Source organism: Coffea eugenioides, chromosome 2 (assembly GCF_003713205.1).
Source record: "Coffea eugenioides isolate CCC68of chromosome 2, Ceug_1.0, whole genome shotgun sequence".
NCBI classification, from domain to species: domain Eukaryota; kingdom Viridiplantae; phylum Streptophyta; class Magnoliopsida; order Gentianales; family Rubiaceae; genus Coffea; species Coffea eugenioides.
Genome location: NC_040036.1, coordinates 71,641,180 through 71,707,250, shown reverse-complemented (window position 1 = coordinate 71,707,250; position 66,071 = coordinate 71,641,180). Strand labels below are relative to the sequence as shown.

General features: G+C 33.9%; 3 protein-coding genes and 2 pseudogenes across 4 annotated transcripts; 3 read left to right on the top strand and 2 right to left on the bottom strand.

The window, feature by feature from the left end:
• Nucleotides 1–6,368: 6,368 nt before the first annotated feature.
• Nucleotides 6,369–7,400, top strand: LOC113760193 (serine/threonine-protein kinase HT1-like). Its single transcript, XM_027302759.1, has one exon. The coding sequence runs from the start codon at nucleotides 6,369–6,371 to the stop codon at nucleotides 7,398–7,400; it is 1,032 nt and encodes a 343-aa protein (XP_027158560.1).
• Nucleotides 7,401–28,778: 21,378 nt separating this feature from the next.
• Nucleotides 28,779–30,343, top strand: LOC113760192 (annotated as a pseudogene).
• A 417-nt stretch (nucleotides 30,344–30,760) lies between these two features.
• On the bottom strand, nucleotides 30,761–32,684 carry LOC113760191 (annotated as a pseudogene).
• Nucleotides 32,685–35,876: 3,192 nt separating this feature from the next.
• Nucleotides 35,877–38,167, bottom strand: LOC113760190 (GATA transcription factor 26-like). Its single transcript, XM_027302758.1, has 3 exons — nucleotides 38,140–38,167; nucleotides 36,807–37,139; nucleotides 35,877–36,154 (listed from the first exon to the last, which is right to left on the bottom strand). The coding sequence occupies exons 1-3, from the start codon at nucleotides 38,165–38,167 to the stop codon at nucleotides 35,877–35,879; spliced, it is 639 nt and encodes a 212-aa protein (XP_027158559.1).
• An 11,774-nt stretch (nucleotides 38,168–49,941) lies between these two features.
• Nucleotides 49,942–57,631, top strand: LOC113754113 (receptor-like cytosolic serine/threonine-protein kinase RBK2). 2 transcript variants are annotated; one of them, XM_027298464.1, is made up of 9 exons: nucleotides 49,942–50,522; nucleotides 51,672–51,775; nucleotides 51,888–52,229; nucleotides 52,404–52,598; nucleotides 52,736–52,890; nucleotides 55,514–55,593; nucleotides 55,697–55,832; nucleotides 55,914–56,063; nucleotides 57,211–57,631. In XM_027298464.1, exons 1-9 carry the CDS (start codon nucleotides 50,473–50,475, stop codon nucleotides 57,379–57,381), a joined length of 1,383 nt encoding a protein of 460 aa, XP_027154265.1. In that variant the 5' UTR covers nucleotides 49,942–50,472; the 3' UTR covers nucleotides 57,382–57,631. The 2 variants fall into 2 exon arrangements, with proteins under 2 accessions (XP_027154265.1, XP_027154257.1); XM_027298456.1 differs by having other exon boundaries at nucleotides 49,944–50,522; nucleotides 52,404–52,655.
• Nucleotides 57,632–66,071: the final 8,440 nt, after the last annotated feature.

The following is a 66,071-nucleotide window of genomic DNA, read 5'->3' as shown; positions in this document are numbered from 1 at the left end:
GTTTTGGTTACATTTGCACTGGGTTACGTGGCACACATCCGGCCATACTAGTGCAAAAGTATTTTTTACACGGATGAAGTAGAAAAACCTAATGTTATTCCACATATATATGGTATTTATTATGTAAATCAGCCTAACTATGATAGATGAACTTCCGTTTAAGAGGGATTTGTAAGAAGCTTAGGGTGATTAAAAGCGTGTTTTTTTAAGTTCAAGAAAGACACGACAGTGGCTTGAATTGCTAATTTTGTTAATCCCACATCGCACTTAAGCATATAATACTAAAGCAACTAAAAAAAGCCATTCTCCATCAAGCGCCGTCACCCTAAATGGGATGGCTGGCATTGAAGTTGATCAATTGGATGCATTTCCATTGCTATGCCGGCTAATACATTGCCACCTGATATGGGTGGGGTAGCATCAAGTACAACCAACTCTTTTTTCTTTTGTTCTTTTTTGCTGGTTCAAATTTTTAGATATGGAAAAAAAGCTAACCCATGCTTCTGTTAACCATTAAGAAAAAACAAGCTAAATTCAAGGTAGTTTTCAACGTTGCCATTAAATTCTTTCAAAGAACAATTGTTCCAGCTCTGTGCCAAATTTAATTTAATTCTTCCATTTGGTATTTCTTGGAGAGACTTTTTGTTTCGGTTACAGAACATTCCATGAATTTTTAGGTTCCTTTCAATTGCCTGGAGAAGGCCGGATGAGGGTTACTTTAAATTAAACACGAATGGTTCTTCGCAAGCGTGGATGGTGGCAGAATTCTTAGGGATTCTTGTTGTGATATGGTGATACGAACGTCGCCAACCTTGTGACGAAACCCGTAAAAGATAGTTTCAGGATCGACAAGAGGACACCAAGTTTGGAGCGGATGACCTCAACCCGTTAATCACGTGGTTAACGAACCTTGGTATAATGGTAGAAGACGCCACAACCTAGTGTGATTCTAGATTGATAAGTCACGAACAAGTCCTTGGAGTTCCTCCCTCATCTTGTTAGCTCGTGCTCGAGTTACGGGTCCTAGGGGAACTCGAATAGTTCGCAATAGTGTCTCTTGGTTCGTATCATATGGCCTTTGCTTTCTCTGACTATTAAGGCAGGTTGACATCTCTTCAGGCAGAAGTTAGAGCTCTTTGCACGGGATTGGAGATCTGTCCTTGCAGAGGGTTTTCTTCTTTGGTATTGGAAGTTGATTCTAAGGTTCTATGGGATGTTTTGGTGTCTAAATCCGTTGGTCCTCCCTCTATCCGATCGGTCATAAGGAAGATTCGATCGTTCGATTTTCCTCTTCATTTTGTTCAACATTGTTTTTATCATAATACCACATCGATCTTAGATGCAGTTTTTATCCTTCTCATTACAGACAATATAATCTGTATGGCTTGTCACCCCACAACGGGTGGGGTGGCTGGAATTAACTGGAAAATTGAAATGTGATCACCCCCTAGCAGCAGGTGGAGTTGCTTGCAATTGCATGGCATAGATGTCCAAGGTGAGGTGGTAGCATTATCTATGAATTTGAATCCATCTATATGTTCAAGTAGTTGCATTGCATGTTATCAATGAATCTGAATCAATCTATAGGGTGAAGTAGTTGCAGTGCTCGTAGCGGCCAAGACGTACGTAGCACCCACCCCACCCACCCTATATGGGTGGTGTAATTTTTTTCCTTTGAGAATAATTTCAAAAACCTCCCTTGAGGTTTCGGACAGCTGCACTGGCAATTTCAGATACCTCCTCTGCCATAACATTGGGTCCTAATGCTTACATCGGACTCAGTGAAATAAATGTAGTAGCCTTGTACTCTATAAGGTGTTTGGCAACTACATGGACTTAATCAATTAAATCAGTAATTGACTGAATAAATAGAAATAATCACAAATTTAGAACAAAAATAAATTTCTAAATAATAACAATTTAGAACTAAAAAAATTTTTAACGTGCGATTACAGTTGAAATATTTGTTTAAGCCTTTTATAAGGCTTAAAAGGGCCATATTTTGTTATACCAGTTCATGATTGAAACTAGTTTACTTATTACATGTTAAGCAATTCCACCCAATTCTTGAATCTAAACATTCTAGAATTTACTTTCTAATTGTTTGTTGTTGTTGCTATATAAGTATTCTCAAAAGTAGACGTTAGAGAAAGCCGTTTTAACATCTACTTTTGCCATTGGGTGTTGTACAGACAGGTTTTATATGTGATACCTTTAGAACATGGAAAGGTATATTCTTAAATGGTAGCAAATTCACAACAGTTATTATGTCATTTCAAAGTATGATATATTGATATTTTTACTTTGCTTGCAATATTTCTAGGTCTAATGGGAGAGGCTCAAGTTGCATTCTGTGGACTTTAACAGATGAGTTTGAGAAGTGGCTTAACTGATGGCAAGTGAACTCATAGCTGTTTATGCTTAATGAACTGAATTTCTGTTGCATGTAATAGTTATACCAAGTGTCAAAATAGAGGAATGTAACATGATAGTCTTCTTTTCAGCTACTATTTGGGCAAACTGTATATGCTGCCTATGTGAAAAGGGTGCAAGTTTGCTCCTGCCATAGGTATCTAGCTTTCCTTGACAAGTTTGTGATAATTTGAGGCAAAGTGATCTTGGAACCAGAAGTTATGAGTTCTTAATAGTTAGTGCAATTAACCATTGGATCAGGGGCCTCATAAGTTCCAATTCAAATCAATTTTCCCTTACAGTGTAAATAGGAATAGATTTAGGGTAGGATGTAAATTGATAGTATTACAGAATAAAAAATTATAAAAGGTCTATTTTGTCCTCAATTGATCTGAAAGGGAACTTGTGAAACCCATGATCTTAATCCTTTAATAGTATCAGAAGCCCAAGTATCAAAGGCATCGGAAGCCGGCCCATTCACAGCCCAATTACACTGAAAGTATTTCTTGAATCTTGTGTGTATATTTGGATTTTGGATGTCCAACCGATGTAAACTCTACCGAAATATTGGACGAGAATTCAACACATTTGTATTTTGTGCGGTTTCATTCGGTCATTATATATATTCAAAGTTTTGGTGTATAAATACATCATAATAATATATGTTAAATATTTTATTTATATATATCAATTTTATTTCGAATGTAATATTGTAATGTAATTGTGTATCAAGTAATATAAAAAGTACAATAATCAAACTTAGCCGTTCCAAACTCTAAGTGCAACGAGTCCTCTCTGCGGAATGCTATACAAAATCTTTATTAATGAACGACACAAGGAAAGTGGAGTCCGAGAGAAATACAATTTGTTGTATGTTTTTTCGGATTAGGATGACAAAAGAAATCTTTAGCATCTACATTTCTTATTACTTGCAAATTTCCTTAATTAATGCAAAACTTTAGCCTAGTCAATACATCCAAACCCTGATTAGACCAGCAGAAAGCAATGTATGAATGTGACCTTAAGACACGTACCTGCGTTTAACAACTGCAGTATTCGTTCATATCAACATAAATCAGAGGGTTCTTCTCAGGTTGCACCCCCTTAATTTTTAAAAAATTGTAAAATAGGCTATAAATTTTAGATTTTTTAGTATTGTTCCTCTCTTGCCCCTCTGAATTTTGATAATATTCCTTTTAATCCCGCAAATCCCCCTCGAAGGTGTTAAAACTTTTTACAATTGCTCTTACCATTTCTAATGACAACGTAAAACAAAATATATTACAAAATGCTACTTTTTTTTTCATTTTAATGTTTTCTAAATGTCCAATAATACAAATTACAAGCAAAACGAACATTCTTTTGACAGTGCAATTGTATGTATATTATTAGTCTAGTTTATATACTAGATCTTTACATCTTGTAGTCTTATGCACATTTTAAAATTCTATGCAATTTTATAAAATAACATGACATGATAACTATTGTAAATGGTTAATCACAAGCAGTAAATAACTTTTTTAAACAAAAAAAATTGTAGTGTTAAGTAAATTGATTGGTGTACTTATATCAAATTTTTATGGGAAATTTGCCAAATTGGTCCCTAATATTTTCAAAAAAAACCTTTTTTAGTTCCTAATATTTAAAATTAGCCAAAATAGTTCCTAACATATAAATTATGAGCCAGTTTGATCATAATGCTCGTATTTGCTCATTTCTGCAGCTAAAAATAGCACACTTTTTTCATGTGGACATAATTTCAAGAGCAAAATTGGAAAGCACACTTCTTCATTTCCCTCTAAAAGCAAAAGTGCACGGAACCACCACCCTTTTTTCACCTTTCCCCCTCAATTACAGCAACAATTCTCACACTTAACATTAAATTTGTTTTGGAGAGGTCAGATGCATAAGTGCAACGCTATTCTTTGGAAAGTCCACTGGCTCAATCATTCCTTCGACCTCTTTAGCCTTAACCACTGCAGAACCGGAAAGCATATGATTAATGATAGCAGAAAGTCATCTCATCTGGGAGTTCATTTGCAGCTGCATCAGCCTCATGTTAAGAAGATTGTGACCCCTCACTGCCCTGCGCCCACCACTTTTTCATTATTATTCTCCCTACCTTCCACCAGCAACAGCAATGACCTTCGCCTTCAGGCTTCTGGGCTCCGTTTTCCTCCTCTTGCACCTCAGTTTCTAGGGCTCCACAGCCATTGCACAGCAAACAGAGCTTCACCCTGACACATTAAGCTTAATTTCTTTCAAGGATTCTCTTGAAAATCCGCAGCTTTTGACTTCGTGGACACTTGCCACTTCATATTGTCGTTGGCAGGGTGTGTATTGTCAAAACGGCCGAGTTATCTCTCTCGTTCTTCCGAGTTGCTCGCTCAGAGGACCACTATCTCTCTCTATTTTCAACCTCACCAGCCTCATTGTACTTGACTTCTCGTCCAACTTGTTCTATGGTGAAATCTCACCCCGAATTGCTTCGCGTCAGAGGCTCAAAGTAGACTTTGGCGGTAATCAGTTGTTCGGCGAGTTACCAAGCCAACTGGGTGGGTTGACTCGTCTTGAAATCCTCAACCTCGGTCCCAACCTGTGCACTTTTGCTTTTAGAGGGAAATGAAGTGTGCTTTCCAATTTTGCCCTTGAAATTATGTCCACATGAGAAAAACGTGCTATTTTTAGTCGGAGAAATGAGTAAATACGGGCATTAGGACGAAACTGGCCCATAATTTATATGTTAGGGACTGGCTGATTTTAAATGTTAGGGACTAAAAAAGTTTTTTTTTGAAAATGTTAGGAACCAATTTGACAAATTTTCCAATTTTTATTTATACTAAAAATTTCTAAACTAACGCATTTTAAGCTAATATTAATGTTGCACCACCTAAACAAAGGTCCTGACTCCTCTATTGCATAGAGGTAAGTTACCATTGATAACTTAAAGGTATTGACACCATTTTATGAAACCGTTGTCTTTGAATTTTAATTCAAAGAGAAAAGTAGAAGGCAAAGTGGTATTAGAGCAAAGGTTATGAATTCTTACTAGTTAGTGCAATTAATCATTAGATCAGGAGCCTCACAAGTTTCAGTTCAAAATAAGTGGAGGGACAGTGTAATAGAATTAGGTAGAGTGCAAATTGATAATACTGTAGTGTTAAAAAAAATTTAAGAAAATGACTATTTTATCCTTAACTGCTTTAAAATAGAACTCGTGAGGTCTATGACCCTTAACCCTCTAACAGCACCCAACCAGCGACTTGAGGCCCAGTTGTCAATAGCATCGGACCCCGATCCATTTACAGCCCAAGTACACTAAAATTGTTTCCCAAATATCAATTTTATATTTGGAGGTCCAACAAAGGTAAAGTCTATCGAAGTACTATACAGAATCTTTATTGAAGTACAAGAGGAAGATGGAGTCCTAGAAAAACGAGTTTGTTGTACATTAAAACAGTTTCCCAAATGATTTGGAGGTCCAACAAACGTAAAGTCCATCGAATTACTATACAGAATCTTTCTTTAACTACAAGAGGAAGATGGAGTCCTAGAAAAACTGAGTTTGTTGCATGGTTTTTGGATTAGCATGACAAAAGAATCTTGGGATGGATTAGCATCTGAAATATCCTACTACTTACAACCTTCCTTAATTAATGCAAAATTTAGCCCTGTAATTATATCCCAATCCTAATCGGACGAGAAGAAAGCAAAATATATAAATGTGACCTTAAGACTCATACCTGCCTTTACAACTGCAGCATTCGTTCATATCAACAGAAATCACAGGGTTTCTTGAAGAGATATTGTATTCCAAAACAGAATTCGCCGCAGTAGAGACAAAAGATTCAACCTTTACGCACTTGTCATCAATGAAGATCGAAGTAGAAAACATCAAGAGCAAAAGGACTTCTCATGCTTTAACCAAATTTTTTGGGCACGTTAGATCAAGAAAGATGGCATCTTCCGAAACAGTAGAGGATGATGATCGCTGGCACGAGCAGGTAGACCTTTCCAAGTTGCTTCTTGGGCCGAAACTTGGTGAAGGGACGCATGGAAAAATTTACCGGGGCAATTACAATGATGAGTCCGTTGCTGTAAAAGTAAGCAAAGTTCCAGATGATCCTGATTGCGATGAAAAAAGGGATATACATGGTACAGTAGAGAAGAAGTTCAACCAAGAATCTGCTCTCTTGCTTCGTCTCCACCACCCGAATGTTTTGAAGTTCGTAGGGGTTTGGAGACAGCCACCAGTTTTTGGGATCATCACTGAATATCTATCAGGGGGTTCCTTGAGATCGTACCTGAACAAGATTGAGCACCAACATAAATCTGTTCCCTTGCCTACAGTAGTCAGTATGGCCTTGGATATTGCTCGTGGGATGGCGTACATTCACTCGCAAGGCATTGTTCACAGGGATCTCAAGCCAGATAACGTACTAATCAGTGAAGATTTCCATCTGAAAATTGCTGATTTTGGTGATGCTTGTGAGGAAGCTCACTGCCATCTTCTTGCTGATCGCGCGGGAACTCTTCGGTGGATGGCCCCTGAGATGATGAAGCAGAAAAAATCCTACAACAGGAAGATTGATGTGTATAGTTTTGGACTAATGTTATGCGAGATGATTTCTGGAACAATTCCGTTCGAAGGCATGGTTCCAGAAACAGTCGTTTTTGGCGTGCTAAACAAAGATCTGCGACCTACAATACCTCAGCATTGTCCTCCTGCAATGAGAGAACTAATAGTGCAGTGCTGGTCCTCCAATCCTGGGAAGAGGCCAGAATTTTGGCAGACTGTCAAAGTTTTGGAGCAGTTTGAGACTTCACTGGCTTCTGAAGGATCCTTGAATAATTTGGTGCTAAATCTCGCTTCTCAGCATGATAAGAAGAGGCTGCTTCTCCATTGGATCCAAAAGCTTGATCCCATTCATCACTCTGATAAATTGATCAACACTGCCTATAATAGAAGGCCAATTATGGTTTCTTGATAATTGCATATTGTAAATTCAGTTAGATTCTATTGTAAATTAGATTCTTTTTTAAATTGTAGCTTGCTGTCTCTATGTTTTAGGCCGCAGGCAGTGAGATGAATTGTTATGTAACCTTGCTTTTATCATCAATAATATACGACGGGACTTTTTCAACTGTAACTACAAATTTCCCTGCAATTCGGTTATCAAACAATTATCCTACTAATTGGTCATTTTTTGCAAGTGTACATGTCCAACGTAGATATTTCAAAAGAAAATTTATCAATTAGTGTGTCTAAATTCTGAAGTGTTACGTTATCAAACAAATTGCAGAACCTCCTTGACTCAAAGCAAATTCAATCAATTGTAGTATGTATTTATATCAGACATGAAAAGGTGAGTGGATTTCTCAAAAGACCTTAACGTGTATTCTATACACATATTGCACATGTTAGTTAGATTTCTTCAGTCTTACTGACTAGGAAAGTTGAGTTCTGGATTCTAGATGGATGTTTATCAGCAAAGCTGAAAATAGTGCTTCCTCCTGTGAATAAGACTAAGCTCTCAAAGTCATAAATTTGTGCAGCAGCGGTGGGGAATGAATCATCTGTATATGAAATAACTGTCCTCCCGTCATTCCAACATGTTCACAATTTGATTCATGGTTGGCCTGGCATGTAAGAGAGGCTGAACAGAAAGAATAGCTGCCAGAACATGTTTCTCCATTACTTCTGGGGGGTCTATATCAAGCAACTTTTCATCATTAATTCCCAGAGCTCGACCTTCCCTCACAAGTGACTATGCCAATCTGTCAAAAGCAAAGCCTGATGATCTTTGTTAATCGAAATAACTGCTTCCTTGCCACTCAAGAGCTGAAGAAGAACAGACCCAACAGTGTAAACGTGACTTTTCTCTGTTAATTGGCCATATGAAGCGTATTCTAGAGTTACATAGCTTAATGTACCAGCTACCCTTGTACTAAAATGTGAGAATCCATCTCGGTTAAACTGTGCCACAAATGGAGCCTCTCCAGTTCTAGCTATGCCAGTTATGTAATGGGTCTGATATTCGGCGTAAACATGTACAATTTTGGTGGAATGACTGTACAATTTTGGTCTAATGAGTATATCTTATATGTCTTTAATTCTTTCTTTATTATTATTTTTTTTTGTGTTAGTGTAAGTGAGAAATCTTGAATCCGAGATCTCTCACTTATATTCCTTTTCTCTATATCATCTAATCCATCTCTTCCTCGACTATATGTTATATGTTAATCAAATTAATTATCTTTCATTTTTATTTTAAAAAAAATCCAATAGAGCATTAGTTAAGTTTGAAATGGAGTAAGTGGTTTGGAGAATTATTTGTATTCTTTAATACCATTATCAGTGTACACAGACATTAAAATTAAGTACTTTGAAATTATTTAATATCATTATCAATTTACACGAATATTATAATAAGTACTTTAAAACTTTACTATTGGAATGTTAGATTTTAATAGGAAGAGGGAAAACAAGAAAACAAAAAAAGAGGTGAGTTATTTTGAAATATTTCTAAAAATACTTCATGTTAGTATTTATCTTCACTGTACCCAAAAGGAATTATAGAATTTTCTTTTTTTTATTGTGATTAGTTAGACAGAAATAATCCATCAACAATGTTTTATGTGTTGTATATTCATATTATACCATAAAATTATTGTATTCCAATCATTTGACTACCATATTTGTCTTTAAAATTTTTTATATATAAATTTATTACCGTGTGATAATATAAATTAGATAGTGTATTGCATAAAAAGAAAGAAATAATAGGCATCCTTTAGGGTAATAATTAAATCTTTCCATGAATATGAGCATACACCAATTTATATTCATTTTCAATACCATACAATATATATATATATATATATATATACAAAAATCTATTTTTTACATGAATGATTTATTAGTTTTTATCAAAATTAATATATTTACCAATGTAACAATTAAGTTCACACTAAGCAAAGCTACCATATATGGATAAAAAGAATATATTCTTCTTTTTTTCTTAAAAAAAATAATAGAAGCTGTAAGATGAGAGAGAAATTATTAGCTACTTGCATGAGTAGTGTTACAGATTGGAACATGTTATAAATAATAAATCACCATTAATAACAAAAATTTGATAAAAAATGGACTAGTTCTATTCATTTTGGGACAGTTGCAACTGATTTACAAGAAACATAGGAAATGGCCTATATGTTCATGATGGTGCACCCATTGATTTAAGGATTAATCAAGCTTTATCCCCACGTTTGAAGTAGTCGAATTTCATGACCTCCAATTTCAGATACATATACTTTTACCCCCCAAGCAAAAAGAGTTTGTACTTTTTAATAGTGAGCATTCACATGAACATTTTTTAGCTGTCAGATAAATGCTTTTATTTAAAAAAAAAAAACTAGATAAATTGTTGTGTTTACCTTGGATGTTGACAGGGGCAAAGAGTATTTTTTTTTCATCTTAACAGTAGTAAATGTTAGCTACATCCAAAGAATGAGAAAGTTTTATAACATTAATAAGCTCAATATTACCTTTCATACAAAAATCTCATATAGTTCTTTAAAATAAATTTCATATAATTTCACAATAATTGTTTTTTATTAATTAGTTAACTGCAATGTTTATGATGAACTTCCGTTTAAGAGGGATTTGTAAGAAGCTTAGGGTGATTAAAAGTGTGTTTTTTCAAGTTCAAGAAAGACACGACAGTGGCTTGAATTGCTAATTTTGTTAATCCCACATCGCACTTAAGCATATAATACTAAAGCATCTAAAAAGAGCCATTCTCCATCAAGCGCCGTCACCCTAAATGGGATGGCTGGCATTGAAGTTGATCAATTGGATGCATTTCCATTGCTATGCAGGCTAAGACATTGCCACCTGATATGGGTGGTATGGCATCAAGTACAACCAACTCTTTTTTTTTTTTTTGTTCTTTTTTGCTGGTTCAAATTTTTAGATACGGAAAAAAAGCTAACTCATGCTTCTGTTAACCATTAAGAAAAAACAAGCTAAATTCAAGGTAGTTTTCAACGTTGCCATTAAATTCTTGCAAAGAACAATTGTTCCAGCTCTGTGCCAAATTTAATTTAATTCTTCCATTTGGTATTTCTTGGAGAGACTTTTTGTTTCGGTTACAGAACATTCCATGATTTTTTAGGTTCCTTTCAATTGCCCGGAGAAGGCCGGATGAGGGTTACTTTAAATTAAACACGAATGGCACTTCGCTGGGCAACCCAGGGCCAAGCGGTGGATGGTGGCAGAATTCTTAGGGATTCTTGTTGCGATATGGCCTTTGCTTTCTCGGACTATTAAGGCAGGTTGACATCTCTTCAGGCAAAAGTAAGAGCTCTTTGCACGGGATTGGAGATCTGTCCTTGCAGAGGGTTTTCTTCTTTGGTATTGGAAGTTGATTCTAAGGTTCTATGGGATGTTTTGGTGTCTAAATCTGTTGGTCCTCCCTCTATCCGATCGGTCATAAGGAAGATTCGATCGTTCGATTTTCCTCTTCATTTTGTTCAACATTGCTTTCGGCAAGTTAATTCAGTTGCGGATGTTGAATTTCAAAGCCAACAATTGATGACTTTGAAATTGTTGGCTTAACATTCTAATATCCCACATCGATTGAATTGGGTTTTGTGGAATGGTTTGAAAGCTATAAATAGCTCTCAAACAAACCAATTCAATTACACCAAACAAAAGAATTATAACTTGCTTCCTTCTCTTTCTTTGTAATATTTCTTCTAGTGAAATATTAAGTTGTCGGTAGTGTCCGAGAATGTAGGCAAATTAGCCGAATCTCGTTAAATTCTGGTGTTCTATTTTATTGTCTATTTAGTAGCTATATTTGCAGGTATATTTGTAGTGAGTTATTATGCAATTAATTGCATATATAGGTGATTCTATCTAGAAAATTGGTACTTAAGCAGGCCAGTGTGTCTCACCAAATATTTCTTGGGAATTACCATTTTACAATTTTAGGTACAATAATTTACTCATTATATCTTAATTTGGTAGAGCTTCCGCAACAATTGGTATCAAAGATCAAGGTTTCTTAGTATGCTCTATGGTTGCAGCATAGTCTGATCTTCCACATCATAAAAGATTTCTTGGACTATTGTTATTCTACATTTAGGAGCTACTAAATATAATTTGTAGAGATTGCCGAAAGTAGATTTTCATCTACAATGCAAGTATCGACAAGCTCGTCATCGTCTATTATGGCAAGAAATGCTATGATGAATGCAAAATTAAATGTTGAGACATTTGATGGTACCGGTCATTTCGGTATGTGGCAAAGTGAGATTCTAAACGTGCTCTTTAATCAAGGTCTAGACATTGCCATCGAAGAAAAGAAACCAGAAGAGATTGAAGAGAAGCAATGGAGGACCCTAAATCGTTTAACGTGTGGTACAATTCAATCGTGTCTTTTAAGGGAACAAAAATATGTGTTCTCAAAAGAAACTTCTGCAAATAAATTGTGGACTGGATTGGAGGAGAAGTTCTTGAAGAAAAATTGTCATAACAGACTCAATATGAAGAAGCGTTTATTTCGCTTTACTTATGTTCCCGGCACAACTCTAAGTGATCGCATCACTAATTTCAATCAGTTAATCACTGATTTGATGAATTTAGATGTGACATTTGAAGATGAAGATTTGGCTCTCAAGTTGTTGGGATCTCTTCCTGAGGAGTTTGAGCATCTCAAAACAACTCTACTCCATGGGAAAGCTGAGGTGTCCCTCAGTGAAGTTAGCTCTGCCCTGTACAGCTACGAACTCAAAAGAAAAGACAAGCAAAGTAGCAGAGATGGAGTAGCAGAAGCTCTGGTAACTAAAGGACGCTCACAAAATCAGAGAAATGGGACGAGAGGTAGATCCAAGTCGAGAGCTAGACTAAGCAAAGATGAGTGTGTTTTTTGCAAAGAGAAAGGGCACTGGAAGAAGGGCTGCCCAAAGCTGAAGAGTAGACATGACAAGAAAAAAGCTGTTGCGGATTCAAATGCAACTGAGTGCATTGATCAAGATTCAAACTTTTCATTAGCTGTCATGCCTACTGGTCATTATAGTACATGGCTATTGGACTCAGGCTGTAGTCATCATATGACGTCCAATAGGGAATGGTTCTTTGATTTCAAGGAATAAGAAGGTGGAGTCGTCTATACGGCAGGTGAGACCACATTAGCAACAAATGGAGTTGGTTCAATTCGGCTGAGGAATCAGGATGGATCAATTAGGATTCTAACTGATGTCCGATATGTGCCAGAATTGAAAAAGAACCTCATTTCTGTGGAAGTACTAGAATCAATGGGCTACATGGTGTCGGCATATAATGGAGTGATGAAAATCATTTCAGGTGCATTGGTGCTGGTGAAAGGAATCCGAAAAAATAATAACTTGTATTACTATCAAGGTAATGCAGTTGTTGGAGTAGCGGCAGTGGCTTCCAGTGATGATCGAGAATTGAAAGTAACCAGATTATGGCATATGCGCTTAGGGCATGTCGGAGAAAAATTCTTGAATCTTTTGATGAATCAAGAACTATTGAAAGGAGCCAGTGTTTGCAAGTTAGATTTTTGCAAGTATTGTGTCAAAGGGAAGCAGACAAGGGTAAAATTTGGCACTGCAATTCACGATACCAAGGGTATTTTGGATTATGTGCACTCTGATGTGTGGGGGCCTTCCAAAACAACTTCTCTATGAGGCAAAAATTATTTTGTTACCTTTGTCGATGACTTCTCTCGAAGAGTATGGGTGTATACTATGAAGGCGAAAAGTGAAGTATTGGAAATATTCATCAAGTGGAAAAAGATGGTCGAAACTCAAACAGAAAGAAAGATCAAACGCCTTCGAATAGACAACGGAGGTGAATACACTTGTGATCTGTTCATGAAGGTCTGTGAAAATGAAAGCATTGTTCGGCACTTCACAGTCAGAGATACACCATAGCAGAACGGGGTGACCGAGCGTATGAACCGGATATTGGTGGAGAAAGTTCGGTGTATGTTGTCCAATGCTGGGTTGGGTAAACAATTTTGGGCTGAGATTTTAGCATATGCAAATCACCTTGTTAATCGCTTACCATCAACTGCTATTGGCGGAAAAATGCCATTAAAGAAATGGTCGGGAAAACCTGTTACAGATTATGATTCCTTACATGTGTTTGGTTCTACTGCATATTATCATGTTAAAGAATCAAAGTTGGATCCAAGAGCGAAGAAGACGCTCTTTATGGGGATCACGACAGGCATTAAAGGTTATCGCCTTTGGTGTCCTGAGACGAAGAAGATAGTTTTCAGCAGGGATGTCAACTTTGATGAATCTACCATATTGACAAAGGTAAATGTACAACAGAATGATGGTACTCCCCAACAGGTGGAGAGCACTCCTAAGCAGGTGGAGTTTGAAAGAAGCATTATCAGACCAGCAATGGATATAGGAGCAGATGAAAGGACTCCTATGGTAGAAGAAGAATCAACTGAAGAAGATGTTCCAGTTGGAGAGTCTTCACAGCAACTTGTATCAATTGCATTGAGTAAGCCAAAGAGAAATATCAAAATACCTGCTCGGTATGTTAATATGGTGGCTAATACATCTGCAATTGCAATAGATGAAGTTCCTACCACTTATCTTGAAACTGTCCAAAGTTCAGAGAAAGAAAAATGGAGGACAACCATGGAAGAAGAAATGCAGTCCCTTTATAAAAATTAAACTTGGCAACTTGGCAACTTGTCAATCTGTCAAAGGGAAAGAAGGCAATTGGGTGCAAGTGGGTATATGCAAAGAAGGAAGGATTTCCTGACAAGTCTGGTGTTTGTTACAAAGCAAGATTGGTGGCTAAAGGCTACGCTCAGAAGGAGGGAATTGATTACAACGAAGTGTTTTCTCCAGTCGTGAAACATTCCTCCATCAGAATTTTATTGGTTTTGGTACCACAATTGGATCTGGAACTTGTCCAATTAGATGTAAAAACTGCATTTTTACATGGTGACTTGGAAGAGAAAATCTACATGACTCAGCCAGAAGGATTCAAAGTTGCTGGTAAAGAAAAGATGGTGTGCAAGTTTGACAAATCGTTATATAGATTGAAACAGTCTCCAAGGCAGTAGTACAAGCGATTTGACAAGTTTATGATGGGACAGAGGTACACAAGAAGCAAATATGATGACCGTGTATATTTGCGCAAGCTACGAGATGGATCCTACATATATCTTCTTCTTTATGTTGATAATATGTTGATAGCTTCCAAGGATCAAGATGAGATTAAAAAATTGAAATCTCATTTGATTCGAGAGTTTGAAATGAAGGATCTCGGTGAAGCCAAGAAAACTCTCGGCATGGAGATAAGCAGAGATAGAAGATTGGGGAGGCTTTATTTGACTCAAAAAGAGTATCTTAGTAAAGTATTAAAGAGGTTTGACATGAATGAAAATATCAAACCTGTTAGTACTCCACTTGCTCTTCATTTCAAGCTCAGTGCATCGTTATCTCCAAAGAATGATGCAGAACGAGAATATATGACAAAGGTACCATATGCAAATGCGGTGGATAGCTTGATGTATACTATGGTGTGTACAAGGCCCGACATTTCACAATCAGTTGGAGTTGTGAGCAGGTACATGCATGATTCTGGCAAGGAACATTAGCAGGGTGTGAAATGGATTTTACGGTACATTTTGAACACCGTAGATGTTGGATTAGTATTTGAGCGGGATGTGAAGATTGGTCAAGGCGCAGTTGGATATTGTGATTCCGACTACGCAGGTGATCAAGATACACGTCGTTCAATGACTGGGTATGTGTTTACACTTGCTAAGGCACCAGTCAGTTGGAGGTCTACCTTACAGTCAACGGTTGCTTTGTCTACTACAGAGGCGGAGTATATGGCAGTTACGGAGGCTGTTAAGGAAGCAATTTGGCTTCAAGGGTTGCTTGATGAATTGGGAATCGGACAGAAATCTATCAAAGTTCATTATGATAGTCAGAGTGCTATTCATTTAGCAAAGAACCAGGTTTATCATGCAATGACGAAGCATATCGACGTACGGTATCATTTTGTGAGGAAGATTTTGGAAGATAGTACGATACTATTTCAAAAGATTCAGACCAAGAAGAATCCTGATGATATACTTACGAAGGTTGTGATAACTATCAAATTCCAACATTGTTTGAATTTGATAAATGTTGTGCACAACTTGAAGATTGGCACTTGACAACGCATTTGAAGACACCACCGAATATTGAGTGAGAAGATTTTGTATTTTTTTTTTGTAGGAATTAGAAATTATACCAATGTGGAAATTTGTTGAATTTCAAAACCAACAATTGTTGACTTTGAAATTGTTGGTCTAACATTCTAATATCCCACATCGATTGAATTGGGTTTTGTGGAATGATTTGAGAGTTATAAATAGCTCTCAAACAAATCAATTCAATTACACCAAGTAAGAGAATTATAACTTGCTTCCTTCTCTCTCTTTGTAATATTTCTTCTAGTGAAATATTAAGTTGTCGGTAGTGTCCAAGAACATAGGCAAATTAGCCGAACCTCGTTAAATTCTGGTGTTCTATTTTATTGTCTATTTAGTAGCTATATTTGTAGTGAGTTATTATGCAATTAATTGCATATATAGGTGATTCTGTCCAGGAAATTGGTACTTAAGCAGGCCAGTGTGCCTCACCAAATATTTCTTGGGAATTACCATTTTGCAATTTTAGGTACAATAATTTACTCGTTATACCTTAATTTGGTAGAGCTTCCGCAACAGCGGATTCTCTGGCTTCTTTCTCTTTGTCTTCTGGCTCATTTACTTTGTTTAGCTCATGCAAGCGCCTTCCTAAGTAGTCTAGATGTTTGGTTCAGTTGGATGGATTAGGAGTTTGTAATTTTCGTATTAGAAGAGGTTATTGCTGTTTCCCTCTTTTTTCAATTGTTCCCGTTATATTTTAGTGAAATAAAAGGGGTAGTCAAGCCCGCCCGCCTGATATGATTGGTGGTAAAAAAAAAAAAGAATAATAATCAGAACTTCTTAGATTCACTTATTGAAAGAGAGACTTCAAATAGCAGATTCTCAAAAACTCCCACATATTAAAAGAAATTCTTAAGAATTCTCTCCATCGTTGTACAACGATGGATTTGGAATTTCATAATTATTGTCTAACATCCTCCTCTTTTAGTGCTTGTATTATATTACAAAATCAATAAAATTTTGACTTAAAATAGGATAGGCTTGTAGTATCATGTATATGTTTGTCCCCATTCAACAAAAATCCTGGTTCTATCCTTGCCGCTATATGAAGTAAATATTCTGATTCAATCAATCAGAATAATTGTTCTAAAACTTTAAAGTCCATAGCAACTTCGTAAGATGGTAACAAGCCAGTATAACATTTGTTTGTACTTGGTTGGTGACTCTTTAAAGTTTCAAGTTTGGTAACAGCTTTTATCCTTCTTATTACCGACAATATAATCTGTATGGCTTGTCACCCCACAAAGGGTCGCTGGAACAAACTGGAAAATTGAAATGTGATCACCCCCTAGCAGCCGGTGGAGTTGCTTGCAATTGCATGGCATAGATGTCCAAGGTGAGGTGGTAGCATTATCTATGAATTTGATTCCATCTATATGTTCAAGTTGTTGCATTGCATGTTATCAATGAATCTGAATCAATCTATAGGGTGAAGTAGTTGCAGTGCTCGTAGCGGCCAAGACATACGTAGCACCCACCCCACCCACCCTATATGGGTGGTGTAATTTTTTTCCTTTGAGAATAATTTCAAAAACCTCCCTTGAGGTTTCGGACAGCCGCACTGGCAATTGCAGATACCTCCTCTGCCATAACATTGGGTCCTAATGCTTACATCAGACTCAGTGAAATAAATGTAGTAGCCTTGTAGTCTATAAGGTGTTTGGCAACTACATGGACTTAATCAATTAAATCAGTAATTGACTGAATAAATAGAAATAATCACAAATTTAGAACTAAAATAAATTTCTAATTTGCTATGAGAAAAGGGTGTCAATTTCTAAATAATAACAATTTAGAACTAAAAAAATTTTTAACATGCGATTACAGTTGCAATATTTGTTTAAGCCTTTCATAAGGCTTAAAAAGGCCATATTTTGTTATACCAGTTCATGATTGAAACTCGTTTATTTATTACATTTTAAGCAATTCCACCCAACTCTTGAATCTAAACATTCTAGAATTTACGTTCTAATTGTTTGTTGTTGTTGTTGTTGCTATATAAGTATTCTCAAAAGCAGCCGTTACAGAAAGCCATTGTAAAAGTTGAAAAGTATTTACTTAGAAAGAAAAAATCTGTAAAAGTTGTTGCTTATAGAATTCAATCGAAAAAAAAAAAGAATTTTTCACTCAAATGTAATCTTAAAAGAATTTGTTGCTATACGGTGGAAGAAAAAGGATAGATAAGAATAAGCAAGATTTAAAGAATCATCAACAAAAATACAAATATGTTGACTGAGTGAGTAAGAATTTTATTTTCAACTTAAAGGAGGCTTTGATTAAATTCAATTTAATTAGTTGTGAATATTAAATAAGACAATTATTGTTCATAATAAATTATTTTCGAAGATGCAAAGTATCTTGAGTATAGCTTGTTTTGTCAACAATTAACAAAGATAAGTAGCAAAAAGTTGTTCATTTCTACTGTATGCTACTGGCAAAGCAATGGAGAAATGCCTTCACTTTCAAGGCCAGCCATCCCATTTTGGGTGACGGACTAAGTTGGAGAATCGCTGTATTTGGGTGGTTTGATGTTATTTACTAAAAGCAATGTGGGACTAACAAAATTAACAATTTTGTTCTTGGTGTCATAAAATAAAGCATAATTTAATGATCAAAATAAGAATTTAATTTTGTGATGGATTAATTATTTACAACAACGTATTGTATAGTAATGCCATGCAAGAATTGTAACAAGTAAGGGAAATATGAAAAAATAAAATAGAGAAGTAAAAGAAAAAAATAAAAATAAACATATAATATGAGAGTGATTTCATGCTTAAACATAAATTAGGTGGTAATTTGAGCATACAATTCTTTAAGGTACAAAGTGCAAATTGGGTTACAGTTCATAGAGGTGAATTACCACTGCTAGCTTAAAGGTCATTATATATGTTCAATACAATTATATTTTGTGCGGCTTCATTCGGTCATTATATATGTTCAAAGTTTTGGTGTATAAATACATCATAATAATATATGTTAAATATTTTATTTATATATATTAATTTTATTTCGAATATAATATTGTAATGTAATTGTGTATCAAGTAATATAAAAAGTACAATAATCAAGCTCAGCCGTTCCAAACTCTAAGTGCAACGAGTCCTCTCTGCGGAATGCTATACAAAATCTTTATTGAACAACACAAGGAAAGTGGAGTCCGAGAGAAATACAATTTGTTGTATGTTTTTTCGGATTAGGATGACAAAACAAATCTTTTTCATCTACATTTCTTATTACTTGCAAATTTCCTTAATTAATGCAAAACTTTAGCCTAGTCAATACATCCAAACCCTGATTAGACCAGCAGATAGCAATGTATGAATGTGACCTTAAGACACGTACCTGCGTTTAACAACTGCAGTATTCGTTCATATCAACATAAATCAGAGGGTTCTTCTCAGGTTGCACCCCCTTAATTTTTAAAAAATTGTAAAATAGGCTATAAATTTTAGATTTTTTAGTATTGTTCCTCTCTTGCCCCTCTGAATTTTGATAATATTCCTTTTAATCCCGCAAATCCCCCTCGAAGGTGTTAAAACTTTTTACAATTGCTCTTACCATTTCTAATGACAACGTAAAACAAAATATATTACAAAATGCTACTTTTTTTTCATTTTAATGTTTTCTAAATGTCCAATAATACAAATTACAAGCAAAACGAACATTCTTTTGACAGTGCAATTGTATGTATATTATTAGTCTAGTTTATATACTAGATCTTTACATCTTGTAGTCTTATGCACATTTTAAAATTCTATGCAATTTTATAAAATAACATGACATGATAACTATTGTAAATGGTTAATCACAAGCAGTAAATAACTTTTTTAAACAAAAAAAATTGTAGTGTTAAGTAAATTGATTGGTGTACTTATATCAAATTTTTAGTTATACTAAAAATTTCTAAACTAACACATTTTAAGCTAATATTAATGTTGCATCCCCTAAATAAAGGTCCTGACTCCTCTATTGCATAGAGGAAATTACCATTGATCACTTAAAGGTATTGACACCATTTTATGAAACCGTTGTCTTTGAATTCTAATTCAAAGAGAAGAGTAGAAGGCAAAGTGGTATTAGAGCCAAAGTTATGGATTCTTACTAGTTAGTGCAATTAATCATTAGATCAGGAGCCTCACAAGTTTCAATTCAAATAAGTAGAGGCACGGTGTAATAGAATTCGGTAGAGTGTAAATTGATAATACTGTTAATAGGGGTGGCAATTCGGGTTCAAATCAGGTTGGCGGGTCGGGTTCGGGTCAACCCGTCAGAAAATCTGTTGACCCGAACCCGACCCGCTAACCCGTGACGGGTCAGGTATGCTGACCCGAACCCGAAAATTTCAGGTTGGCGGGTCGACCCGAAATGACCCGAAACTTAATTTTAATTTATTAATTTATCACTGTAATTTCTAATAAAATCAATTTCTCACAAAACTAATTACATAATCAAGTAATAAAAATTTAAATAAATAATTTCAAACCAAATCTAAAATAAATTCAACACCGTAAAAGTGTTTTATCCCAAACAAAATATAAAATAAATTAAAACAGTATAAAAGTAAAAAATAATATAATATATTATTTGTCCAAATATAATAATTTCAACTTCACACAAATTAAATAAATTCATTTAGGATTAAGTAATTAATGCCTTTGAAAAAAAGAATAACTTAGTTTAGTTAGATAAAATTATTTTTATGTTTATTAAATTATTTTTAATTCGTAAACGGGTCATATCGGGTCATATCAGGTCACCACGGGTTGACCCGAAATCGACCTGTTTTCTTTTCGGGTTCATCGGGTCCAACTCGATTCTGACCCGAATTCCCGAAACCTCAACCCAAACCCATTAATTTCGTGTTAGGTTCGTGTCGTGTTTTCAGGTCGTGTCGAAAATTGACACCCCTAATACTGTAGTGTAAAAAAAATTAGTAAAAGGACTATTTTATCCTTAACTGCTTTAAAATAGAACTCGTGGGGTCGGTGACCCTTAATCCTCTAACGGCACCGAACCGGCGACTTGAGGCCCAGTTGTAAATAGCATCGGACCCGATCCATTTACACCGCATGGGGGCTAATGGGTCTGGGGGGTCCCCCTGGGCGGAGGTATACTCCCCCGCCTCATCCCCGCCCCGCCACCCGTTTAAGAAAAATAAACATATATATATATATATATGTACATAATTATATATATAATATTTAATTTAATTAGTTATAAATTTATAATAGTGATATTACTAATTATATGTATCATTTAATGTATATTAGTATATGTAATATAATTGATGTTATCAATTATACTACTAATTATACATGTGTATTAATAAAAATTATTAATTATTTATACTAAATTTATTAATATATTTATATTAAATTCCTAACTACACTTAACACAATAACCCTTTTTTTCTAAAAAAAACACAATAATAATTTAGTGATTGTATTTGTATCAAAAGTGAAAACTTAATTATTTTAGTTATATTTGTTTTGTCATATTGAATTGTATTCAAATAACTTTTGTTTAATTATTTTTATAAGTTTCAATTGTGAAATTACAATGAATAATAACTTGGTAATGTGTTGATATTTTAGTACTTGATTATTTGTTAAAATTTCATTATAATAAAAGTATATAACAAATTTTTTTTAACTCCACGGTGCCCATGCGGGGGAAGCGGGGTGGGGCAGGGGCAGGGGGAAGGAAGCCGGGGGCGGGAGAACGGGCGGGGGCAGGGGGAATTAATAGGCAACGAGGCGGCGGCCTCGCCCCATTGCCACCCTTAAGTACACTAAGGGTCTGTTTGATAACATATAAAAGTGCTGAAACTGAATCTTTTCAGACATTCAGATGTTTTGACTGTTTGATAAATGAAAATCCATCTGCTGAATTTATTAAGCAGTGTTGAACTTGTGTGTATTTTTTTCAGTACAAAAATCCTAACTGAATGCTTAATTCTGATAAGAATCAATAGAATTATTTCAACTACTTTATATTTTCTACCAAATCTACCTTTATTTGTTAATTATGTTCAAAATTCTTACCTAATCAAACAATTTGATATTCTCTATCTAACGGTTTTCTGTTTCTCTTTTCTTCCTTTTTAATGACTTTCACATCTTTTCCATACTTTTCATATAATATATTTCACCTTTTATATTAATTTAATTTAAAAATAAATATTGTCATTTTCATACCTAATAATTTTAAGTTAATTAAATCATAGGTTCTATTTCTTTTTTGAATGAAAAGATATAAGGGCTAAATTGTCAAATTAAACTTATTAAACATTCAATTATAAATATTTATCAAACAGGATAAATAAGTTTAGCATTAAAATTCAGACATTCATATATTTCTTTTCAGTATTTAAAATTCAGCAAATTAATTATTTCAGTATTCAGAATTCAGAATTCAGACTTCAGAATTCAGATTCAGTTTTATCAAATGGAACCTAAAATTGTTTCCTAATTATCAATTTTATATTTGGAGGTCCAAAAAACGTAAACTCTATCGAATTACTATACAGAATCTTTGTTGAACTACAAGAGGAAGATGGAGTCCTAGAAAAACTGGTTTGTTGTACACTAAAACTGTTTCCCAAATGATTTGGAGGTCCAACAAACGTAAAGTCCATCGAATTACTGTACAGAATCTTTCTTCAACTACAAGAGGAAGATGGAGTCCTACAAAAACTGAGTTTGTTGTATGGTTTTTGGATTAGCAAGACGAAAGAATCTTGCGATGGATAGGCATCTGAAATATCCTACTACTTACAACTTTCCTTAATTAATGCAAGATTTAGCCTTGTAATTATATTCCAATCCTAATCAGACGAGAAGAAAGCAAAATATATAAATGTGACCTTAAGACTCATTCCTGCCTTTACAACTGCAGCATTCGTTCATATCGACAGAAATCAGAGGGTTTCTTGAAGAGGTATTCTATTCCAATACAGAATTCGCCGCAGTGGAGACAAAAGATTCAACCTTTACGCACTTGTCATCAATGAAGATCGAGGTAGAAAACATCAAGAGCAAAAGGACTTCTCCTGCTTTAACCAAATTTTTTGGGCACGTTAGATCAAGAAAGATGGCATCTTCCGAAACAGTGGAGGATGATGATCGCTGGCACGAGCAGGTAGACCTTTCCAAGTTGCTTCTTGGGCCGAAACTTGGTGAAGGGACGCATGGAAAAATTTACCGTGGCAATTACAATGATGAGTCTGTTGCTGTAAAAGTAAGCAAAGTTCCAGATGATCCTGATTGCGATGGAAAAAGGGATTTACATGGTACAGTAGAGAAGAAGTTCAATCAAGAATCTGCTCTCTTGCTTCGTCTCCACCACCCGAATGTTTTGAAGTTCGTAGGGGTTTGGAGACAGCCACCTGTTTTTGGGATCATCACTGAATATCTATCAGGGGGTTCCTTGAGGTCGTACCTGAACAAGATTGAGCACCAACATAAATCTGTTCCCTTGCCTACACTAGTCAGTATGGCCTTGGATATTGCTCGTGGGATGGCGTACATTCACTCGCAAGGCATTGTTCACAGGGATCTCAAGCCAGATAACGTACTAATCAGCGAAGATTTCCATCTGAAAATTGCTGATTTTGGTGATGCTTGTGAGGAAGCTCACTGCCATCTTCTCGCTGATCGCGCGGGAACTCTTCGGTGGATGGCCCCTGAGATGATGAAGCAGAAGAAATCCTACAACAGGAAGATTGATGTGTATAGTTTTGGACTAATGTTATGCGAGATGATTGCTGGAACAATTCCATTCGAAGGCATGGCTCCAGAAGCAGTCGTTTTTGGCGTGCTAAACAAAGATCTGCGACCTACAGTACCTCAGCGTTGTCCTCCTGCAATGAGAGAACTAATTGTGCAGTGCTGGTCCTCCAATCCTGGGAAGAGGCCAGAATTTTGGCAGATTGTCAAAGTTTTGGAGAAGTTTGAGACTTCACTGGCTTCTGAAGGATCCTTGAATAATTTGGTGCTAAATCTCACTTCTCAGCATGGTAAGAAGAGGCTGCTTCTCCATTGGATCCAAAAGCTTGATCCCATTCATCACTCGGATAAATTGATCAACACTGCCTATAATAGGAGGCCGATAATGGTTTCTTGATAATTGCATATTGTAAATTCAGTTAGATTCTATTGTAAATTAGATTCTTTTTTAAATTGTAGCTTGCTGTCTCTATGTTTTAGGCCGCAGGCAGTGAGATGAATTGTTATGTAACCTTGCTTTTATCATCAATAATATACGACAGGACTTTTTCAACTGTAACTACAAATTTCTCTGCAATTCGGTAATCAAACAATTATCCTACTAATTGGTCATTTTTTGCAAGTGTGTATGTCCAACGTAGATATTTCAAAAGAAAATTTATCAATTAGTTTTTCTAAACTCTGAAGTGTTACGTTATCAAACAAATTGCAGAACCTCCTTGACTCAAAGCAAATTCAATCAATTGTAGTATGTATTTATATCAGACATGAAAAGGTGAGTGGATTTCTCAAAAGATCTTAACGTGTATTCACATATTGCACATGTTAGTTAGACTTCTTCGGTATTACTGACTACGAAAGTTGAGTTCTGGATTCTAGATGGATGTTGATCAGCAAAGCTGAAAATAGTGCTTCCTCCTGTGAATAAGACTAAGCTCTCAAAGTCATAAATTTGTGCAGCAGTAGTGGGGAACGAATCATCTGTATTTGAAATAACTGTCCTCCCGTCAGTTTCCAACATGTTCACAATTTGATTCATGGTTGGCCTGGCATAGTGGCATGTAAGAGAGGATGAACAAAAAGAATCGCTGCCAGAACATGTTTCTCCATTACTTCTGGGGGGTCTATATCAAGCAACTTTTCATCATTAATTCCCAGAGCTCGACCTTCCCTCACAACTGACTATGCCAATCTGTCAAAAGCAAAGCCTGATGATCTTTGTTAATCGAAATAACTGCTTCCTTGCCACTCAAGAGCTGAAGAAGAACAGACCCAACAGTGTAAACGTGACTTTTCTCTGTTAATTGGCCATATGAAGCGTATTCTAGAGATACATAGCTTAATGTACCAGCTACTCTTGTACTAAAATGTGAGAATCCATCTTGGTTGAACTGTGCCACAAATGGAGCCTCTCCAGTTCTAGCTATGCCCGTTATGTAATGGGTCTAATATTCGGCGTAAACATGTACAATTTTGGTCTAATGACTATATATATTATGTCTTTAATTCTTTCTTTATTATTTTTTTTTGTGTTAGTGTAAATGAGAGGTCTTGAACCCGAGATCTCTCACTCATATTCTTTTTTCCTGTATTATCCAATCCAACCCTCGACTATATGTTATATGTTAATCAAATTAATCATCTTTCGTTTTTATTTAAAAAAATCCATTAGAGCACTAGTTAAGTTTGAAATGAAGTAGGTGGTTTGGAGAATTGTTTGTATTATTTAATACCATTATCAGTGCACACAAACATTAAAATTAAGTACTTTCAAATTATTTAATATCACTATCAATGTACACGAATATTATAATAAGTACTTTGAAACTTTACTATTGGAAGGTTAGATTTTAATAAGAAGGGGGAAAACAAGAAAACAAAAAAAAGGTGAGTTATTTTGAAATATTTCTAAAAATACTTCATGTTAGTATTTATCTTCACTAGCTTTTACGATCACTATTCATAATTACAGCCATTTAACACTTGGGTCTGTTTGATAACATAAAAAAGTACTGAATCTAAAATTTTTCAAACATTCAGATGTTTTGAGTGTTTGATAAATAAAAATTGAACTTCTTAAGTAGTGCTGAACCTGTGCGTATTTTTTTCAGTACAAAAATCCTAACTGAATGCTTAATTCTGATAAGAATCAATAGAATTACTACAACTATCTTATCTTGTCTACCAAATCTACCCTTGTTTGTTAATTATATTCAAAATTCTTATATAATTAAACAATCTGATATTTTCTATCTAACGGTTTTCGGTTTATCTTTTCTCCCTTTCAATGACCTTCACTTCTTCTCCATACTCCTCATAAAATATATTTCACTTTTTATATTAATTTGATTTAAAAATAAATATTGTCATTTTCATACTTAACAATTTTACGCTAATTAAATCATAGGTTCTATTTCTTTTTTGAATGAAAAAATATAAGGGCAAAATTGTCAACTTCAATTTATTAAGTATTCAGTTATAAAATATTTATCAAACAGTATAACTAGGTTTAGTATAAAAATTCAGACATTCATATATATCTTTTCAGTGCTTAAAATTTAGTAAATTAATTGTTTCAGTATTCTTATTTCAGAATTCAAATTCAGTTTTATCAAACGGAACCTTAGGTCCATAAGTCATGTAAAAATTTGTATAGAAATATTTAGAATAAAGTTATGCATTAGAATTGGTTGGAATTATCCTTTTCTTCCACTAAGTTTTATCTTATTCATTAGTTGTATATTGTTATCTAGTTGTAATTAATTTAACAAAAAGATGCTTTTTAGGTTAATTGATTATTGATCCTCATATGACGTCATTTTGAGGATTTTTTATCAGGATTTATGAACATATATATATATACGCTATATGTTCAAATCAATTCATATTTTGTGTTATTTAAAAAAGATTGTCGTCTATTTGAAATTGAAGAGACTGCATTAATATCAACTTTAAATGTTAGGGACCAGAAATGCAAAATCAACCAACACAGATTAACTCAATTAGTAAGGACGAGCCATTTTCTCAGAAAAGGTCGTATATTTGAATCTCGCTGCTAATGTGAGAATAAAAGGTCATATATTTGAATCCCGGTACTGATCTGAAAACTGTGTTAGTAGGTAATATGTAAGAACCCCTGCAAGTGACCTGTGGTTTTGGGGGCATGCCCTAACTCATTGTGACGATTAGAGCCGAATCCACCCAAATCTTTTTTTACCAAACAATATAAAATCAAAACTTTTAACTAACACTAATTTAATTTTGATCTTTAGTTATTATGTTCTGTATCAAATTAGAAACTTTAGGATCACATTTATTTTAATTGAAATATTAGAAACTGGTTTTATATACAATCCGAACATTGTGACCAAAATTACATTTTTCCCTATTTTCTAATAAATCCCATCCAAACCTGAATTAACAACACTAGGTAACAAGAATTATGAGTCCGATGATGACCTAACCCTGAGCTAATTGATATTCCAAGAATTAGTCATTCCATCTCCTCTAGTTCATGAACAAAAGACAAGGAATTATGGCATGTCTAAACTATTTTAAGTTTGTTTGGTAAGAAAATTATTTTATGATGATAACGAATACCACAAATAAATACTATTTTAAGTCTTGAAGATTTTCAATGTTCAAATATTGAGACAGGCATGGAGCCACCTAGGGATGGCTACAAAAGTTCCCCCCATCCCTGCCCCGTTCCCCACCCCCGCCCCACTGCTGCCCCTATAGGTTTACCAGTCTCATCCCACTATCATTATTATTTTTTATTTGATTTAATTTTTTGTATATGTATATATATATGTGTATATATTTATTAATCATTCTTTTGAAGTTTCAGCAAAATATTATATCATTTTATCATAACAACATAATATGTTACTTAATTCGTACAAATATATTTATATAATAATAACATAGCATTTATTTCATATTATATATATATAAACGTACATAGATACTATACTATGTTAAAATTTAGGCAGAAGGTGGGATGGGGGTGTTTTGCCCTGTCCTCCGCACCATTTGAAGGAAGGGAAGACAAATCCCTCCTACCCCGCCCCAACACCCACCCCGTTCATCTCCCCACAAGGCAGGCGCTCATGGGCACCTACCCTTGTTGCCATTCCTAGAGCCACCTATTGGTAGGTTGGGTAATTTTAGGCAAGGTTATTTTTAGAAAATTTGTTTTTACCCTTTTAATTTGCAAATGTTCCTCCTTTTAAAAAAAGGGATAATTTCAGATACCTCTCTCCAAGTTTCTCATAATATTAGTGAACTCCTGAAATTTTTAAAATGTCACTTATCTCTCTTGAATTGATATTTCTTGTAATATTTTAACCCTTTTGGAGGAAATACAAGAAAGATAAAAACTTTTGTTCCAATACTACCTTTATGTTATCCTACTTATGAAATTTATACTAACAATAAAAAATTAAAATAAAGTTAAATTTTTATAAGGTGTAAATTTCTCGATGTAAGCTATTTATTTTAGTTGTATCAGAACAAAAGCAAAATTTACACCTTGAAAAATTCACATATATGAAGCGATTATTTTAGTTTTCAGTACAACTTAAACTACACAATGAATTAAAACATATTTTTTCAAAAAAAATCTTGACTTCCTTAATTGTAACTATGCACGAAATTTTCTAAAGTGTTAATTACTCACCAAGATCTTCCTAAGTGGTTGATTTTGATTAGATTTAATTTATTCACATATTTTACTATCCCATCATGACCCCAATTTAAAGAAATATGAACCATTATTATCTAATAATTTGTTTTTTTAATTTACATTTTTTGGTTTTACAATTTTATTTTGCTTTGGCTTTTTGGTTAAATAGCTATTAAGAGCAAGGGTAATTTTATCAATTTGTGACCTTTGATAGGAATATTTAGTCTTGTCAAGTTGATAAGGGAGGTAAGGGAGATTTTAAAAACTTTAGGGGAGTGAGTGATATTATAACAAATCTCAGGGGAGGTTTATGCAATTATCTCTTTAAAAAATATTATATGTTGTTAATTATGCTATAATAAATCAAATAATAATAGACAATAAACACTATTATACAAGACATGGTAGTTGTATTAATGATCACGAAATAGTTTTAAAAGACAAATATTATGAATATAATAGTGCCATGCTCAACTCACATTGCTCAATATAATACTGCCCTAGGAAATATCCGTTTATTTCTAATAGCTTTAAATTGATTTTAAAGCGAAATTAATCACTTTCAAAGAAGTTGTACAAAAGTCGATGCATCCGATAAACCTTCATCGTTCTATGCTGCAGTATTTACTCTTATTATTGGACCCACAAAGGGTGGCTGGCATTAACCCAAACTCGAATATTTTCATGACTTGGCAGCAGGCAGCGGAGGACGTTGCAGGGCATGCAGCTGTTGTTCGCGACTCTCCCACCCCGGAAGGCCTTTAATTGAGGACCCTCCTATCTTATACATCTAAACTTTTGTTCTCCAAACAAAAAAAAAAAAAAACTTTTTGATTTGGTGTGTTGTACTCGATAAGTTTCACCAAAATTCATGCTTAAATGTGATTAAAATCTAAAAAAAAAAAAAAAAGTATGAATAGAAAGAATGGAAGGGCGTGCATATTTGATGCAATATCTATGCATTTTTCGAACTCTAAGCTAACATTAGTTCAAGTAAAGCCAACAACAAATTTTCCAATACTACAATCCTTGATCTAATTGAAAAAAAACTAAGAAGTTTCAAAATTTTCGTTTGTCATAGTAACTGGCATAAGTCTGATATTCATAAATTAGAAAATCGCTTGAATATTATTTTTTTTCAATTAGCATCGCATTTGCTGTGCACCGGGGCCTGGAGTTGCTATGAGGAGGTTGATGCTAAAACAATGAAATGGACAAAACCGGTGTTCAGAAAACCAAAAAGATAAAGAAGAAAAAAAAATGTTTTAGTTGAAAAATTAATTTAAACTTTGAAAAGAAATACATAATTTACGGTGTGACATGTAATTTTCATTCATAATTTTCCTCAAATCTCTCAAAGAAATACAGTGAAAGTGATGAAACTTCTCCAAAAATATAATTGCTATGTCATCCATTCTTCACTAATTCTCATTTGACCCAGAAAAAACCATCATCCGTTCTCTTGTCTCGGCTTCACCACCCGAACGTCTTGCAGATAGAAAGAGTTTGAAGACAGCCACCTGTTTTCGGGATCATCACTGAATATCTATCAGAAGGGGGGGGGGGGTCCTTGAGATCGTACTTGAACAAGATCGAGCACCAGCATAACTCCGCTGCATTACCAACAGTAATCTGAATGGCCTTGGATATTGGTCGTACGATGGCATGTATTCACACGTAAGGCGTTGTCCACGGGGCCCTCAACAAGCCGGATAATGTACTAATCAATGAAGATTTCCACCTGAAAATTGCTGATTTTGGTGCTGCTTGTGAGGAAGCTCACTGCCATCTTCTTGCTGATCGCACTGGTAACTCTCCGGTGGATGGCCCCTGAAATGATCAAGCAGAAGAATTCCTGCAACAGGAAGATTGATGTGTATAGTTTTGGACTAATGTTATGCCAGATGATTTCTGGAACAATTCCATTCAAAGGCATGGCTCCAGAAACAGTTGTTTTTGGCGTGCTAAACAAAGATCTGCAACCTACAGTACCTCAGCATTGTTCTCCTGCAATGAGAGATCTAATAGTGCTGTGCTGGTCCTCCAAGCCTGAGAAGAGGCCCGAATTTTGGCAGATTGTGGAAGTTTTGGAGCAGTTTGAAGCTTCACTGGCTTCTGAAGGATCCTTGCATAATTTGGTGATAAACCTCACCTCTCAGGATTATAAGAAGAGGCTGCTTCTCCATTGGATCCAAAAGCTTGATCTGATTCATCAGTTGGATAAATTGGTCAACAATGCCATAGTATGATTCCAATATAGTTTCTTGATAATTGTGTATCGTAATTTCAGTTAGATTCTACTGTAAATTAGATCTACTGTGAATTGGAGCCTGGTAGACGTCTCCATGTTTAATTTAGGCTGTAGCAGAGGGATTAACTGCTGGGTAAACTTGCTTTTGATCATCAATAATGTATGACAAGAATTATTTAACTATAACTACAAACTTCTATGCAATTGGACAGTCCAACGTAAACATGTCAAAAGAAAACTGAACAATTATTGTGTGTGAACTCTGAAGTGTGACACTATCAAACAAATTTCAGAGCGTCACTCACTCAAAGGAAATTCAATCAATTGTAGTATGTAATGATATCAGACATGAAAAAATGAATAGATCTGTTAAAAGATCTTTATGTACATTGTGTGCACATATTGCACAAGTTAGTTAGACTTCTTCAATCCTCCCGACTCCAAAAGTCGAGTTATGGATTTCAGATGGACGTTGATCAGCAAAGTTTAGCATAGCACTTCGTCCAGTGGAGACTAAGCTCTCAATTTCGTCAATTTCTGCAGTAGTGGGGAATGAATGATCTGTATTTGATATAACAGTCCCGATGTCAGTTTCCAACATGTTCACAATTTGATTCATGGTTGGCCTGGCATGTTGGAGAGGATGAACAGAAAGAATAGCAGCCAGACCATGTTTCTCCATTACTTCTGAGGTCACTTTTCTCTGTCAATTTTTCATCAATAATTTCCAGAGCTCGACCTTCCCTCACAAGTGACCAAGCCCAATCTGCCAAAAGCATAGTCTGATGATCTGCGTCAATTGAAATAACTGCTTTCTTGCCACTCAACAGCTCGAGAAGTACAACCCCAAGGCTGTAAACATCACTTTTCTCTGTTACTTGGCCATATAAAGCATATTCAGGAGATACATAGCCTACTGTACCAGCAACCCTTGTACTAAAATGTGAGAATCCATCTGGGGTAAACTTTGCCAGGCCAAAATCAGCCAGTTTTGGCTCAAAAGACTCATCGAGTAGTATGTTGCTTGCTTTGATGTCTCTGTGGATGATTGCAGGTTGTAAGTCGTTATGTAAATAAGCCAATCCACATGCAATCCCTAAGGCAATCTTTTTGCGAATAGGCCAGCCAAGCACTTTGGCTCTTGGGCTGAAGAGATGATCATGTAGACTTCCATTTTGGATAAAATCACACACGATTATTCTCTGGTGACCTAATGGAGGTGATGTCGCTGTACAGTAGCCTCTCAAAGCTACAAGATTTACATGCCTAACACTAGCAATTACCTCTACTTCGTGTCCGAAGTTTGCATCCCCTGCAACTGAACAATTCTTGAACCTTTTCAATGCTACTTCAGAGCCGTCTGCTAAAATTCCTTTGTAGACATTCCCATATCCACCTGTTCCAACTAGATTCTCCCTGGAAAAATTCCTTGTAGCTTGTTTCAATTCCTCAATGTTGAACCTGACGAAAGTAATGCTTCCGCTGTGTAACTTGAAAGCAGAAGCTTTATCATCTTTAATCTCTCTTCTCGTGTGATCTTTCTGAATCCAATATTTTCTCTGCTGTCTGCATAGAAGCCAAATAATTGGAATGACCAACAGCAATCCAACGACAGAACCGATTAGCACTACCTGTACCACGAAATTCAGGACTTTATGGTGATCAGCTCTACTTGGAATTAATGATGAGTAATCGAACGAAAACAAACACTTGATGGTGTCTAAATCAGTTGGTCCAAACTGATTAGCAAAAGCAGCAGCATACATGGTTGGAAAACCGGAGCAATCTGATACATTGCTGATTTCATTGCCACGAAAATAAGCCGACCGAATGCTTGACACAGCAGCAAGACGGGACACAAGAAGAATCATCATTCAAGGATTGATTACATGATTTAATTAGCCCCTGCAACTGGGCTTCAGGAACCAAGGCCTCAAACTGTGATTGTGTTGATATATTCATGCAAACATTCGAAATCCATGGAGTCTGAATGATTCTATGTATTCGTTGACAAGAGACTGATACTCATCCCAACAAGGCTCGGACGCATTAACAGGAAAGGTAAAGTATCCTGTTTTACGGAGATACTCTGATCGAATCATGCGAACAGCTTCAAGAAGGGAATGACACTCATTGGGAACATCAGTAAATTGCAGAGCAACAGGATTTCTGGCCACAATTTTCCCGAACTCTTCAAAGTCCAAAGGACAAAAAGAATCATTTTCCAGTTTTCTTTGCGAAAATTTGTCACTACTAGGCAAACTGGAACGACTGGAACACAAAATTCCCTGCACCAATCCATGGAGAATCATTAATAAAAGGATAGGCTTTAACTCCATTTCCTCCTTTTCTGAGCGAAAAGATATTTTCCTCCTTTTTAAACACTGGACCTCTTAGCGTTTCTCTGATTCTTGTTGAAAAATGTCACCTCCAATTACGTGGCTGATACAAATATTCTGTTTTCCCTTCTAGATGATCATTTGACTAGGTTTCTTTTATGCTGGTTTTTGCATGGACAGACTTGGCTAGCAAACTTACACAGTAGTAGTAACGTATTCTATAGGGCAAGGTCATTACACGCACTTTGGTTGTCTAAGAGTTCCACTGAAATAAAGTTTTGACCGATGATGGAGATAATGTTCTTGTTGAAGAAAATTTTGTAGTTTTCAATATTTTACTGCAGGAAATTGATTACTCCATATATCAGTATATCATCGGGTCCGGACTTGGACTGAAGATGTTGAACTAATCTATCTTTAGAAAGGATCAGTTGACTTAGTCATTCAGACATAGCTTTGGTCAATCTACAATGGCCACTGGTAACAAAGAAGTCAACCATGGCTTACTCCTAAATAGTGCTTATAATCTCAGGGGATTAATCACAACTCACGAGAAGTCTCCTATGGTTTGGTGTATTTTGTAGTTTACCTCCCCATCCTTTTTTTTTTTCACTTAATCCCTTTGACTATTTAGTAACAGTGCTGACAGTTGATATCAAAAAAATAATGCTATTCCTGCAAAAATAATAAACAAACATAAATGCCCATATGTTCGGATCGAATATAGCACATAGTTATCTTTTTTTTGCACAAATTAAAGTTCTGATCTATCCATTTGAAGCAATCACATGCATGATGATTCTAGATTAAGAAAAAAGAATTGCGCAATTTAAATTATTTTTCTAAAAAGTACAAACAAAAAATTAGTCTATCGTAAAAATCAAACCTTATAATTTGAATATCCAATAAATCTTCTTTCAGAATTTTTTCGTGTCCAAGATCTTTTCAAAGGTGCTATTTTACCACATCCACAGGTTTCTTAGATTAGCTCCTCTATATGGTGTGATGAACAACATTTAGAGGAAAAGCAAGGAAATGAATTCGAAGAAACTTGGGCATTTTTTTCTTTCTATTTTAGTTGCAAATTTTGTGGATGAATGAGAGATTTTTTTGCTTTTGATGTGATGAATGGTCAAAACATACTCAAAAACTTTTGAGGGTCAATTCTTTATAGGATATGAAGAGTACCATTTTTGTCAGAAATTTTAACGATTAAAATGTGGATATTTTTGTCAACTAAAATGTTTTGATGGTCCATTTGCTAAGGTGAACTAACAGAGGGGATAAAGCGAGAAAAATAAAACGTTAGGCAATAAACTGCAAAACACACCAAACCTTAGGGGGACTTCTTGTGATTCAAACCTATTTCAGGTTTAAGTTCCAAGTATGGAAATGAGAAATTCTACCCAAAACTTTGAAAAGGTCCACTTCACTTAATTTAAGCCAACTGGAAAACAATACTGCTACGCAATCCAAAAACGATTAGTAGTAAATTAAGTATACTAAGTAAATAGACAAGCTTGGTTAGAGCTTGGCAATCAGTTTTTTTTTTTTTTTGTTTCTTATTAGTCTTTGTATATTATCTTAATGTCAGTTTAACACTTAATTTAAACACAATGCTATTGTTGATCATACCACCAGCTTTTCAAGGCAAAGGAAGCTAACGAAGAGGATCAAAATGTAGAGTCGTGCCTTTTGTTTTAGGTTAAATTCATTAAACCCCCTTAAGGTTTGTGCCATTCGAAATTTCTCTCTTAAAATTATTTTTGTTATACCTTTCCCCCTTAACTGACCATTAACACTAATGATTTAGTAAAAGTACGACTCTAGTCAGTAGAAATAATACCAGGAAAAGAGATCGGTTTTTTTTTGGCAGAAAAATATTTTCTCGGTCATTTTAAAAACCGGCATGTCTTTGGAAACTATAGAAAACTGTATCATTTCATGTCCAAGAAATCGTAAAATAATTGCTGGAAAAGAATACCATGTAATTTTAATAACAAAAAATATAAATTCTCTAGATATCTTCAAATATCCACGACATGCATATGGAAGATAAAATATTTAACCATATTTCAATCTCAACTTATTTTATTGATATTCATAACTTGAGGTAGGGTACCTTCAACAGTAGCAAGGTGTCTAATTTACTGATTTTTGTGAACAGAAGCTGTTTATTTTAGGACTCCTTGATTTCCCCAAAAAAAATTTGTTTACCTCTCTAAAATTTGTGATAGGAGAAAGCTTCTGAAAAGGGAAATATGGTAAATAATGGACGTAAGGGCAAGATTGAAACTTTGGAACTGATGTGGTTTACTAGTATTGGCAAAGTGTTATGATTGTAACACTAGGACCAAACTTTAGAAGACTAAGGACGCATTTGATAAGATTGAAGTGTGAAAACTGAAATTTGAAATCTGAATCCATTAAATTATTGAATTATCAAGTATTAAATCTAATACATTTGAGTGCATATCACATTCAGTGATAAGTGAATAGCTTATCACTTAATTTTGGGAGCAAGTTTTGCCTAGAAAATTCAGCACCACTTAATTAATTTAGATGTTCAATTTTTGGTTATCAAACAGTTTGAATACCTTAAGATTTGAATTCATTAATTATAAGTGTTAAACTACATTATCTCTTTTGTTTGTTACTTGCAAAATTCTAGTCCTTTCATTGATGGCTTCGTATTTGAATTTAGGCGTTATTGCTTAAATTTCTATTTAACTAGAAAATCCTAGCAACTATAATAATTGACAAGTACTAAATAAGAACTCTGAAATGAGTTCTTTGATCTGCATTGATACAATAGTTCATCTACTAATCATATAGTCTCAAGCGTTCTTAATTGTAGGTTGACCAATCATCTCTTGATCAGAGCATGATTTTCATATCTAAGACCAGAAAGTTATACAATAAATCCAGGTATTGAGAGAAAACCAAGACAAAAACATAGAATTCAATCCAACATGAATAAAAGTACTTGACACAATAATACTAGCTAGTCTTTCATAATCCCAAATCTGCCAAGCACAAACATATGGTTTTGGTCTTCAGCATGGTTCACCAACCAAAAACATAGTTGCAAGGCATATGCACTATAATTGTACAATTCTTGGCAGAACTTATAAAGTTAAATTATGGATTTGGCAGTTGGCAGCACAACCAGGTGAACAATCAGGAATTAATTTAAGACTGCGGTTTGAAATTCTTGGTAGGAGAAGCAGGTGGCTTGAGCGATATGCATCCAAGACCTATCTCATTTTCTGGTATGTAATGGTTAATGCGCTCGAAAATCAGTACTTCTTCACCATTGCAGTAGTCTCCAGCAGCAGCCTGTGAATCTTGCAAAGCATAGTAAAGTTGCTGGTGAAGCATTTCAGTAGGAGACATGATATGCTGGTCAAGGATTGATCTCTTCCTCTTAAACACGTTGTTGCCATCCCAGAGCGGGAATTCGACTGCTTCTGCAAAATGGGAAAATTGCAGAAAGACTAGACCATTGTAGTTATGGATTTATATATTACCATAATTACTTCCATGAAATTTGATCATGTGTGATGAAAACTGATATGAGATGAGGATTAGATTATCTGATATTTTTGGAACCTGAAAAACTTCATGGCCTCTTAAGAAACCCTTTAAGCTATGATGCTGCCGATGACTTGTCTATCAAAGAGGTATTTGAAAACGTAAAATTTCTCCATCCAAAATTGCAATGAATAGTTTCTTAGTTTTTTGTGTATTCTTACCTCAAGTTTGTGTTTGTCCAAAAAAAAAAAAAAACATTTCAACACTTGACTCACTTATTACCAGATGAAAACTTTTGATATGTCAAACGAGAAAAGAAAAATAAACCTCACGAATTACTGACAAATATGAGCAAAAAATTTTATGTATTTCAGTAAAACAGTTTCGCTTTTTAACTAACTTGGATCTCATTATTCCTCATTAGGTGCATTAATCCGTGCCAAATGACAACTATACTGGACAGGCTTGCTAAAAAGCAATTGCAAAATTACCACATTCAGAGTCAAAATACATTGTTAATTTTGTAGCATGCAAATGATACCACCAAAATTCAAGAAGACCGTGTGTTACAATTCAAAAGAACTTTACCTTCTATAGTTTGCACTCGAGTAAAGTTGTCAGATAATGTTGCTCCAATAGGTGTACTTTCTCCATTGCCCGTACCATCTCCAAGAACAGGTAAAAGTAGTTCTTGTCCAGCAATATTTGACTCAAGAATTGGAGGTTGTTCATGGCTATGACATGAGGAAGAGCTAATTTGGTTTAGCTTTGAGGGCAATTTACCTGAATGATCGTTCTCAGGGTCTTTAATTGCATGTTTTGGAATATAATCTTCAAGTGTTCCCCTTGTTCTCCACCTTGATCCACAAGCATTGCATAAAACGGGCTTCTCTGGTGGTCCACTTCTCCAAAGAGGGGTCTCTGCAATAATTTGTTATTTTTCTTGTTAAGACGATGATGCTTAAAAGAGAAAATAACAACTTCAGTATCTACTAAAACAAATAATTCTTCTCAAACCTAAGTTGTCTGAGAGAAAAAGTCTCACAGAAATTAACTGAAAATTTTTTTAGGATATCAGCTCCCAAGATTTTTCTAACAAATACATTATAAACTGTGTTAGAATATGCTACTCCTAAGGATGCTTACCTCAAAGGTAATAAATTAATTCATACAAGTCATTAAACATCTTTAATATCTGCATCTCAGTTTTCTTGCCTTTTTCTAATGCAAGACTAGTATTTTTGCATTGTTACCTGTAAGTTTTTGTGGTACATGCAACTGAATTCTAAAGCAATCAATTCATTTCTTTCCAAATACTAATACGATGGAGTAATCAATGTAATTTCTAAGAAATAACAATATTCTATTGCTACATATGCCATTTATAATGGCAGATTCTGTGCTTGAAGTGTAAAGTTTTTCATAAAGTAAGACTTTGACTTCTTAATTATTGTTGTAAAACAGAAGGAAAAGGTTGTGAAGTCTATTAACCTTTTTGTTAAATATCAAGTCATTCAAACAAATTAATTTATTGATTTTCTTAGTTTTTCATTGTTAATCTCGTGATTAAGAAAAGTTTGTGTACAATTCTTCTATAAGAGAATTCTTCTACAGAGAATTCATCAAAAGATAAAAAAAAACAACAAGCACATTAGGAAGGTTTAAATAAGATGAAGAACACTCACGCTCCACACCACAATGACAGCATGGTCCTTCTCTAACCATGAAACCTTGCCAGAAGAAAGCATAAATTTTTATCAACTTGAGAAAAGAGGATAATCTCCACCTAAAACTCCAAGAAACAGATGCTATACAAGTTTTAAAAATTAAAATAAAGGAATGGACTTGCTTTTGACACCTAAAGAAGGATATAGGAAATGCTTGAACAGAGAATATAATAGCAAACAAAATCTATACATACCAATACCATTGATTGCATTTTCACTCATTATGGTTTTACTTAAATTGCTTTCTTGGCAAAATTTTGGGTGCAGGCAATCAAATTAATTGCAGGAGTAAATTTTCCAAGAAGCAACAACTTGAGAAAAGAAAAACAACTATATATTCATTTTTGTGGTTGTGCAAATGGACAAAACATACACATGATGCATCTTCCTCACAGGCAAGCACTGCAGTTTTTATGTAACGGATAGTCCAAATGTCAAAAATAAATAAGAGAGTTGAACTGATGATTACAAATCACAATAACCATTATTATTTCTTTAAAAATATGGTACCAGATGCAAATAATCAAACTAAGAACGAGAGTAGTTTTTTTTTTCTTTTTTCTTCAAAAAGCCCAAAAGAATTTCAAGAAAAATAGGAAAATGAAAGTGATCACAAGATACATCTTCGTGACAGACAAGCACTGAATTGTTTATGTAACGTATATTTTCCACATATCGAAAAAGAAAAGAATTAAAGTCGTTATACCAATAGAACAAGAAGCATTTACTACATTTTTTGTGTTGACAAGAGAATCGACAGCCGCTATTCGAAAATGCATATTGGGTAAATCCCGCCCCATACAAACCATACGAAAGGGTAAGACGCATTTTTTATCCTTCTCACTGGAAATATGGTACCAATAGCATTTACTTGTCGCTCATGTAGAAGGACTGGAGAGCTTTGAAGCTAAGGAAGAAATGTATGCTACTGTATGTATTAAGAGCTATTTGCATGATGAATTGAATTCGACACACTCTACATTAAACAGTTTAACACGTAAACAAGATTATCTGACCAGATTCTAGTTGGTTTCTATTATTTTCATAGTATAACTTTGCACTAATTAAATTAGGAAATTAAATTTCCTTAGCAACTTGCCAAATCTTTAATAATGCAGGCATGCAAATGGATGAAACCTCCAGATTTGTTATTGCCAAGCTAGTAGATCTTTCTTTTGATAATATTAGCATCTTATAAGAAAAGCAAGCCAAAAAAATGTTTTAAAAAATTTGATACCCCAGTATAAGCAAATTAGCAAAGTTAACCAAATGCTGCTATTTTTTTTGGAGGATTAAAAGGGATCTCTCATGCCCTCTCGGTGATTCGAAATTGTGATTTTGGAATCCGCAATGATAGTTAATGGTAATATATACATATTTTAAGATTTAGTAGTCTAAAAGTATCATTTAATCTTCTCATAAGGGACTTGTTCAATTGATTATTTTAGCTTATTATGGCAAACAAGAACAAGGCCCTGTATGTAAGCCATTAACCACACTAAGTATAAGCCGTTAAAGAAAAGCATTTTCATCCCTGGAAATACCAACTACAGCTCCATTTGGATTAACTATATTGCCATACATTTTCGGATGTGATTATGTGAATAAAAAGTTAATTCAAAAACATGTTTAGGAAATGTTAACTTTTTTTCGATTAATCAACTTATGTATGACCTTTTTTCTTTTTGGGGGACTTGACTTTGATTTACAAAATAATCAAATTTGGAGGTTAATGATTTACATGTGAAACAAAAAACTGATTAGAAAAATAAAAAGAACACGTACAAATTCTTATTCTATATGAGAATGAGTTGTGGTTAAAGAGAGGCTTTGAATTTCAACCGCATGGATAGGGGTATTTTGGAAATGTAGAATAATGTGCAGTTTTTTTAAAGTTTTTGGTACAACTGATGGCAGCAAGTTTTTGGGTATGTTTACCGAAATGTCATAATGTTTGTACATTTAAAACTTTTATTTATGGAGATATTTGGGTATTTCTGGAATGTGGGATTATTTTACAATCGTTTTTGCATTGAATACAACTCATATAAGTTGATGTGTTGATGTAATTATTGAAATGGTGTTATAGACACATTTAATTGAAGTGTGATTTTTGTTGTGCAATTAATTTTCTTATACTATATAAGAATAAGTTTTAGTCAAACTCATCTTTGAATTTCAACTGCATTTTTGTTGTGCAATTAATTTCTTATACTATATAAGAATGAGTTTTAGTCAAACTCATCTTTCAATTTCAACTGCATTAAGGGTTATTTTCGTTTTTTAAAGCGGGTATTGATATGTGGTGAAACTTGGAGTACAAATAATGGAAACATGAAATTTTGTTAACTTGACTGTATTATCTTTCTTGTGCTTTGAATGTGGGGTTATGCATGTGACATTTAATTAATTATTACACTATTTATGTGTGAAATTACTTCTTTGCCATTTGATGTGGCAATTAACACTCAAAGGTTCTAGAACTTCGTGGATTTTATGTCTTTTGAATTGGTAATTAAATTTGCAAGTGAAACTAGAATCTCTCTAATTATCATATAATTATCTCTTAATAACATTATGATAATATGCGATGGTTTTTCTTCCTCCGTTATTTCTTTTTGTTATTGCATAACAGCTGTTACCTTTGGGTTTTGATAATCGGGCATTCTTTATTCCAGGTATGACTAAATTGTTTTCTTTTTTGTGAAAAAATCCCCCTCTTTTGAAATGCTTATTGATTTTGATTTTGAGGAAAGACCCCGCTACATAATCCTGTGATTTTTGGATTTCAGCATAGCATGAATAAGAAAGAATTTGTTCAACATACCATTATTTCAAGTTCCTAATGGACCTATCATTATTGTCTCAAACCCCACAACCTCGGATCTAATCAATAAACTTCAACGAAGCAAAATTCTTTCTTTTGGTCTCCCATAACCTACAATCAATTGAATTAATTATTGTCTAAGTAACATCTATTTCTAATTATTCACACATTCCTCCATTTTTTTCCCAACATTTACGAATGTAGGATCTTTCTTCTTCCTAACCTTAAATTGCGCTAATTATGTATACCACACTATAAAACTTTTTTTTATTCGTACCACTCTATAAAACTAAGATCAGTTTCCTGCCTTTTTTCAATTTTGTTCTAAAGTCATATATTTCTTGGCGTTTCTTACAAGGGTGAAAAAGTTAATTGGGAAGAAAGATGTAAAAGTAAAATTAATCCAAATTATTATGAAACTTATGTTGGATAATCATTATCACAATCACGGCCAACTTGTTCCAATTCTTCTTCTTTATTTCCGATTTAATTGTATCAAAGTTGTGAACCTTATAAATTAGAATTTTGCTAATTTAACTACTCCCTTCAGTTTAGTACGACCTTCCAAAGAGGTATTTTCTGTTCCACTAAATTTTCATTTGCTTGCTTTCACAGAACTCTATGTATGATTGTTTTTCATTAGTATAATTTCATTATTCATATGAAATTTTTGAAACATATAGTGAATGGTTGATCATCATTGCAGGGCTAGTAGTGATAATACCACATCTGCAAACAAATATTGGGAAATATCATTAACCACTTTCTACTCATGGCTTCCAACTCCAACTCATGTGTGCAATTTCTTCTCATTTTGATTTCATGATGGGCTTGTTCTACCAAACAAACTCTTTCACATGAGAGTGTTTTTCTATTGTATTTCACCATTACAACTGAGATGTGCTATCAAAGAAGAAAGAAATTTTCACATTTTCCTATAGTGTGAACTTTTCAAGAGAGTGTGAAGGGCATTCTCTTTAGGGCTAAAGTGTGACAACGGGTCACTTATTCCTTTCATAAATGCTTTATGAAATAGACATCTTGAGTTCCCAAAGAAGTTTTACTCATGTTTGTTTGTCCAATGCAACACATTTGGTGCCGACATTACTGATTGCTTTAGGAGAGGCAAAAGTGCAAAAATTATCCTCAATATGTTCTATGAGCCAGCTCTTAATTTCAATTTATTAGTTCTCAATGGATTTCCATCAATATGAACCTATAAATTTATTTCCTTCTAAAAATCCTGCTTTTGGATCATGTTATGTTTTGTTTTCCTATTAATCAGAACAATTATAAATTCTATGCTCCAATCCACATCATGCTTGATGGATTGCTTGACGAGACCAAAAATATATTAGGCATCAACTTGCTTGGATTTTGGATTCTATGTGCACAAAAACTTAGGGACTTCCTCGATCATAGTTAAGATGGATTGTCTGATACTTTCACATTATTTGTGTGATACTTTTGAGCTCTCCATAATATATTTACAAGGTTGACTCTTTCTTTTCAAGTGTCAAATTTGTCAAAATTAATGTGGATGAGATAAAACTAGTTAAGAACAAAGTTGAGTGTTAAACTTTTTTAGTCTTGTAATGAGCTATAGTATAAGGATGGGAATTATCTATTTGGCATTAAAAAAAAGTTTTTGCTCTCATTTGTTATGTACATGTTGAATAATAAAAAGTAATATATTATAACTTCAACTTTGGATGTGTTCTTAATATGTTATTCAGTTAGTCTTTTTTGACATTTCCTTGTATGTTCTTGATTAACATATGTAGAAGAAATACTATGTGCACTTAAAAATTAACTTTATTTTGTGTAGGGTGTAAAAGGACTTGTTTATGGGTAATTCTACTTCAACTGATATGATACTTACTTTATATACATGTTTTTTTAATAACTTATATCTGCAATAATTTGAGCTTTCTCAATCTTATTATATTTTTCTTAAAAATTATGTAAAACATTTTAAATAGAGGCAACCAACACCCGCACGTTGTTCGGGCTTTCATACCCTAGTATGCTGAGAGAATATTAACTCTTATGTAAGCCAACTGACTTATTCAACTCAGGATTCAACATTGGGCTTGATTTTGCAGGAAGAAATTCGCATTTGATTTGTAATGTCCCAACAAACCCAAATTCAGTTTCACCCTCCAAAATAGCACTTGGGTTTAATTTTGTGGGTTCTGTACTTGGGCTTTACCTTTCACCCTCCATAAAAACAAAAAAATACTTGGGCTTTACCGCTTTACCATTCATGAAAGACAGAATTCATCTGGGCTGCAACAAAACTAAAATGGAGAGAGAGTTTGTGTGCTTGTAACATTTAGTGGGCCTTTCATGGATATTTCCTTGGTCGTTTTTTCCCATATTGGGCTTGTCCGCCACAGAGAATAAAAATTAGAAACCATGTCTGGCTCTTATGTAAAAGATAAGTTGTTTGCAATCTCGAACCTATCAATTTTTTTTTTCTTTTTCTCCTTATATATTTTGGTGTCTCTTTTCAATTGAGATAAAAAAGAAAAGTGATTTCTCAATCTGTTCATTGTGTCAAATAAAAAATATTTAACTATATGACGAAAATTGGACAGCAAGAATTGTTGAATTATTTAAAATTATTTTTTCCCCAAGGTAATAATATGTTTGGATTTGAAGTATCAGAGCTCTATTAAATCTCACATTTCAGTAAATAGTAATATGGGCTATTAGAAAAGTTACTGTCTCAAATGAAAAAGACAGAAGAAGTTTGTAACCATCTAATAGGAAATTTTAAAAATGTAGTAGTGGAGAATGTGTCATTGTCAAGTTTTCCCTATCAAAATTAGGGAAGGGAAGAAGGATGTGTAAAGATCAGTGCAGAATGTTGTTTTGTCTTTTGGATAGGTTAAATTGTCGGCATAATGCCACTTTCCAAACAAATTTCTTTTGTGCAATGTTTCGTGACGTGGAGGAAGGTTAGCAGTATCAATCATGTGGTCATTTTTGTGTAATATTAACATGTCCTTGGAAGCTTGTCTGATCTTGAAATTGAAGCTAAGATTGGTCAGAATTTTTTTTGGGTGATAAAAAAGATAGAATTTCATATACATATACATATATATGTATATGTATAAATATAAAAAAGAATTTATGTGCACGTATTCTAATAAAAAATACTACAAAATACTAAAATGTTATACATATAATTACAAATAACAAGACAAAAAGAAAGGAATTACAATACAATAGCTGAGTAGAATTCCAAGAGATACAATAATGTATATTTACTTCACTGCTCTATAATTGAGTAGATCAAACATTTCCAATTTCCATCGTTAACTCCAGGCCTCCAGCTGCAGATGTTGTAATATATGTTTTATAGTTGTTGCTACTGTATAAGCTTACACCCTTCAAATTTTTTAAAAATATTATTTGGGACAATTTTTTGAAAAAGATACTGTAACACTTTTTTAACACTTTGGCTATCATACAATTTGAACTTCAAACTTTTCTTGCAAAAGTTTATATTAATGAGGCGTGAGTGACTAAATTATAGAGGGGTAGATATATATAACTCTGAAACCCTAAATATGATAGTACGCAGGCAGAAATTTAAGAGTTCTCCTTTAATCACTGGGTCAATCCTAATGGTTATACACGTTAAGAGGTTAGATATATATGACCTTCAGATATCTTTCTATTTTGTAGGTTTTTTTTTTAATAAAAGTCATAAAAATCGTATGTAGGATTTATGTTTACATCATTTCATATCCAAGGGTAAATTATTTTTCCTGCTTAAATTGGGTAACTGTCTATACATCCTATACATTTGTAGTATTATTTCCCACTTAAATTTTAAAAGTGGATCATCTATTTCTTTTTTTGAGGGATAAAGTGAATTATCTTTAATCTTAAACTGAAAAACAATAAAAGATGAGATATGTGACAATTCACTATTGCAAATACCCAAACCAAATGTAAAAAGTGAAAATCCAACCAAGATATTAATCCATGCACAAAATTTTTATGTTTAAATTGTGATTTTTTGCAGAAATTTTTTTATATTTTTCATAAACACATTTTTAATCATCGTTTTACCTCGCATATATTAAATCGTTATAGTACATTTTTTTTTTTATAAAAGCTCCTAAAAATAGCAATCCAAACGGGTTGCTCAAAAGAAACTTTCTCCAACAGCTTATAAAAAGACTGTAACTAATACTTTTCGTAAAGCTATCACCAATCACCATATCTAGCGACCATCTCATGTTTAAGTGGAAAGTTTGGTGTAATCACTAAGCACCTTTCACAATACAATAATCGGATTCTGGCACCATTTTCCAATGCAACAAATTTGAGATTATGTGTCCTTTCACCAGCCTGCAGTATGGAAACTTGATTGATTTGCCCCACAATTCATATCTTGCTAGTTACCATGGATAGCATGGTAACTGAATATCTAAGTGAGTCTTGTGCTCAAGTTGCAGTAATATCTTTTGTTCTTTACTCTTTTTTTTCCCCCTCCTTTTTGGAACTAACCAAAAATCTACTTGTGGATGAGGGTACTTTGCAGAGGGCAATCCCTTCATGTTCACAAGCTCCCTCCATTGCGAACATTGGTGGATTAGATCAAACCCAATGCAACTGTCTAAGACATGAACTGAAGTGAGTGAGCTACATCACTTATCATATTGATGTTAGGTACTGAATTTTCTTGTCTGTGCTGTAAATATCAGTAGGTATGTATTGGGTCCTACTTAGGTACATAAAATTTGTGAAGCATAACAATTGAAACACTTTCTGTGATATCCCCTGCCGACTTAGGAATTAGGATGGTTACCACAATTTGGTAGAAGCCTACAAAGTGGTAATCGAACCCTTGTTGGAGGAAGAGGGCAAGGTACAATAATTCAGCAAGAAACCCTTTCGTTGCTTGTCCTGATCAATTCACATAGGTAAATGTACCTCATGAAGAGATTACTTGAAATCATTTCCATATTTTTGCAAGTGCCTTACTAGATTTCTCGAATTATTATGCATGCTACTTAGAAATGCAACAAATAAAACGCTTATCTTCAACTAGCATGCGTCGCTGCATGATACAATGAGTTAATATCACTTTGCCCTCTGAGTTTCAAAAGTATTCATTTTGCCCCTCAAGTGAATTATATATGTACTTTTAAACCCAAATTGCCCTCAGTCTTCCTACTTAGCTTGTTACTTTTCCTTATTCTATATTCATTAAAATTACCCTCAGCCTTTCTAATGGTCAACTTTTTAGCTCGTTGCATTTTCTTATTATATATTAATCAAAATATTTTGCATGATGTGACGTTTGGCTAGCGGTTTAATTAACTCATTACATATTAGAGTTATGTATAATTTAGCATCGATTTAAATGGAACTACATCCCCCCCATCCCCCAGGGCCCCACCTTATATATGATATGGTATTTTGTTATTATAAAATAGTATACTCTTTCTTGGCATTTTATTATATTCATGGTAAAAGTATGATTTGTTATGTTAATTTACTTGACTTTTTATTTGTTAAATGTTGTATATTTTTTGTAAAAAAAAATATCAATGGGCATTAATTTAGATTTCGCATAGTATTAAATGTGAAAAAATGAATTCAAAAAATCAAAGTAATTTTCATGATTTAACATTGATTTTTGGCTAATTCAAAAGACTGATAATTATGATTTTTATTGGTGTTATATATTTTTTTAAAAAATTAGGTCAAATAAAAATAGTAATGGTCAATACAAGAGCACCCGCGGGATAGTGGGATAGGGTACGAACAAGGCCATGGTAGGGGGAGCTTTTTTTTTTAATTTAATTTATACTGTAATCCAACATCATAAATACAACAACAGAATATTATGATAAACACATAAGAAGAAACTGCAACAATATAAAAGTTGACCGTTGAGAAATTAGGAAAATTGGGAGTAATCTGGGAAGAAAAATATGCACATGGGTTCTTCAAAATTGAAAGTACAAACATAATTCATTTGAGGGGTCAAAATGTATATTTTTTAAGTTTAGGATGATAAAGTGTTACGCCCTATAGGTTCAGGGGACGAACTGTTATTAACCCTAATACAATAAGCACTTGTTGCATTTCAAGATTTTAATGCACAATATTATACGGGACTAAAAGCCTATTTATTTCATTTTTTCCACAAAAATTGCAAAAGAGATAGGGTGTCTCGGCAATAATTGAATTGCCAATCTCATCACTCAAAATACAGAGAGCTTAGAGCCAAAATAAATTAACAATGTGTCCAACTCTATGCGGATGACAATGATAAACCACATGATTACTATAGTTTTGGGATGGCAATGGAAAGATTTGTTGATCAAGCTTGTTCTAGAGACTATTCACTTTCCAAAACTGTTGATCACAGGATTCAATGGGTGCGACAATAACCAAAACGAATTCAATTATGCATTATTAGCTGCCTGAAATGGTCCAGCTTTAGTAAAAGTGGTAAAAGAGTGAGCTGATAATTATAATGATGAAACAATTAGCTCCCTAATTTGTCCCATACCAACAATTAACAGCAAAAAAATTTAAAGGATATATAGGAACTAGGTTGTGGTGGATGTTAGCTATACTTTTGAATCTTGATAGCAGTGCGAATACTAAATGTCCTTTGTTTGTCTGGGAACTTTGACAGGCTCACTTAAATTGTGGAGAATGGTCGAGTCAAAGGGTCCAGAAATTATACACCCTAATAGTCAAACGTTCAATCTTTTCTCCTTATGCCAAATAAGGTTATTATAATGATTTGATTTTATATGAATAAATCTTACATACACTAACAGTGCATACACTATCACAGTTGAATATATGATACACGAGCAAAATTTAGATTTTAATCTTAAATTCAGATGGTGATGGTATATACATTGTCAGTGTATAAAAAATTAATCTATTTTATATACACTGATAATATATATACTCTCACGATTGGATACTTGACAACTATACAAAATTTTAATTTTAATTTAAAATTCAAATTAGTTGTTAAACATCTGACGGTAATAGTGTATACACGGTAAGTGTATATAAAATTAATCCTATTATGATTAGGCAAAAATCAAGTTCACATGTAAAATTTTCAATTTACTAATAAGGTAACAATAACAAAGGGGAAAAAAAACCCCCCAATTCTGTTCAAGCTTATCTGGAGATTCAACAATTTGGATTCCCATAGACTTTACTGTTTTTTTCCCATTCTTGTACACATTATGCTGTCGTGTTTACATACTGGCATCAAAGTGACTTCTTTTAGCTTTGAATTTTAGATTGCCTACAATCTTTTTCTTCTACCAAAAAAAAAAATATATTCCCAATTTGGTCAGTTACACTGTAATAGTAATAAATTGAAAAACTCTACAAGAATTAAAGAACACAATTGGTGAACACATACGACATTTCCCTTCTACGAAGCCCCAAAATGTGGATGTCCATTCTTGTGCATTTTCCTTTCTTGTCCATGCTACATTTCTAAACCTAAAGCCCGTGGCAAAAGGAAAGTTTGTACTTATTCTTTTTGGACAATTATTATGAATAGCAACAAATATTCAAGACGTCAAATTTAGCATAAATGGAGATTTTTACTTCTAGAAAACTAATTACATTGTTCATAACATACTCAAGACTCCTAAATCTGAGACTCGGAATGTAAAAATTCATGTATTCCTTCTCTACTTCTTAAATCTCATCCTTCACCTATTGGAAGGAAAAAAATAAAAAATACAATTACATAAATGAAAATCCATTTGCTGAACTTGTGTGTATTTTTTTCAACACAAGAATCCTAACTGAATGCTTAATTCTGATAAAAATCAATAGAATTATTTCAACTACCTTATCTTATCTACCATTGTTTATTAATTATATTCAAAATTCTTATATAATTAAACAACCTAATATTCTCTATTTAATGATTTTCTATTTTTCTTTTCGCCCTTTTGAATGACTTTCACATTTCTCCATACTTCTCATATAATATAATTCATCTTTTAGATTAATTTGATTTAAAAATAAATATTGTCATTTTCATACCTAACATATTTAGCTAATTAAATCATAAGTTCTATTTCTTTTTTGGATGAAAAGATATAAGGGCAAAATTGTTAAATTTAACTTATTAAGCATTCAGTTATAAATGTTTATCAAATAGTATAAATAGGTTTAGCATTAAAATTCAGACATTCATATATTTCTTTTCAATGCTTAAAATTCAGCAAATTAATTATTTCAGTATTCAGATTTCAGAATTCAGACTTCAGAATTCAAATTCAGTTTTATCAAACAGAACCAAATTGCATCAACTCAAGTATAAGTTTTACGTGGTCTAATCTAGACCACTACAAACACAAAATTAATCTGAAGTATAAATTCTCTTGTGCTATTTCAACTGCAACTGGGGACCATTCTTTTTGATTCATGATACTTTTCCGGTAAGTAATTACTAATTGACAATGCTCCCATTTTCTTTTTCTTTTTTTATTGCCTGACATGGAGTACTAGTAGGAAACTAAATCCATGTTAACCACGAATAAGATAGGTAATTATTCTTTTATTTGAAAAATTAACCGTTCAGATTGCAGTTTTCTAGGAAAAATTTTACGTTTTTTTTGAATATTTTTTGACATATTTTTTCAATTATCTTTTTACCTTATATATATATATATACATTCTAAAAAGGAGCTACAGTATCAATACTGTGCATATACCAAAGTTACCATGGTATTAAACTCTAATAGGATATAATTAGTATTTGATTTTATATAATTTAAGCGCAACTTAGACCCAGACTCCATATATACACACATGTACACTAATTAGTAATCGATAAATCTAGTGAACTATCTGCAAATGGTGATTGAATTAGATTTACATTATATTTGAGTTTTCATTTATTTTTCATGTTTTTAATCTATAATCACTTAAATTTCAAATTTATAGTTTCTAATCACAAAATTTAGAAATAGACATTGCCCATATGAATTTGGTTTTGGTTTTTTATAGGAAAAAAAAAGATTTAGAAAAAGACAAAAAAGACAAGCAAACATGGAACTTTGACTCGTGTCCTTCCACATAAACGTTGGGGGACTAACTTTCACTTCAGTGTCTTCCCAGTTCCCATTTTCTGCGGAGTATGCAAGAATTTTTTAAAACAATGCAGCAGTTTATTTTTGTTGTAAGGTGAAGAGTACAAATCGGACTTCTCAGCAAATTTTTAGCAAAAAGTTTATCCACTTTATCCTACAATAAAATGCCTTGAAAATTCTCTCTCCTTTTCCCTCTGTTTCCATCGCTCTCCCTTCCCAACGGACCCCATTTTTGTACAGTACCGCCAACCAAGTGTTTCAATTCAACAGGGTCATTTTCTCCTTCTTCGTTTCTTGTGTGTGCTTGTGCGTGAGAGATGAGGAAAAATGGAAAAGAAGGGATCTGCAAGAAAGTGACTTGAATGAGAAATGCAAAAGAATCTTGATAGTATAAGATGTATGCAATGCTGGGATGGTACTGCTGTTACATGAGAAGAAGAAGAAGAAGAGAGAATCGTTTTGGATTCTGTTTTTTCAAGTTGAAAACACATAATAAATGAACCCTTTTTGTATCTCACTGTAAATTATATGTTTCACACTTATGTTTATCAATAGCACATTTTTCAGTCGCCTGTGGATTCATGATTAATTATATTCTAGCCCCTGGACTGCTGCCTCCTCGTCCACAATTGTAAGTAGCCCTTTAATTCCATCTTTTTGGGATTTTGTTAATTTCTTGGGGGGTTTTTTTTGGTATTCTAGGACATTGGCTATTGTTACCTAGTTTGCTGCAAGGTATTTTAGTGCAATTTGTATTCTGTGTTGGAATGGTATGGATATATTTAGTGCAATTTGTATGTTTGTGTTGGAATGGTTTGGATACATTTACTGCAATTTGTATTGTGTGTTGGAATGGTTTGGATATATATAATCCGGTGCATTTTCAGTTAGGCCTTTGTTTTTCGCACATTTTAGTATTATCTTATTTGCTTCTGTTTCTTGGGAAATTTTTTGCTGCATTAATGAGAATTTGTCCTATGTCTGTAATGTCTTTGTGAGTGTACCACCCACACAAGCATAAATGCAGAAGAGTTTTCGAGTTGGTAAGGAGTCGGTTTTATGAATTTGTTGACTCTCAGAAACATTGGAGTGAGTTTTTCAAGATCTTCTGTGATGTTATCTCTGTGTGTGTGTGTGTGTGTTTTGTGTTTGTCACTTTTAAGAACTTTGCAGCTGGACAAGATTTATGAGTTTTTTCTTTTTATTTTGGTTTAGAATGTCTATGAAGTCATTTGGGATCTTTATCAGTGTTTAATACTAACTTCAATTATGAATTCAGTAATTTTTTACTCATTTATGATTCTCTGTTAACATGAATGGTTCTGGATTTCTTTCCAAAGGAGAAGAACAAGAACTTTGGAGGTCCTGACAAATTCATTTTGGAACCTCTGTTTAAGCCGATGTGCCTTTCAAATTTTTTTCTTATGGTATCAGCAATTCCTTTTAGACAGTCTGTGACTTTGACGAAGCCAAAATTGGAAGTCAGTGCGTTTCTTTTCTCAGGTTCTGAGTGGGCATAGGATTTTCTATTATTTGAAACCTATTATTTCTTTCCCAATAGACATGGTAATTTTCCATTATTTGAAACCTATTATGTCATCTTTCACCTCTACTATAGACATGGTTTCATGGAATATTTCCTTTTGATTTACTTTTCTTTCTGAAATGTGAAGCTACTAGTCCCATTACAGAAGCAAAATTACATGTGTTATGCTCTTAGAAAACTGGAAATCTATACTTTTTATCTTAGGTAATTTATTTCTTGGCGGCGCTTATGCAGGAAAAGTGGTGAGGATCCTAGCACCACACTGGAGAGTGCCTTAGAGCGCAAAGGTTCCATGGCAGGAAAATTCACATGTCTCTTTCCTTCAGCTTCTGCTCAAGGTAGCATGGTTATGTCTACTCCTTGTTGTACAATCAAATCAAGTCAATCATTCTTCATCATAGTGTGTCCATCTAGCATTTGTTAATTGCTGGTCATTGGTCTTTTCTGTAGACTTGAGACGTTTTGAGATGGATGGGGAAAACAATGATGAGAGTTCTCCAAGAGGAGTTTTAGAAGCATGTGTTACAGATTTGGACAATGAATCAGGTTCTCCCAGGACTAGGTGCACAGCTTCTAAATCAAATTCAAGCATGAGTTCTCGCTGGCACAAATTCTTTGAACTCTGGAAAAAGAGTACAATAAAGAGATTGCCTTCTTTCCCTCCTTTAGCTTCGCGAAGAAGGAGCAGAACTTTAAGAGACCATGTAGATAATGATTGCTGCCCTGTCAAGTCTGAATGGAAAAACTTCAATCTGGCAGACCTCCAGAAGGCAACTAATAGCTTTAGCCGAGGTCTCCACTTTTTTTTTTTTTTTTTTCTAATATACATGCGTTGTTGTTTTTTTACTTTAACACAAAAGTTCTCTTTCTGCTTTACTAATTACTGTTCATTGTAATATGTCACTAAAATAATTATTACAAATTGTAAGTCTAATGGTCTTTAAGTAAAATAATGTTTCTATGTAGAGAATCTGATTGGAAAGGGTGGATATGCTGAAGTTTACAAGGGATGTTTGCCAGATGGGCAGCTAGTAGCAATCAAACAGCTTAACAAGGGAACACCAGAGGAGCAGATAATAAGTTTCCTGTCTGAGGTTGGCATCATAGCACATGTCAATCATCCTAATACTGCTAAGATGATTGGGTATGGAGTTGAAGGAGGTACTTACCTTGTTCTTCAGCTATCTTCTCAAGGGAGTTTAGGATCGCTGCTTCATGGTTCGTAAATTTTCTTTACTTACTTTTTAGTTCCCATATGCTCCTAAGGTTTCTCATCCATTTATTAATTTTTTTTCCAGGCTCAAAGGAAAAGTTAAATTGGGGTATTAGGCATAAGATCATTCTGGGCACAGCTGATGGCTTACTTTATCTTCATGAAAACTGTCAAAGAAGAATTATCCACAGAGATATCAAAGCTGATAATATCCTGCTTACAGAGGATTTTGAGCCTCAGGTACATTTCTACTTCTGAACTTGCAGATAGACTGAGATAACTTCAGAGTACTATAGGGTTGTCTTCTTTTATTTAGTTCTAATGTACGAAATAAGTCCAACTAATCTGGCTTATTACACAAATACGTGAGTTAAGCGTCACCCTTCAGGAGCCAAGCAATGGGCTGAGGAAGCAAGCACAATTGATTAGCATATCTGTTGTGATCTTGAGGAATTCTGATTAACTTACCATGTTTGATGCCAGTTGATAATCTTAATTTATACTACCTTGCTCTGGATGTTTCTGATTGATTATAATGGTCAACACAGCTTTCCATAACAGATGATCAAAGAGTTGGAAGTTTAGGAAACTTCAACTGATGCTTTCACTAGCACACTAAGTGTGGCTAACATGAGATATGAATATATCTGTAGCGGTGAACTTCAAAATTACATTGATATACGCTAGCAACCTGCTAAATATCAGAAGCACTGATATGATTTTAGTTGCTAGTATTGAAATCCAACCAGTCGCATAAGTGATGTTAGAATAGGCAAGTTTGCTTGATGTTATGCAAGCATATATGAAGCTTTTATTTTCTCCTAATTTGCTTAGTTGTGGTCAATTCTATAGCCTGAGGATATCTGGCAATAAATGTAGTCAAACAAATATTAATAGTAAAGTTTAGATCATCATCTTGTAAAGCAATAGAAGAATAAAAATTCAAATTACCAAATGATCAAGGCATCAATTTCTCTTTCTGTCATCTACTGTTTACGATCATCATTATCACAAACATCTGCTTCTCCTCATTATCTTACCTGGTTCAGTGCTTCATACCTGTGGAACGAACATGGTTTGAACACTTCTAAAGAGGACTCCTCTTGTAGCTCAGAAAACATGGTTTCAAGGTTTATTTGGATCCCCATTTGATTAGGGTGTTCAATATGATACTTTAATCCGATATCATGGACTTCATGCTTTAAATTGTTTTTTCTATTGGCAGATTCTAAGATGGGATGTGTCTTAATTCTTGATTTGGTTTTCCCTGTTTGCGGATCTTCTGTGCTAAGAACTATCATATTCACCAATGTCTTAATTACTTTTGTTTTTTCTTGATATTTGTCGTGTACAATCCTTTAGGATTGTAAAATAGTACCTACCTTCGGCTGCTGACTTTCATGCATTGTGTAGACAGTCAGGGTTTGGTCCGTGCAACCACGTATCAAATTTATGTTGAATAATGTATGTAAAGGTCTGAAGATACTGCTTCTTTTAATTTGTCCAGTGGAGTTCATTCTTGCAACCTCGTATCAAATTTATGCTTCTTTATTTCATCAAATAGTGCATGGTCGAAGGGTTGTTACTCGTCTAATCTTGGCATACTCCTCTGCACTCTTTGGACGGGAAGACCTTAGGAGCTGTTGCTGTATTGGGGATTGACAGCTTAAAGAAAGGTTTTAGAATCACTTCGAAAATATCCTTATCTCCGTGCAATACCTTGCTTTCATGTCAACTAGTATAAGTTTTTGGAGTATCTAAAGATAAAGTTTCTCTTACAAACAGTAGAATTGTGTATCTTACGATGAATCTCCCTCCTTCATGGGATAATTAGAGAAACCATTTGGGTGAATGGAGATACACTTAGAAAATCATATGCGTTTAGTAATTTTAGTTTCAGGAGTTCTTGAACCAAAAGAGTTCACCACATCAAGTGAATTGCTTTTTTATTGGAATCTTACCATTTTTCAGCTTTTCTCATTTCTAAGCATCTCCCTTCCACAGGAAACCCTCAACTTTCCTACATTTTTGGCACCATGCAAGCTACTTTGATTTGCTAAATGGCATGATGTAGAAGTCCAAGTAGCCATTTTTTCAGGAAAGGAGTACCTTTTAGGCCACTCTATCTGCACAGCTATACTTGAACATATGAAACTAGTGTGATAAGAAAGTCTTTCCTTGTATAAAGTCAATTTTCAGAACACTACCATTTTATGCCTCATAGGCCTTTCCATTTGGATTATGCTTTTATGAGCCTATTTAATTTTCACTTTCCAATTTTTAAAATTCTCCTTATAAGTCCATTACTTAACAATCATAAAAGTCTAAAGAGTCTGTTAAAAACCTCCCTGAAATCACCTGGAGCTTTTTGGACTTTGATTCCTTTATGCTAAGTAATCACCTAGTTCCTAAGTTCTGGGGTTGGCATAGTTTCGTTGTCTGTACAACTATGTCTAAATTCAAAAACAAGTAGAAATTGCCTACCAATGCCTCCCTCCAGCATATCCCAGTCATATTCTTTCTCCTTTAAATCTGGAAGTGCTTTTTAGTTTGACCCACTATTAGATATTAAATCTGATATGGCTCCATTTTTCAGAGTTTTGGTTTTAATTCTTATCACCATTGTGTTTAACCATGACTAAAATGCAATTAACAACCGTTCTGCTCTCTTCATTGTATATATATGCAACCCGTTTGGAAACCCTTCTTTACTTGTCACCGTATCATCTGATTTTAAAAAATTAGAATAAGACTAGTTTGTTTCCATAGCCTGCTTCCAAACTCACTAATCATTTACTATATTTGTCTTTTCTTTATTTAGAACTCAATATTTAAATGACTAACTCAGCCATTTTCACTCTAGATTTGTGATTTTGGGCTAGCAAAATGGCTTCCAAATCAGTGGACTCATTGCAATGTATCAAAGTTCGAAGGAACATTTGGGTCTGTAAGCTCTGAAGTCTAAAATTAAGGGCTTTTTGAACAGTTAATCACATCTTGAGTATGAAAGGGCACAGTAACTTATGCTCTTATTTATTGTTGGCAGTTATTTTGCTCCAGAGTACTATATGAATGGCATTGTGGATGAGAAAACTGACGTATTTGCTTTCGGAGTGCTGCTTTTGGAGCTCATAACAGGACGCAAAGCCCTGGATGAATCACAGAATAGCCTTGTGCTTTGGGTATTATCATGTAAATTTGTTATGGTAGAGGACATTTATTCATGTTAATCTTTTGCATTTATTATGTTTTTCTAAATGCAGGCAAAGCCATTGCTTGAAAACAACAATCTTAGTGAGCTTGTCGATCCTTCTCTTGGTAATGAGTACAATCCAGAAGAGATGGATCGTGTCATTCTGACAGCAACTTCATGCATAGAACAGAATCCCATTGAGCGGCCTCAAATGAGGAAGGCAAGTAGTCTTTCGTCAAACTAATATTGTGTTCCTCCACTGAAACTTTTGAAAATGCAGTTTTGCTTGTAAAATTACTTGCTCAAATCTGCCATGATAGAAAGTAATGAATGTTTGGTATGTCTTAACCTTGGGCATCTTTGTTGATCTGTTATTCAAACATGTCACCATAACATCACTCTTTTGGTGCTCTCTGTAAGCTTATTGTGTAGAAATAAACCTCACATTATAAACGATAACTTGCAAAATGTGGGTCTGCAGATGAAAATTTTCTATGTATAAGCAAAGTCCATGGTAAAATTACAGGTTTTTGACTATTATATTTGCAGTATAGCTAAGAAAAAGAAGATTACGTATGAGTCAATCCAACAAAGCTATATGAGATTCATATATTATATGTCTTTCATCAGAAGAGGTTTATGCCTGCCCTAAGTTCAAGTAGTAGAGCTTCTTTTATCAGTTTCTTCTTTTCAGCAAAAAGATGTGCAAGTTATGCATATGGCTTTTCTCATCAATAAACAAGTAGAGACTTGGAAAAGGAAAATGGTTCTGAACGACCAAAATGGGAAGAAATATCTGAGGGCATTCATGTATGGCAACTTCTTATTGGATCCAGATTGCAAATTGGAATTATGAATTATGATGTATTTCATGTGGACAAGGTAAAGCATAATGCTAAAATGCCAATGTGCGTTATCAGATGTATGAATGGTAAACGTCAAGGAATTGCGTTCTTGTCTTTATGAAATGAAGCATAATCACGATAATTTCATCTTCTTTGCTTGTGTATATGATCAATGTTTCCAATTCTTCTTTGTTGAGCTGTATTTTGGGAAGGGTGGAAGCTAGCACCTGTGAATTTGTCAACACGCTTTAATTTCTTTTACTAGTTTGATCATGTGAAGAAATTAACATCAGCAACATGGCATCCTTGATATGTAGTTCTTCATATTAGTTTATAGCAAACTTTCATGGCATGCTACTGAATAGGTTTTCTTTCCTTATATCTCTTTTCTTTTAGAACACGTCAGTCTATATCCTCAGACCACTTTGAAATGCACTAAATACGTCCAAAGCAGTACTAAGTAAATTTTAAGAAAGATCAATCTGGCCACTGCCCGAATAATATATATTTCAATTTTCGCAGGTGGTAACACTGCTGAGAGGTAATGTTAACTCCTTAGCATCTCTGATGGAAAAACATGATCGATGTCTGCGGAGGACATACTCAGAAGAACTATTGGACGCAGATGAATACAACTCAACCAAGTGTTTAAGTGATGTGAATCAACTTACGCAAACTGCTCTGAATTCTTGAGACTTGAGACAAATGTATGGCCCATACCATTTTGTTGTATATAGCCTTTGCTGCAGTTTGGAAATTTTCTGGTGGGTGTTTATACTTAGTAAACCTGCAGAATTGGAGTTTTTGTTATGTGGCAGTTGAAAGCACCAAGGTTTTGGAGCAAATATTACTCAAATGCCATGTAAACTTTGTTATTCAAACTGCACTAAGAAACATTCCTGTTCATATAAAATTTGATGATCCGTAAATACGCTTTTTTTGACATGCATGTCTGATGTAGTTGTTTTCCTGCTTAGAACCCCTGAAACAGCAACTTCAATAGTCAGGTTGAAGTCTTCTTCTTGAATCTTTAGTGTCAGTCATTTTCTGCCTCTAGAGCCAATTCTAAAATTTGTGAAAATGGTAGGCTTTTTTCTAAATGGTTTGTGGCCTTGCACATAAATAAAACAGTCTGTCCAAGTTGATGAGATTATCTAGGCCCTGATCGAGTACCTGATTAGCGGCTGCATTGCACTGAGCAAATCAGATGCAGTAAGCAGGGATGATCCAAGCATCTTCTGGCAGGGCTGATCTAAGTATCTTCTGGCAACAACTAGGAATTTGTACTGAGCTACTGGATCCCTTTGGCCATCCAAAACTCAGATGGCTATACTTGTTCCAAGTTTGCTCAACAAGTGGAATTTTAGTGAACTCTAGGCAAAGTCTCATGTGAGAATCTAGTACTTCATGATGCCTAGTTCTGAAACTGGTCCTTCACGATCCTTGTTAACTTGTTTAACAAGTAGGCAAAAGTTTCAACATGTTTCAGTTGATTTTTTTTTTTTTGGGCGACACGATAGATTTTACACCTACTTCTACTCTTACTCTACACTAAGGGAAAGAGGTGAATTCAAGGGGATTAATAAGAAACTTAGAGGGATTGAACCGTCATTGGTGAATTTTTTCAGGAAATCCTGGAGAAGAATCCCTTGACCTACAACCAATGAGAACCTTAAACCTCTCCCTGATGGTCAGCTACTCTAGAGTTAGTTGGTTAACATGTTTCAGCTGATTGAGGAAAGTGTATGGAAAGGCATCTTCCAGTTGTAAACTTTTTCCGGGATTGGCAAGTGGAGGAAATGAGAATTCATTAACTAAGAATTACAATAGGCTTTTTTTTTTTTAACCCACAAGGATAGCCCTCAATCTCTTTTTCATGTAAAAGTTGTTCAATGATTAGATTCCACTTTTTCTGGGTGCACAAATATTTTGGATTATGAAGCTTAATTGTTAATATATATATATATGTGTGTGTGTGTGTTTAAAAGCTGGCTCATAGTCAATGCCAATGCCTTTTAATGAAGGGAAGAGACAAATGATTTTCTAGGTTGGTGGGGAGGGGAGATTAGACAAGGACTTGTTTAAGTGATATTATTTGGCTAATTATGTGGGTAAATTTTGTTTAAGTGTTTAAAAAACGTGGTTTTCTAATTTTGACATTTGACAAGCAACTTCAGTATTCGCAGTCAAACTTCTAACAAGATCTCAGCACATTATTGTGCCCCAAGATTTTGGCCCTCTTGGAAATCGTTTTTCTTGTTTTCATACTGTTAAAACGAAAGGAGGGAGAAAGCTTTTAGCAATGCGAAATCAAAAGGTGCTAAGAGGCTAAGACCAAAACCTATTAAATAGTTCAGGCTTCACTACCAAAACTGCCAGATCCAAGATTAGAAATGATAATTTTAAAACAGTACAATGGCGACCATTTTTTATTCTAAATCCCTTTAATCTTCTTCACTACGTCTGGAAATATTCTCAAGAAGAATAGGGGCTAATTTTCTATAGCCACTTTGTGCTAATTTGGTACCAAACTAGCACTAATAAAACCATCACAAATCATCCAATCTTCCTCCATAATATTGGACTATGAATAGATTATGACTTTCTGTTCTTGCTTTAATATGCTTAAGTCTTTAGATGCATTGATTCTTGCTTTAAGATTAGGCAATGAATTCAGCTAATTTTGGTAGCCCTATTACGAAAAAGATAGGAACCAAATAAATGGCCGAACTTCAAGATGACCACATGATTTCAGACTTTAATTTGTTTTTGCTTTGAAACTTTGACAACTTCTTTAGTAGTTTCATATTGGTTGCTATAGCTTCATTCTTGGAGCTGGTGGAGTTCCATTTTTCTCATTCCATTGTTTAGTTTCAGTGCTTAAGTGTGCTCAGGGTTTTTTAATTACTCCGCAACTGCAGTAAAAAGATTATTTGTCTTATTCTTTGGTCATCTTCATGCATCATATTCATATCTATGGTGAAAAAATCACTTGGGGATGCCAAGCTGTCTTTTTATTTTTTTACTTTTCATTCTCTTTGATAAAAAGAGAATTTTCATTACTAAGATTGCTGGAAATCGTCCAACAGTAAATGATTGACAAAAGCAGGGGGAGAACTCGAGAGGGATTCGGGTACAATATTCATACAATTGAACCATCAAAAAAGGAAAAAAAATGCATGCAATTGCAACTTTTTTCTTCTTTCTTTTTTTCACATGCAGATTAACACATTCTTTAGAAAATGATTGACAAAAGCAGGGGGAGAATTCGAGAGGGATTCAACAAAATCAGAAGATTTGGCGTAAAAGAATATGATCAATAAAACAACTTATGATATTTTCACATTTCCTCTGATGTTTCATATATATATATATATATATGCAATTCCCTTCTTAAGTTAAAAAAATTATTATCACAACTTTTAAATTTAATTATCTTAAATTCATTAGTCCACGCATTGCCTAAAATTTTGTCAGTTGACATTACAAATTTTCCTGATTCTACATATTTAGAAAAAAGTCAAGAAGGGAACAGGAAATAAGAAACCCTATTTAAGTGTAAGCCTTCAATTTGAAGACCTTTTACTGTCTACGTTTTGACAAATCTATTGAATGATGCGAATTGGCGTAAAGTAAGAAATCATTGGGCTCTCAAAAACATATTCTGGGAGAACGATTGATTCGGGTACAATATTCATAAAATTGAACCATCAAAAAAGAAAAAAAAAATGCACATTAACACATTCTTTAGAAAATTGTGGAACTGCTGTAATTGGAAAACAAAAAAAATTGAACAAAATCTGTTGAAATATTTGATTGCCTCATGTATAGATTCATGTATGCCCACATAGAAAGCACATATACATATCGAAAAATGATGGATTTATATCATTGTTGATTATATTTACTAGGGTTTTATCACCTAAATTTTGAAGAAAAAAAATGGTAGAAGAACAAGTGTTTTGGCTTTATTTCTGAGAAAACCAACAGTGGATCTCTTGAAGCTTGACACTGTTAAAGAATTTCCCACTATTCATAACTTGTTGATCCTGTCTTTTCTTTGATGAGAAGTGGATGAATATGCGTTTGCCTTTTTTTGCAATGAATTGGTCTGCATAGGTACAACATCAATTTGCAATTTCAGTCCAAACCAAAAAGCCGCAGGAGGAAACAAAATAGCTGTGATATCAAAGATTGTTTGTTTCTTCCTGTCGATCATGTTCTAAGCCCACTAGCTGTCTCTTTCCGAAGGATCATTCGATAAGGATATCCACATACTAACTCCATCTCCCACACGCTGGAAGCCTGCAGATCCATGACAGAATCATTAATTGTTAGTTTATTGTTGTTGAATTCTTGGAATTTTACATGAACTAATTGATATTTTATACACCGACAGACAGACAGTATATAAACACCATCATCATTGAATACATCACAACTTATCAGAATTTAAATTTGAATTCCAAACTTTGCTCATATATATATACTGTCAGTGTATATAAGATTTACTCATTTTATATTCCTATAGTCCTATATATCACGCATTCAACAGTAATAATATATACACTGTCAGTATATATAAGATTTACTCATTTTATATTCCTATATTATAATGCCTTTTTTTTTTAAATAACTAGTTCATCAAAAGCCAATGAATTTCACTGATTGCTATCTCTAATCCAGATGACGACAGTCAATTGTTTCAACTTGATGGCTTGTCCAATAATGCCACAGTATTTTAGGTTGGCAATTTGTACGATGAATTAAAAAAGGAGTGATTTTTGCTCAGATGTCACTCACATTAGCCTCTATTTATATGGCACCAAGGGTTTTGCAATTGCGGTGACAATTACACCATACAATATATACTAATGCAAAGTATGTACTCCATATACGGTATACACTAAAAACAACAACATGAAAACTAAATAAGCATTAACGTGTAAAAATGTTAACTTGTAGGGTCCGTTTGTTTCGGGTGAAAATATTTTCCTAATTTCCTGTGTTTGGTTGCACAAAAGTTACTGAAAACATTTTCCTATGTAAAATATTTTCACTCATCTTATGGAAAACAACTTCCTTCCAAACTTACTGAAGTTGTTTTCCGAAATGCATGCATCCCGCCTGTAGTATGTTCCAAACTTACTGAAAACATCTTGTAGTATATTCTTTTTTCTTTTTTAGTGTAAACAGGAGGACTCGAACCCAAAATCTCTTCCTTACACTCCCTCTCCCGTACCACCCAACCCAACCCTCCCCCTAGTATATTCAAAATAAAAAAGAAACCTCATCCTACTCATCCTATGCTAGTAATTAATTATGTATAATAGGGACATTCTTTTCTAGAGAAACTTTCAGCAGTGAGAGTGCAAGATATATGTCACAATAAGCATTGCATGTGATTGATATTTGACACTAAATGGCCAGCAATTTGTTTATTGCTTAAGGAGATATTTTTTTATTCATATATACATTTCTCCAGGATTTTTTAAAGTTAAACAATGAGATAAATTTTCTTATTTTGCATGGGAAGAAGTATGTAGTTATAATGTGTAGAAAGTAAAGATAGAGATAAAAGTGAAAATATTTCAAAAGTTAAACAAACACCAGAAAAATGAAGTAAGAAAATATTTTCAATAAGCTAACCAAACACCTGAAAATGATAAAAGGGAAATGATTTTCATGGAAAATTACTTTCACGGAAAATATTTTCCCAAGGAAAACATTTTACTTCCAACCAAACAGACCCGTAATGTAGGTCGTGGGATTCCAAGTCGCCGTCTCGGCTAACAATACTTTATGCTACGATAGTGTGACATTCCTGAAAACTCGACATAATTGATTTGTGCCTCTAACCAAACTGTGGTTGATGTAATATTCCGTCGCCTGATATGACTGCAGCAAAAAGTCACGTGCCTAATCAATCTATTACTCCTCGCAATATCAATAATGCATCTCGATTTCTCGAAATCCATACTCATTCCTTGGGCTATAGATACAACCATTTTCACCCTCAAAGGTAACACACAATTATCCACCTTTTAGCTCTTTTAATTCCTTTCCTCGCCCTCTAACTTAGGCAATGGAGTTACCCTGGGGGATGGGCCTTAACTCTTTTGCCGCTTTCATCTCTTTGTGTTCGCAGATAAGAAGTTCAGCTCAAACAGTTCGACCTCGAGAGTTTCTTCTTACTCGTACATAAACACTAATACAATTTTTGTGTATTAATATCTTCGTGTTTATATTTATTATGTTATTCTTATATTATTTAATGTAATTGTCACTAACAATAGAAGAGGATCCCAAACCATAACATCTTATATGGAGATCAAGGAGTGGATAATGGATAATTAGCAATGATGGTTATTTTTGACTAAGCAAATGATAGATTGTTATTCATCCCTTGGCCATGTTTCCCAAACAATCTTTTGCAAAACCCATACTAAAATGTCAACTTACTTCTATAGGGCGAATTCATAGCTGATCTACCATAGCAATATCATGGTGCTGTCGGAGCTGAAATAGCAAATGCTAAAGCGGGTAGTGAATCTATTACATTGGCAAACAATTTGATGATACCATTTTCCTTTGAAGGCTTTGTTTACTCAACTTCTGCTTAACAGAAAGGATGCATGAGTTATCATGGATGATTTTAGTAATACTTCTATAGCCTTGGTTCTCATGAAGTCAATAGAACAACCATGTTGGTGGTACTATCACTATTAAATTCCATTATGCATGACTTGAGTTTCAAACGTCATATAAAATATAGTTGTTATGATGCTTAAGCTATAAAACTTGTAAGTTCATTTTCAATTGACCACCCATTCATGTAACTGAAAAGAAATTTAAAAAAAAAAATGGCCCATTCATGGGATTGATTTCCAACCAAAAATGGGGGAAGTGTTTAGAGATGTCACATTTCTAAAGATGTAGCTGCTAAAAGTCATACCACCACTTAGGACTTTAGAGGCTCTTATGGAAAATTATCCATCTGCATCCACCAAAAAAAAAAAATGAAAATGGAAGAGAAAGTAGAAGCCTTTTTGCCTGGCTAAATTTATAGTTTTATACCCATTTTGGCTTTTGAATAAACTTCTTCATTTTACGATAACCACAAAATAAAAAGCCATTATGTTTCTTAACCCAAAAATGACATTATTAATTGGAAATTTAAAAAAAAAATAAAATGAACTCTAGATAGGATCAATCTTTCCTATATTATTAGGAACTTTTTTTTTTTTTTTGAAAGTCAATGGACTTGGCTACAAGCAGCATGTTTTCAAAAGGAAATTTTAAATTTTGAATATAAATTATGTATCATACACTAACACCTGGTAGTGCAAGAAATAATTTTATACTAACAATGTAAAATTAATTTATATAAAGTTAAAATAACATATCATAGTAAAACTCGAATTCGAGATTTGTAGATCATTTTTTTCCCTTAGCAATTGATTAAAGCAACTAAAGTTATTTGAAAATTTTTTCCTCAAAAACAAAAGAAAAGAAAATGATTAGAGTAATCATTTGTTTATGTAGCTTGAGTGTCTTGCGGGATTGGGGAATGGACCCGTTAAGGTAGCATTTACTACGTAAATAAATTATGTCAAAGTATGGCAACATCTGTACATAGTACATTGTATTGTATAATTATCATTGTACTCGTATAAAATACTTAGAAAAATTATTATTATTTGCCTTTTCTTTTCCATTTTGGGTGTTTTTTTTTTTTAATGCTTTCAAATTTCTATCAATTATCCATCAAATGATCCGTATAACGTAAGCATACGAACTCCCGTAAATCCCATGTTTGCTTCCGCATCTAAATTAAGATATTCTCAGTCCGTGTCGTGACGTAACCTAACTTTCTCACGCTTTCAATTTCTGACCCCAAATATTTATTTCCCATATTCAAACCTCCCCAGCCTTTGGTGTGATATAACTAACGTCTCTGGTTTTGACAATTTGAAGTCTAGGCCAAGGTAACTTCTCAGTTCTTACTTATGATGGCATATTCTTTTCTTGACTGAAAATCCATTAGTTGTCAAAGCTTGAATTTTCCTTAATAAATTTAGAAAATTGACCCATTAATACCGGATGATTTTGTTTGACTCGTAACGTACAAGCAATTCATGAAAATTATCATTTCTTCACTAAACACAGTTAATAATGATTTAGAGATTACTAGTAAAATTTTCATGCGATAGAACTTATTCGACTTCAAATAAAGATTCATATACAGTACTATTAAATGGTCGAGTGCACTAAGCTACTATAACTTTTTTTTTAATTATCGAACGACTTCATATCATCAAAATAATCAAGTTGTTAATTTTTTTTTTTACTAATTTTAAATAATTTTTAAAAGAAATAAGGGCTGATTGTTGAGTAGCAAAAGTATCCATAGATTGAACAACCAGAAGATTTAAAAATGTAAAACCACATACATTACATTTATTTACAATTATAAAGAAAAAAATAGTTGATATTGTATGTTACGTATGCTTGGCATTAAAAAATTCTCAAAATGCCATTTATGACCCAAAAAATGATAACATGCTTCTTTAATAGTGTTTGTAATTGATAGTGGAAGACATGTAGTGTAGAAATAATAGCCGAAACCTAAAATGAAATTTAGTTTGCTTTTAAGCATTTGAGTTTTTTTTGTAAGAAATATTCTATTATACATACGCCGTTATATGCTAATTGAAATATTTGTAATTAAGTAATAGATGTAAAAGCTTCATTGTATAACAATCATTAGCTTGGATCTTTTTGTTTCCTTCCTAGAATATAGGGGTATGTTCGAATATTCATTGACGGTAGTTATTTTTATCAACGTGTGAGTCAAATAACTTACCACCCCAATCAAAAAAAAAAAAAAACTTGAATGATTAATGTTCCTTAATTATCCATTTGAGTTTTCGCCTTAGGTGAAACCTTAATTATCATTTTAGGCGAAACCTAAAATGAAATTTAGTTTGCTTTTAAGCATTTGAGTTTTTTTTTTGTAAGAAATATTCTATTATACATAGGGCGTTTTATGCTAATTGAATTATTTGTCATTAAATAATAGATGTAAAACCTTCATTGTATAACAATCATTAGCTTGGATCTTTTTGTTTCCTTCCTAGAATATAGGGGTATGTTTGAATATTCATTGACGGTAGTCATTTTTATCAACGTGTGAGTCAAATAACTTACCACCCAATAAAAAAAAACTTGAATGATTAATGTTCCTTAATTATCTAGCTAAATAATAGTTATATTCTAACACACTTTCGTCTAGTAATAACATATTATATATTGCAAACACCACTATATCTATTTTGAATTTGAATTTGAATTTCTTAAAAACAATAAAACTAATAATTTAC

Coding starts and splice junctions, on each gene's coding strand:
- LOC113760193 (XM_027302759.1), top strand. CDS start 6,369: ATGGCATCTTCCGAAACAGTAGAGGATGATGATCGCTGGCACGAGCAG.
- LOC113760190 (XM_027302758.1), bottom strand. CDS start 38,167: ATGAGTGAAAATGCAATCAATGGTATTG. Junction 37,140..38,139: donor AAATGCAATCAATGGTATTG/GTATGTATAGAT, acceptor AAATTATTGCAG/AGACCCCTCTTTGGAGAAGT. Junction 36,155..36,806: donor TCGAGTGCAAACTATAGAAG/GTAAAGTTCTTT, acceptor CCCATTTTGCAG/AAGCAGTCGAATTCCCGCTC.
- LOC113754113 (XM_027298456.1), top strand. CDS start 50,473: ATGATTAATTATATTCTAGCCCCTGGACTGCTGCCTCCTCGTCCACAA. Junction 52,230..52,403: donor AACTAATAGCTTTAGCCGAG/GTCTCCACTTTT, acceptor GTTTCTATGTAG/AGAATCTGATTGGAAAGGGT. Junction 55,833..55,913: donor AGAATAGCCTTGTGCTTTGG/GTATTATCATGT, acceptor TTCTAAATGCAG/GCAAAGCCATTGCTTGAAAA.